This window comes from Phytophthora infestans, genomic scaffold (genome assembly GCF_000142945.1).
Source record: "Phytophthora infestans T30-4 supercont1.8 genomic scaffold, whole genome shotgun sequence".
Taxonomy (NCBI): Eukaryota; Oomycota; class Peronosporomycetes; order Peronosporales; family Peronosporaceae; genus Phytophthora; species Phytophthora infestans.
The window spans coordinates 2,859,550-2,927,081 of NW_003303751.1; the positions used below are offsets into that span (position 1 = coordinate 2,859,550).

Consider the following 67,532-nt stretch of genomic DNA (forward strand, 5'->3'; position numbering starts at 1 on the left):
GAGTCTGGAGATGGAGGGTGGCCCATTTCGACCCCCTCAACAATGTATCCGAGGAGCACCACTCCACCTCCTTGAGATCCAGACTAATGCACGGATATAACACAGTACATATCCATCTTCATCAGAAGTCGCCAGCGATACTGTACGACCGGGCTGCTAACATAATGCGTCACGTCCTTAGGACTCCCGAGCAGCTGTCGCGGAACAGGACCACGACTGGGCCCTGGCGGTACTTACTATTCTTTGACGGGGGTTCGCGTGGAAACCCAGGCCCAGGAGGAAGCGGCTCCGTGGTGCTCAAAACGAAGCTTGATGGGACCGGCACGACCATATGCTGGGTAAGCAGTATGGCGTACGGTTCTGATCGTATGACCAACAATCTTGCTGAATCCATGGGATTACTGATGGGTCTCAGGGCATGCCTTCAGGAGGGGTGGTCTCCCCTTCATGTCATCGGTGACAGCCATTTGATCTTGCAGCAGCATAGAACGAGGAAACCGCCCAGAGCGGCACATTTACAGAGCGTGTACTTCCAGTGTCAACGGGCCGCAGACCAGTTGACAGTGGTTACATGGCAGCATCACTATCGTGAATACAACCGGATGGCTGATGCCTTGGCTAATATGGCCATGGATGACAGGCGTAGTGTCCAAGTCAAGCTAGGGCCAGGAGTGTGAAGTGTGGAGGAAGAGCCAGGACTGCGTCCAGCTCAAACCTGAGGCTCAGGTGCCTCCAGGACGCGATGCTCGCGTCCAGAAGCCGGACTTCGACGGACCATTGGCTGGCGAGCCGCCAGCCCCATCCTACTGCTAATCCTACCAATATATGTTACCGGGTTTTTTCCGTGTGCTGCTACACACTCGACAACTTGCGCCGTCAAGAGCAAGCAGCAGCACTCGGTTTTCTCCCCTGCTGGACTTTCAGTCCCTGCAACTTACTGTTGTTACGACTACTTCCTTCATCACAATGGTCACCACTCGGCGTAGCCGAGGAGCGACCATCACTCAGGTTATGAGCCCAAGAAGGAGAGCTGGAAGCCCAGTCCGGAGTACGCAGAGCTCGCGCGCGTCCGACGAGTTGCAGTTACCTGCAAGAGCAGACGAGACAACGTCAGACGAGACACATGCGACGTCACAAGCGTCATCAACCCGAGTTGAGCAACAACTCGAGCTCCTATTGGCCCAATTCGGTACCGTTATGACTACACTGACAAATCAGCAGCAAGTGCAGAACATTCCAGTGGAAGCATGTACCCGACACCCACAAAGGCAGCTCATTCAAGAATTCTCAGCGGCTCGAGCACAGCCGCAGCGAGTGCCAACGCCGTACGGGCCCCGCCGAGGAAACCCAAGCACAGAGGAACTTACCGCCGACGCCAGCACGCGTCAGAGCGAGCCGCCAAGAAACCCAAGAACGTCCGAGGCTGCAGCGCAGCCAGTCCAGACCGAGGCCGGGACCGACTCCGCTACGGACGAACCCATGGTTGGAGACCACAAATGCACGCGGTGCATGAACCAGAGCGGACACGTGCAGTTGAACGCAAGACTTACCGATACCAACTACCAGACGTGGCGCGTCGAGATTTGCTCCATTCTCGACGTCGCACACCTCTTGGACCCCATCATAGAGCGCGAAACGATGGCAGACCAACGTAACGAAGGACAGCGCGGCTGTTTCAAGCAACGACTGCGTGTTGCTCAACGTGAACTTACGATGGGACTTAGTCAAGAGCTACAGATGCGATTTACAAGTGTTATTCAACGTGCTGATCCTATCCTACTGTGGCGAACACTGGAAGATCATTTTGATAACCATCCTGGAGTAAACAGCGTGTTTCTCAAGCGAGATATGCTGAATCGTCGCCTGCAACGTGACGAACGACTTGACGATTACATTCGTGACATCGACGACTACCAACAGAGACTTCGCCGCGCGAACAAGCAGCTGCCTGAGCAGGAAGCCGTCTCTATCCTATTGTCGAATACAGTGGGTGTGTACCCAGCGGTGGTAAACGAGCATGAAGTACGTATTGGACGTGATGAGTCCATTACGTGGGAGCAAGCGATCGAGCGCCTTCGACTCGCTGACCACTCACGCCAAGAGACTGAGCTACAGCAAGGACGTGGTGGAGGTGGACGTGCCGTCCAGCGAGATGTTGCATTTGTTGGTGGCCGTGGCGACGGACACAACGACGGAAGAGGACGTCGAAACTCGAGCAGCAGCCAAGCACGAGGCAACAACAACCGCAACAATCGTCGCAGCCGCAGCTCATCGCCGCGTGGGCGGAACAAGCGGCAGAAGAGCAAGAGCTCATCCAGTGCGAGGGATGACATCGCCAAGCGAAAGGCGAAGACGAAGTGCAACACGTGCGGAGAGCAAGGACATTGGAAGTGGCGATCCTGAGTGCCGCCAGCGTGGCAACAATAACAACAGCAACAACTCGAGCAACCCGCCGCGCAGGATGATCGATGTGGTTACTGTGAAGACAGCCAAGTCGGCTGCACCGACTCAAGCTGAAGGACAAGAGCATGTACTCGCGGTGCGTGACAACTTCAACTACAAGGACAAGGACAAGGACCAGGACATGGTGGAGTGGGTGTTGGATAGCGGCGCGCAGACCAACGTCTCGAGCGACCTTACCTTGTTTACGGAGCTACACGAAGACTCAGTTGCAGAACTAGTCTTTCGGCAACGGGCACAACCGAGCGCGCAACTGTAGGCACAGTGCTTATGCAAGTGCTGAACGAGCACACGGGGCAAGATCGAGGAAGCGCCTCCTTGATGACGTGAGCTACGCCAAGTCGGCTGCCTACAACCTGATCTCGCAGACCTACATGCATTTCAAAGGAAACTTCAAGGTGCGCGTCTCGCATGATCAGAAGACTACGTGGCTGGTCAAGGACACAATGAAGCTGCGCTTCAAGTACATCCGCGGGATGTACCGCATGTGGACGCCACGTCAGAGCAAAAACGTGATGAGCGTCAAGGCCAGTGAAGCTGAGAACCCCCATGACGTTGCTGCACAACCGCATGGTCCACGTTAACATGGAGACTATCAAGACTATGGCAGGAGACTATAACTTTGGCATCAACATGCAGTCGAAGAATTTTGCTGTCTATGAATGCATTCCATGCTTAGAGTCAAAGACGAAGCGCATGAGCTACAAGCGCAAGCCGTCTCGCTCTGCAAAGCCCTTGCACAAGCTTTGTGTCGACCTATGCAGTGTTGAAGTGGATACAATATCGAAATCAAACCAGTTTCTATTGATTATCGACGAAGCTACGAGATACAAGTGGGGATATCTATTAGCCTACAAAGACGAAGCCACGGAGCTGATTCAGAAGCAGATTCGCTGGATCCAGAACCAGTTCCCGAAGGCGACCATCAAGACGCTGTTCTCCGATGGTGGTGGCGAGTTCGTCAACATGCAGCTCGAGACCTTCTGCAAGGACCTCGGCATCGACACGCGTTCATCCAATCCCTACAGCCCACAGGAGAACGCTATCGTGGAGCGCACGAACCAGACCGCCATGCGGCAGGTCAGATCTATGTTACAAGCTACGCAAATGCCTGTTTCATTATGGGGAGAAGCCTTCCTACATGCAATTGAGACGCTCAACAAGACGCCGACGCCGGTGTTGAAGGACCAGCAGTCCCCGTACGAGGCCCTGTACGGAGAGCGGCCAGACCTCAGCGTGCTGCGCACGTGGGGGTGCTTGGTGCACGCGCACATCCCTGATGATTCTCGGCAGAGAAAGGAGAAGCTCACTCCAAGGACGCAGATGTGCTTACTACTTGGCTACAGCGAGAAGACCAAGGGCTATAAGCTGCTGAACCTGCGCACAGGATCAGTGACGACGTGCAGAGATGGAAATATGAAGGCACATGAGAAGTACACGGTAAACACTGTGTATATTGAGCAACTTCTTGCAAACACCTACGCTTACGAAGACTACGACTTACCTGCGGAGTTTCCGATCGTGCCGATCCGGACGACAATGTCTACGTACCTGCAGCTTCCTGCAGAGCTTGCAGAAAGGCGAGCAGCGGAGATGGCGAAGCTGGCCACTGCTGGTGAGAGCCATGACCAAGGTGTTGAAGTTGAAGCCGAGTCTGCGACTCGAAGTGATGACCCACAACCAAGCGAGGACGCTAAGAAGCCAGCAGCTTCAGTGGGAGGTTCCAAGCGGAAGAACACAAATTGGCAAGAATAAGGCGAAAGCATGTGCAAATCGAGTGGGAGCCTCGAAGGCCAAGGACAGTCGACGTGATGCTCACGAAGACGAGAACTGGGAGCCATGCACGACGCAGAAGTCGTCGCCAGACGACAGTGCAGCTACGTCGCGACCGAAGCGGAAGCGACAACCATCCGCCCGACTCAAGGACTACGTAGTGACGAATGTGACGAAGCAGAACGTCGAGGATGTGCAGATCCCCATTAGTCACAAGCATGCGGCAAGGTCAAAGAAGTGGAAGGAGTGGAAAGCAGCGATGCAAGTTGAGATGGACTCACAGCAGCAGCACGAAACTTGGGTGCTCGTGCGACGCACGGAGGCCAAGGGCAAGCGTGTCATTTCGTGCAAGTGGGTGTACGCGCTCAAGAGAGACTCTACGGGCCGGATTAAGCGATATAAAGCTCGACTAGTGATCAGAGGCTTTCTACAACGCATGGGCATCGACTACAGTGAAACATACGCACCTGTTATCAGATTTGAGACGATCAGATGCGTGATCGTATACGCGCTGCAACGCGGATGGGCCATCTTGCAGTTCGACGTCAAGACCGCGTTCTTGTACGGTGATCTCGACGAGGAGGTCTACATGGAGCAGCCTCCAGGCTTCGGAGAAGACTCTACGCGCTACGTATGCAAGCTACAGAAGAGTTTGTATGGGCTAAAGCAAGCGCCTCGCGTTTGGAACAAAACATTGCACAAGTTCCTGACGAAGATCGGACTCGAGCGCCTCGACTCTGACTACGGACTCTACGCCAGGAAAGTGGGAGGAGAAGTCACCATGTTGCTCACGGTGTACGTCGACGACCTACTGCTCCTCGGCCCTAGTGACCTTTGCGCTAAGGTTGCTAAGCAACTCAGTGAGGAGTATGAACTCACATCTCTCGGACCAGTCAAGTATCTACTAGGCGTGGAGATACTGATCGACAGCGAGCGTCGACATGCGGTATTTTGCCAGCGGCAACATATTACGGAGGTGCTAAAGCGATTTCACATGGAGGGTTGCAACGCGGTTGCAACACCGGAAGCGCTGCGCGCTGAGGTGGTCACAGATGCGAAAGATGACTCCCCTCCCCCGTACCGTGAGCTCGTTGGTGCACTACAATATCTGGTCTCAGCCTCAAGGCCGGACATTGCGCACGCTGTGCGTAATCTCAGCAAGTACCTGTCCTGCTTCGACCACACACACTACGCTATGGGAAAGAGGGTGCTACGCTACCTGAGTGGTACTCAAGACCACGGCTTAGTGATGGACATTGTTATTGGGAACGACGTCAAGCTGACGTGTTACACCGATGCTGACTACGCTAATGACCCTGATGACCGAAAGAGTGTTAGCGTGTTCGTGACGTTCGTCAATGATAACGTGGTTTCGTACGGATCAAGAAAGCAAGAGATTAACGCACAGAGCACAACGGAAGCAGAGTATATTGCCATGAATGAAGGCACTAGAGATCTACAGTGGCTACGTGGACTCTGTGAAGAACTATGCTGGGAGTTCGCGACTCCGGAGAGTATCGGCGATAACAAGTCGTGCATCTATCTGACTGCCAAGCCTGGCAAGCACAGCAAGAACAAGCACATTATGAACAAGTTCCACTTGGTGCGCCACCTCGTGGAGGACGAGCAGCTACGGATTCGCCATGTTGGCACCGACGACATGATCGCCGACGCGATGACGAAGCCATTGCCGAAGGACAAGTTCGAACATTGCCGTCATGGGATGAAGGTGCTGCGCATCGACCGTCAGCAAGGCTCAGCTCGTTCAGTGGGAGCCAAACATCATCGCCATGCGTGAATGCAAGCTACTACTACCAGTTCATGCATGCGAAGGACAAGAAGGAGGAAGAGCGCTACCAAGGACGAAGCGTCGTGCTGCAGCGCAGCTAGAAGATGCCAAGGACATCGTGGTGAGCTCTACAAGGTGATCATGTTGAAGCTGCGCTTCGACTAGATCAAGTGGGAGTGTGAAGTGTGGAGGAAGAGCCAGGACTGCGTCCAGCTCAAACCTGAGGCTCAGGTGCCTCCAGGACGCGATGCTCGCGTCCAGAAGCCGGACTTCGACGGACCATTGGCTGGCGAGCCGCCAGCCCCATCCTACTGCTAATCCTACCAATATATGTTACCGGGGGTTTTCCGTGTGCTGCTACACACTCGACAACTTGCGCCGTCAAGAGCAAGCAGCAGCACTCGGTTTTCTCCCCTGCTGGACTTTCAGTCCCTGCAACTTACTGTTGTTACGACTACTTCCTTCATCACAATGGTCATTACTCGGCGTAGCCGAGGAGCGACCATCACTCAAGGAGGTGGTCCCACCGAGCAGTGGGCAGTGGTATACACACATGCGGCCAATGACGTCGGACATTGGCTGCAGCGGGAAACGGATAAGGGCCTCTTGGGGCCCGCGGCCTCTCCACTGTAAGCGGAGCAGGTCGCCTTATGCCAGTAAGGCATAGGGAAGGGCGGGTGGATTGAGACAGCCGCCGGCAAGGTCATAGGGTGTCGTTAGGTACTTCCAGTAGTTAAGTGACAGCCATGTTCCACAAAAAAAAAAAAAGACGCTGCTGCGTGACGACCTGGGCTACGACGGCATGATGGTGTCGGACTACGCTGAAATCGAGCAGCAAAAAGACTTCCACCGCCCGAAATACGCCGAGGCCGTCCGTTTGTCATTGACGCGCACGACACTGGACATGAGCATGGTGCCAGTCGACGTCAGCTTTGTTAACGATACCAAGACACTATTGGCCCAGAGCCCGCAAATCCTACAACGTCTGAAGGCGTCTGCTCGGCGTGTAGTGAAGATGAAGCTGAAGATGGGGTTGTATGACACACCCATGCCAGGCGAGCAGAATGTGGCATTGCTTGGCAATAACGAGGACGTAGCGGCTGCACTTGAGCTCGCCCGTGAGTCGATCGTGCTGCTACAGAACAACGACAGCACCCTTCCACTTCCTGAGGGCACACCGATTTTCCTCACGGGGTTTAGCGCCGACAATATCGGCCGCCAGTGTGGCGGGTGGACCACCTCCTGGCAGGGCTATACTGACCAAGACGAATATCTGACGCACGGTATCACGGTGTATCGGGTATCGAGCAGATTGTGGGGGACTACAGAGTCAAATTCTTCAACGGTTTGAACCAGAACGGCTCGTACTCGGAGTCCGATCTGTCAACGGCTAAGGAAATGGCAAGCAAGGCAGAGTACACGATCGCCGTCATCGGTGAAGATCCGTACGCGGAGAAGCCTGGAGACATCGAAGATCTGGCCCTCCCGGCCGGCCAGGTCGAGTACATTAAGGAGTTAGCCGCGACCGGCACGAAAGTGGTTGTTGTGCTGTTCGAAGGGCGTCCACGTCTGTTAGGCGAAATTCCGCAAGCCGTGCACGCAGTGGTGAATGGTCTGCTTCCTTGTGAGCTTGGAGGCCAGGCAATGGCAGAAATTCTGTACGGCAAGGTGAACCCAAGTGGACGCATGCCGATCACCTACCCAAAGCGACCGGCGAATGTCGAGATGACGTACAATCCCCCGGTGACGTCAATGTGCCAGGACAGTTTGGAGGGCGGTGCATTCTACTGTGAAAACCAGTGGGACTTTGGCACGGGTCTAAGCTACACGACCTTCACGTACTCGGAGGTTCGATTGAGTCGCAATAGTGTCCAGTCTTCACGCGAAGAGGTGAAAGTGTCGGTGGATGTGACTAACTCTGGTAGAATGGCGGGCAAGGAAACTGTCATGTTGTTCCTGATTCAACCACATCGCTCACTGAATGTGCCGGAGATGAAGCAGCTTAAGAAGTTCTCAAAGATCAAGTTGGACCCTGGACAGACTCAGACTGTGCACTTCACGCTGACGGCGGACGACTCGAGCGTGTACTACCCCCAGATCGGTCACGGACTCAAGAAGGTAGCGGAGGACTGTGAGTACGTGGTGGCAATTGAACCGGAGACCGACTGTGACGTATACAACGAGACGGCGACGGCCAACCCTCTATGCGCTACGCTCACATTGAGCACCGGCGACTACCCGTTCGGATCTTTGAAGGAACCGTGGTAAAGTGTGCAGTTTTGCTGATGCTCAAATGCACGAAGAAAAAAAACTGAGAAAACATCCGTCTGACTTTTCATATGAGGGCGCGCAGCGGCAGGCAGCGTCACTGAGTACATCCACTTCAGAAGCTTTTTGGATCAAACAATATATTCGATGGCAAAATATTTGCAAAGCACAGTAAATATTATTGATCTAACGTCAAACTCATCAATTTAATAGTAAATTGACCTTACGAGTGTCATTACAATTGTACTCCGGTTTCGTTTACATGTACTACATGTATGCGGCTGATGTAAGCTAATTCCAGCTTTGTCTTTTTCGACTCCTATGACGGGCCATTTGAGGCTTTATTCGAAAGAAGTAGCTACGCTTTGCATTCGGATCCCATATTTTAAACTGAAACTCTAACCAACTTATTATACAAAAGTAATAGCTACTACTACTACTACACCTTTGTGCACTCAACCTCGTCGAAAACGGCAGTCAAACTCGTAACTTAAAAATTGGCAAATAGGAAAATTACGGTAGGAGCCGCTAATCAGTATTCAATGTTGAAAAAACTGCAATCAACCTCGTACAAGATTTGCGAGACTGGTTCGCGCCTAAACGATAGGCTCTGCTCGACTCGCGCCAAAGCTACCTGCGTCTTGATGCTCCTTTAATTTCACGGCGAACACACGTCGTCTCTCAATGTTGCTATCGCTATTACACGTTGTGGGCTCGACCCTCACTTGGTTTACGATAAACAGTATGCCCTTCAGGTGCCGGGTAATCGTCGACGTGTCCACCTTAACGCCACAGTCCAGAATCAACATTGTCCTCATAGTGTCCAGCGTGTAGGTACAGCTATCATCCAGGTACTCCTCCAGGAGGACCTTAGCTTCAGGCGTCATCTTGATGTGCTTCGCGCCTCCCCGAGGGAGATTGTCCACCAGTCTCGCAAATCTTGTACGAGGTTGATTGCAGTTTTTTCAACATTGAATACTGATTAGCGGCTCCTACCGTAATTTTCCTATTTGCCAATTTTTAAGTTACGAGTTTGACTGCAGTTTTCTACGAGGTTGAGTGCACAAAGGTGTACAAAGGCCATCACTAACATTCAAACGAACCCCATTTTGCTAAAATAATTGAAAAGCACAAGAACATACTGCTCCGAGCGCATTTTGAGAGTCGGGCTTGCACAGTAACTGCAGTAAGTGCTGTTGGAGCTTGATACTTCAGTAAAATTGTTTCTGTCCATCTAACTTCTCAATCCAACAAACTAGTCCAATATACTGGGGTAATTTGTTAATAAGAAGCTAATTATCCTTAAACTCACCTCAACGATACCATAGTTACTGGACATGCGAAACCTTACTCGGCTCAGAAGAGGAATCGACCTCATCCACAAGTTGTTTTTCCAGATCTACTGTTGTTGACTCTTGGTGACGAGCCAGCCATGCGAATATGCCAATTAGAACAAGTGAAGCCGGAACGAGTCCATAAGCACAAATCGTCCGAACGCCGTACCCTTCGTAGATGTATCCGCCGACAAGCGACGCAGTGCCCGCTCCAATCCCACGCATGAAGGCTGAAAGCAGCCCGATCATCGTTCCAGCTGCTCCTTTCGGGGCAGCTTTATACACGTAGGTAGTCAACGCCGCCACAAGCAGCCCGAAAGTAACACCGTGAAGCATCTCAACCGGAACAATGTACCATGGTTCCTCCATGTAGGTGTATACCATATCTCGGATGAAGAAAGCGATGATAACGAGAACCAGACAGCCAGCGGTTCTAAAGCGCTCAATCAAGACACTGGACATGAAAAACAGCGGAATCTCGGACAATGTTTGGACGGCCACAAGCACGCTGACAACGGTAGCGCCATCGTCTGACAGAATATAGCACATCAAGAACAAGTACGAGTCGATATAGCCACCACTAATACCTGCCACGAGAGCCACGATGAAAAGCACGAGCACGTCTGGGCGACGCAGGATGTGCTTCACACTGCTCCGAAGGAGTCCCTTTTGTGGTGGCTGGTCGTTTTCATCCCCGTACCCCGCTGGGATATACCAGAGCAGTAGCAACAACGAGATGCAAGACACACCGAGCATCATCGTGAAGCACCATTCGATTCCGACCGCAGACGCCATCATTCCAGATATGTAGCCACCAACACCGTAGCCCAAGGCTCCATACACGCGCTGCTTACCGAAGTCACCTCCACGGCGCCCAGTGAGCTTCATCGCTGCGAGGCCCAGCAACGCCAGCGTTGGGACCATTTGACAATAAGCTGCGAAGACTGTGACGCACATGAGTGGGAACGAATTGTTGAACTGGATGGCAAAGATGAAGAGTGCCGAAGAGATATGACAAAACACGTGCACTTGTTTGTGTCGGTGCAGTGCGTCGGCGATTGCCCCCCACATGGGAGGCCCGATGATAGTGCAGATGCATGGGATGGCGAGCAGGATACCGATTTCGCTCTTAGTGAAGCCGGATTCTTCGAAGTAAGATCTGGGTCGAAAATAAATAAGTGTTGAGGCATTCATTTTTTTTTAAATGCGACTTTCAACGTACTGGTAGATAGGCGACTAGCGAATAGCAGTAGTTGTGGACGACGAAGAGCATTTTAAGCGGGATCAGTTCCTATGCTTCGCCGGCATCGACCAAGAACATTGGACGACAGACCATTTTGCTGCCTTTGACGTCAGTCGTTGGCAAATTTCGAAGTGCGGTATGAGCCGCATCCAGCACCACATGATACAGTACAGTACGTATGTACCGGTACAGTAGTAAGGGTGTCACCAAAATGTTTACACGCAAGCAATGATGCAAGCGCCGCCATCATTGCTGGCGTGTTTACTTCTGTACAGTATCACACGAATCATCACCTTCTTCAACAACCACTGTTGATGTTTGGCCATAGGCCATTCTTTAAGAAATTCCTTTTTGCTCTTCTTCGACGGTGTACATCCTCGGGCAAGCCAACAGCTAGCATCACTGTGTATACTTTGCTTCTGACTTGGTGAATATACAGCCACCAGTACATGTATGAGAATGTACTCTGTCATAGAGCCTCGGCGAGCGGCCGCCACTTGTTGAAGACTTCACATGGTTGCTGTACAGTTGTTCATCCACAAATCGAATGTGACGTGTGAGTCATCTGAACGGATTCCACCACAAGAATTTGAAATGATATTTTCGATAACGCTTCAACATCAAGTTCATCCACAAATCATAAGCGACCCTCGCCTTAACCCCTCTGTTACCGCAAAATGAGCCCGTGAACCACTAATTTTACGTCATAACTTACGGCGTAGCTTTTACCAGCGCGTTTGTATGGTGCTGTATCTTCCATTTGCCTATCCAAAACGATGGGAGGTATACGTTCTCAAAGGTTTTGACACGCTACGTCGTATATCATACGACGTAAGGATGACCCAAACGACACGGACACCGACACTTACGACTTTGTAAGAGTGAACATAAAAATTAAAACGGGAAGACGCAAGCGAATGCACACATAGAGCAGGGCTTTTCGATGACTGACATGCTAAAAGAGGAACAGACACAGAGCATATGGTAAAGGACGTCACATTTATGAAGCAATGAACACACTCATCGTCAGGGGGGATAACTAAGGAGGGCCTCCAGCTGGGATTAGTTGTCCTCATCGTCTGGCGTTCCTTCGCATTCACGGTTCGGCCTCCTCGTCAGCACCCTCATTGTCTTCGCGGAGAATCTCACGACGAGTCTTCTTGCGGACGCCGACGGTTTTGGGAGCGCGGCGCAGCACGACTCGCTTGCCAAGGTGTGCTGGGATCCTGTCACCGCACGCGAAGTCCTCGTGCCACACTTGGATGCAAGTCTTGTCGCCACCTCTGCGCGCCTTGCCACACAGGTAGAACTTGGCGTCGCCGTTGGAGCAGTCCGGGCAGTAGTAGGTCGTCTGGAACGACTTTTTGAGCTCGCCTCGATACAGCGAGCACACCTTGCACGACCGCTGACGCCTCTTCTGGATGCCGCCCCTCACAGTCACCCAGTCGTTGAACTGCACGAGCGTGTGCCCGGAGAATGCAGGGCGCCGTCGCTTGCGTGCTGCTGGCGACGGAGTGGGAGCTGCCATGAAGTCTTCGTCCTTGAGCTGTAGCAGCTGCTTGTGCAGCATGCTCAACCACTCGTATCGCTTCATGGGCGTCCCGCCGGCGAGCCGACTGGCCTCTTTATGCGTGAGGTACGCGTTGACGAGCGCCAGGTCCAGTAGTCCGAGGAAAAGACTCTTATAATACTTCCGGAACCTGAAGGAGAGCTGGATGGAGGAGGACTGGAGGCGGAGCTGATCATGCACGTCGACTCCTCCCATCCAGCGCTGGTAATCGGTCACCAACTTCGGGCACTTGAACATCGAAATCCCGAGCCCCTTCAGGTTCCGCTGGATCCTGTCCTCTGCCATGGACACACCTGTCGCGAGGTAGTGGACCGGCTTCCGGTCCCACCAGAGGCACGAAACCATGGTCGGCACTGCCGTCGATCTTGCGAACTTGAAGGATCCACGCTCGATGCGCCTTGGTCGCGTCTTATGCTCCGCTACGATGTCGCGGTTGAAGCCCAGGCGGTTCGTCATGATCGTACCGATCACGTAGATTGACATAGAGAGAAGCTGGATGGCGAGGGCTACGGACGAATAGAAGCGGTCGATGACCACAACCCGGAAGCCACGATGCCCAGCTAGAACAGTGCTCAGGTTGCGGATGACTGCCGCAGCGCCCGTCTTACGGTCAAATGCCTGCGCAGCAGACTCGCTGGCTTGGCGTTTTCCGACATAGATCTCAAACCTGAAAGATACGACATTGAGAGCACGGTCAAAATCATAAAGTCATAGCTTACGACCTAGCAAATCATCCAAAAAAACATTCGTCGCTTACCGGTGGCAGTACGCAGTCAACGAGTCGCATGTCATAAACATCTTGGTCCCGTAGCGGTGAGGCTTGTCTGGCATGAACATCCTGGTCGTGTTGCGTCTGGATGTCGCCGGCAAGACACCTTCGTCAAACGAGATGATGTTCGGCGGCTTCCACGCGCTCAGGAACCGTTCCTGCAGTACATCAACAACGTCACGGATCTTCCACAGCTTGTCTTGACGGTTCGGGCTGTCATTGTTCGCGAAGTGTAGATCGCGCAGGATCGACGTGCAGCGGTTCCGGCTCATGTACTTGCCGAACGCACCTGCACTTAAAGCACCATCGTCGGTCATTGCCCAGTGCTGCGAAAAGCGTCGGGTGGGGCTCAACATATGAGCCACGAGAAGCCCAATAACGCACAAGATCTCGCGCGGTGAGTAGTCGTTCTCCCGACGAATACGGCGTCGAAGTTCACGAAGTGTACGCATGTTCTCCGTTCTGGACGTCCGCGATCGTTCATAACGCGCTCGATGGTCCACCGTCTGCCTTTTCATCCGGTTCGTCTCTTTGGTGATCCGCATCCACAGGCGCTTCGGTAGGAAATAAAACATCAATTCAAGAGGTGATTCTTTCTTCGAGCAAAGTTCTGGTGTTGGATGGGCGGTCTCCTGCACCAATCCGCGAAAGCAGGACACATCGTCCGCAAAAACTGTCGAAGGCGCGCTCCAGGCAAAGTTTCGCAGCGCTTCCTGGTCCATCTGCTCGATGGACAAGGTGCCACCCAGGGCCTCAATGAAAGCGGCATCCATGTAGGGCGACTCCTCGTCGTCCGATATCTCGTCCTCGTCTGGATCAGGACGGACAGGCTCCACGTCGTCGTCGTCAGAAAACTGGCCGTAGTCGGAGCCTGAACTCAGACTCTCGTACTCCTCTCTAAGATCTCCAGCCTTCATCAAGTTTACATCAGCTGGATCGCGTGGTACAACTGGTCCTCCAGTGTCGTCACCCTCGCTGGCGTCTCTCGGCTCCTCCACCGTGTCGTCCTCAGAGTCTAGGTCGGGCTCCGTCTCCGAGAGCAGCCGCTGGAAAGCTCCGATCACGACACTCTGGTCTGAGTCATGCACCGCGTCAGCACGTAGCGGGGATAGCCCAAAAGCTCTCCCAACCGCGTTCTGCGTCAACGCAGGTGTGCCATCGTCCTCGCTGTCACTTCCGAACAGCGCGTCGACTGTGTTGGCCGAGAGGGCCACATTGCAATCAATCTGCGACGCTCGCACCATATCTCCATCACCGCTGTCGCCCCCACCGCTCCCAGCTTCACCGCCGCCACCGCTCTCAGCTTCACCGCCCCCACCGCTCTTGCCCTCACCGTTATCTCCACTCTCCTCGCCACTGCTGTTGTCCTCTTCATCCTGAATCAGTCCGGTTGTGATCGCGTGCTCCACCACCGCTCTCTCACCTACCACAAACCAAGTTAGAAATGACGCATAGTAATACTGCAATAGCACAACATACCGTAGAACACAATCTCGCCTTCTGCAGGAACCTCGCTGGACGGCCTGACGTACGCCCAATCGTTTGACAGTCCGGTGGGAGGCTTCGACCGCCACCCCGCGGCCTTGAGCTGGCGCCACAGGTGGCCGAAGTCTACCAGGCGCGGATCCAGGGCGGGCGCTGACACCGACGCTTGAGCCTCAGCTTTGGTCCTTGCGCTCACAGAGACCGGCATTTTGCTTACGTCTCAGCCGGCAAAATCTCGAATGGCTGAGAGTGCCCGAAGACTTCTGGCCACTCATCAAATGATGACAGTTGGAAAGGTCCACTTGAACCCTTTTCCTCGTACTGTCTTTGTGTGTGCAGCAAAAACCTCTCCAGCCTTATATCCGATGGGCCCCAAATTTGATTTGATTTCAGTATCAGGTCGCCGTTTCCGAGCCAACTCCAATATGAAGAAAACACTATGTCGTAAGTTACGACGTACAATTTGGACTATGTCATAACTTATGACGTTGGTAACAGGGGGGTTAAGACAGGACGAGAAAATATAAAAAATGGACAGCCAAGTCTGAATTACGGACAAAATGGAGTTTGTCCGCTGTGGCACATCCGCGCAGTGATGATAGGGGCTGGTGTGGGTGGTTCTGAGTCTGAGCCTACGGCAATGACATATGCTAGGTTAAAGGGCCCATTTGAAAATTCGCGGCAGTCGAGGAGAGGAAGCATCATGGGGAAGACGGCAGGGCACAAGGCTGCGGGATGCAGCCAATAACAGGGTCGCGAGGTAGGCATGGACGCGACTGTGAAGAAGGAGCTTGCAGCGGAGGCTACTGCGACGGCCAAGGGTGTCCAGACGTACAAGGAGCGGGAGGACAAGAAGAAACGCATGAAGAACAATCCCTGGAAGACAAGCTCGCGAAAGCAGCGCTACAAGGGTCACAAAAAGCCCGTCCGCACCTCCACCAAAGTGTACAATGTCGGCAAAATGAAGGCGATGTACATGAATAGCTTTCTGCGGCTGCCAGGAGTTCGTGAGGCGCTGTCTGCGCGGCGCAATGCTGTGCTTTGTCATGAAGCAGCTCCTCGTAAACCCGAGGTAATCGTTATTGACGACGACGGCGATGACCTCTGGCCAATGGGTGTGGACAAGGTGAGTGTGTCTCGAAACCCAGAGAAGATTAAATTTCCAGACACGGGTCCTACAGATAAGTGCAAGTGCGCTTATGACTGCTTCAGAGACGATTGTCTTAATGCCGACACCAGTTACTACTGCACGGCTGCCAACTGCAGCCGCGAAGGAAATTGCTTAAACAGTCTGTACGCGTGCAAGGATTTGGAGCTGACGGTGTGCAAGGGAACTCGTGCGACGCACCGTGCCGCTTTGTGGAGCTACGCAACCGCGAAAACGTGGCCGTGGTGGTGGTGGCCAAGCGCACGATTGAAGAGGGAGAAGAGGTGACTGTCGACTACGTGGACCCGTGGTTCGACTGCGTGTGTGGTGCTGCCAACTGCCGTGGCTAGGACAAAACGCCGTGTATCCGGGCTCAAGACCACCGTGTTGCAATGTCGTAGGTGCCAATAATGTAGGATGGAAGCACGAATTGACCATGAGTAGCGCCGAAAGCAACCTTTATTGCAAATAAATCGTTTCCATGTTCTGGCGCTAAGCTCGGCGGCTTGGTTTGACAGGGGATGCAGCACCGAACCATTTTACTTCAACCTGTAATCTGAGAAGCTTTAAAAAGAAAACCCGTGTATTGAGAGGTTACTCTGACGTACGAAGCGTTGGGTAGAGCACCTTTCACGGCACTATCAGTCCTTATCACTGTGAGCAAGGCCAAACAACACTTCTACTCCATATCAAGAGCAAAACCGTTAGTGCGAGGTCTTTCCACAGGTACATGGGGTTCAGTTGCTTGAGTTTCCCGTTGCCGTTTCTTAGACGTGCCTCGGTAGACCAATGTAGCTTTTCCAACCGGTTCAGCAGCGCCAGAGACTTTCAATGCGTGAAGAAGATGTATGCAACACACGAGCTTAAAGAAGTAATTCCATGGGCAGCTGCGTCGAGTAGTGCATTTAGCATGTCCGTGTATTGGGGTTCCAAACGTTGAGAAGTTACGAACAACGCCACTAGGTGAAATGAACGACATTGATCTGACATTCCACAAGGTATTCCACTTGAGCCACCTTAAATGTAGCATCCACGTGAAAAACAAATGAATCCACCGGGCGATCCAACCTGGATAGAAGCCTTTTTGAAGTCACACCAACCACGAAAGGTTTTTCGTCAGATCCTGTTCCAACTTCGATATGGCCAGCATCATCCTTTTGACAACTAATAGTGAAAGATGCGCTATTCTCCTCAGTTCCTTTAAACTCCAACCCACGTATGTACTCAGTGAGCTCGTCCACAAAACCATTGTTCATCATTTTGGTCTTGCGAAAGTAGTTCGAGAAATTTTGCACGACCTTCAACTCTGGCAGATCATCCATACGAACTGTAAAATTTCGAGGCATCGCGTTTCGAATACGACCTGGTCGCAGTCCTTGCGCAGCCATCTCTCTGATGTAAGTCTTATGCGCTTCTGTCAACTTGTTTCTCTTGGTATCATTCTCGAGGCTGTTGTGTTCCCCACACTCGTTAATGGTGAGCTTCCGTGTATTGTCGCACTCCATGACACGCCCACGCCACTGACAGTTTGCCTGTTGACCGCTAGTTTCGCATTTTGAGGATGAGCAGCTCAAACGTTGGTAGCGCATTTCGTGGGGGGTTGCCACAGTACATATCGTGCAGGGGACGGTATGACTGGTTCCCTTCTTGTACTGCTTAAACCCTGCTAGCGCAGCTTCTGCGGTAGCGGCGTCCAGAAAATCGCGTACTATAGTCCACTGCAGCGTCATAGCAGACCGTGATTGAGGCAAGCCGTACCTGTCGGTCGCCCTGGGAGCTCCACCACGAAGGCGCCAGATATCCTCGTCAACGCTGACTCGGGGGAATTGCGATGTGCGCATCTGCGATAGGATAAAAACCCTGTCAAACGCCCATGAGATTGGCTAAAATACAATGTCCGCAATTCAGCTTCCTCTGTATGCGAGTCAGGTTACCATCTCCATCAAGAAACAATGATGTGTGTTCTTCCCAATCGCTTGTCCGCAATTCATATATTTTATGTGCATACAGGCACTTTATGTACTTTTTTGCATTAGTGTGTATTTTTTTTCTGTTTCTCGGACAGGACATGTAATTGTATAATAACTTATTAAGATTTATGCACACGTAATGTATTAATACGTACATGTACTTGTATATACAACGGCTCATGAAGGTCAAAAGATGAACGCCCCAAATGCATTGCAACAAGCAACTGCGATCTTGACACAAGTGGATATGCCTCCACAAACCAAAATCCGACACACACCTCGTAAACTGGAAAGGAGAAGGGACTAGCGCATCTACTAAGTAACTACAATGTACAGTTGAGGAAGTACGGAGCCCGTTTCGGCTATTTTAACGGGTGAGGGCGGTATTGATGCTCTATTAATAACACTCGACCCCACAACAAATTAACCTTGTACGACACACTTATAAACAGCTAGCAAATAATTATCTCAACAAAACTGCTCTTTTAAATTATGTGAGCACTATAATAGTCCTTACTGTTATTCAGTAGCACCACCACGTCATCTTTTGTGGCGCTCTGTTTCCAAATATGACGCTCTGATGTGCACCACATAAATAGCATTTGCCGTTTGGCATGAGCCTCATTCTACAATTTCCCTTGCTTAAAGTTTGATGCCGACCAACCGGCACCGAGAAAAATGACACTGACTATTGGAGACAATGAGTATGAGCCACTACTTAAACCAGTTCATGGCAGTGGTGGCGACCATCGACGTCGCACCTTTCTTCACCGACTGGGCTTGGCTGCAATCTTTAGTACGATCCCAGATAGAACTGATAGGAAACCCGACCGAGATCTCACGATATTTCTATTGCATACTATAGCCTTGGTGTGGGTTTCGGTGACTCAATCAGATACGGCACAGGCACTTCAGGTGGGTTAATACCCGGCGATATCCATGATATGCACTATTCAATCTACACACAGAAACCAACACAGTACTCGTGCATAGGCGTCCATCCATTTCACGAAGCCGTTCTTCATCACTTGTTTCGATCACGCCATCACGGTAACGGTACCGCTACAATACTTGTTATTAGCCTTTTAGACTTTAAAAAAAAAACTATCGTTGCTGGCTTTGTGACGTGCTCACGATTTGGGAGCTGGAACTCCCGTTAAGCCAACGTTTATTGCTTGTAGTTGCTTGGTTGCTTCAATGTCAATTGAAGCGTGAGCTATCTAATCTAGTTTAGGACGCACCCGCCTGCCATGACGACAGCCCAGGGGATGCCGTCCTTGTAGTCGTTGTAGTCCGCGTTGAAGAACAACCGGCTGTACTTTATCATCCTGTCATGCCTTCTGGAGCAGCACCTGCGAACAGCACCTAGAGATCTGCTTAACTATAGCTGAGCAGTGATCTCTCCAACGAAGTTGGCTGCGGGTTGGAGGAGCTGGTGCAAGTGATCTTGCATTACATCACACTGCCCCCCAAGCTTTCCAACACCGCAGTTATAATTCCTCCCGTCGTCGTCGCCGTGTTATAAATGCTGTTCTCCCCATGATCGTGTACTTAAAACCGTCTCGTTACATATCTTGTCATAGCCGGTACGCCAACTTCAACACGTTGCAGTGTTACAGGTTCATTTCCCAAAGATTTGCACCAATTCAGCTTCAGCCAATGAAAATCCAAGGATTGGGATTTCATCCAATCACAGGCGTCCAAAACTTCAAATCAGAATTGTATTGCCTGTACCTCGTCCTGCAACTCGAAACTTTGCCATCGTAGCCGTTGTTGATGATACCAGGGGTACCAGAAGTTTCAGTCTCTAACCAAGTCGTAGGCCGTCCCCAGTTGTAGATCCTTCTCAAATCGATAATCGTCTTGAACAGGATGTGCCCATAACTTAGCCTTTAGGAAGTGTTGTGGGTTGGCTTGACTTCCGATCGATGGCTGTTGTTGTAGAGCGTAGGAAGGTACCATCACGAGCTTCATTAGCGTAGTTTAGTAAAAGTTGTGGTACATCTTCACTCATGGTCTTTAAAGGCTCCCAGGAGTCCTCGACGGTCTCAAGGCCAAGCCACTTTACTTTCACCTCATACGCCTGCGTGTCTGCATTCAATCGGTGCCCCACGATCGCTTCTACGGCCAGCAGTGTTACTTGAGAGGCAACATGGTCGAGAAGCTCCTCAGTCACATTTAGTGAGTCGTCTGCATACAGTTTTAGACGAGATGGGTGCACATTCATTGTTTTTCCACTGACCAAATGCTTCACAGTAAAATAGTAGTCAGCACTGCCAACCACGCGATACGGACCGACCCACATCACTCGTAGCTTGTTCGCATGCAACTTCTCATCGACTCGAGAACGTAGGACGTAATCACCGACCGAGAAGTTTCCAGGTTGCTCATAGTGTGGTCGTAGCCGGTACCGTTTGGCCTGGCGTTGTCGCTCCTCCTTGGCAGACTTGTGCATGTTGCAGATGTTTCTCGTAGTTTGGTAAGTCGCTCCACTGTACTTGGCGCTGGTTGGTCCAGCGTAGCTACACGCCCCTTCCCTCCCGGGAAAAATACCGTGTCCAATGCACTGGGACATGGCAATCCCGTAAATAACTCAATCGGAGCCCGGTTAGCTAGTGACGGTACCGGTGAGTGGTTTATGCTGGACTGTACCAGCGGGTGTAGGTAGGGCCAGTCGTGCAAGCTGATCTTGTACTCAAGTGCCAGTGCCTTTAGTACTTGCAAGATGTCCCGGTTTACGCGCTCCACTGAGCCGTTTTTCCAAGGTGAGTATGCTAGCACAAACCCTTGGCGACTTTTCAGTCTCCGGCCTAGATCTGCCACCACCTTGTTCTTAGAATGTGATCCCGAGTCACTAACCCACACCCTCGGCGCTCCAAAGCGGCTGTACCAGTCCAGGATGGCACTCGCTGCAACTTCAGATGTTGGGCTGTCACAGGCCACCAACTCTGTGAAGTGGGTTGTCTCGTCCTTCAGGACGAGCGTGTAGCGAGAGGTACCAAAAGAGTCGCCCAGAGTCAAAAAGTCCCAGTGTAGCGTCTCGCTCCGCTCATAAGTATAGTGGGTCTCACTAAAAGGTCGGGGGATCACCACCCCTCCCTTCACATGTAGGCAGAGTAGGCATTTCGAGCAGAAATCCTTTACAATCCTAGTGAGGCCACCAATGTAGAACAACCGGCGAATGTGGTTCTCCATCACATGTATGCCGCGGTGTCCATTTCTACCACAATGAGCGACTATCAGAAGTCTCTGAGAAAGGTCGTGAGCTCCACTTGGTATCCACATCATGTTATTCACGAGCCACAGTTCATCATCACTCAGCGTTGCACCCTTTGGCGCATCGTGCAATGCTTGCACGCTTCCGATTTCCTCGATAGTGGGCCACACAGATCCGTCCTGATCTAGTGGACGCAGCGGTGGTGTTGTTGTGCCTGTCACTGCACTGCTGCCACGCTTCCGGTTGGCACGTGTGAATCTCTTAGCTGACTGCATGCGCGCAGTAGGTAGGGGTTTGCCACCCCACCTCGAGATCAGGTCTGTCCACACGTTATGGATTCCCTCAATGTGTTCGATCGCGTATCTATACTCCAATAACTTCGTGGACCAGCGCAGCAATTTACCCCGGACGTGCTTCTTCAGTTCTTTGTTCGGAGCGAAGAGATACACGATATTTCGATGGTCACAGTAAAGCTTGAAACCTTGGGGTCGTAGGAGTAGGTACTCCAGTCTTTCGCACGCGTGTACAATTGGGTAAGACTCTTTCTCAATGACGCTCCAATTGAGTGCAGAGCCTTTGAAGTTCCCGCCCATACACACGAGCAGTTCGTGGTGCTGTTCGTGGATGAATACATCATCTTGCCACTGACCCACTTGTGTGACCACAAGTCCCCATCCATAGTCAGAAGCATCGCTCAAAAGACACAGTTATTTGGCCGGGTCTGGAAATGTGAGCATTGCCGAATTGCCGAGCAGGCCCTTCACAGCGTTGAAACATTTAACCTCAGCTTCAGTCAAATTCAGCTTAATGCCTGCGGCGATACGTTTCGTCTTTTTGGAGCCGGTAAGAGAGCTATCAAGCCGCTCCTGTAGTGGTCGTGCTACCTGAGCATAGTCTACGAGCCCTGACCTCATCCAGTTGCTCGCACAGAGGAACTGTTGTAACTCTGCAGCGGTCTTGGGCACAAGCATGTCGCGCAGAGCTTGGATTCGCTCTGGGTCGTGCCCGATCCCGAGTCGATTGATAATACGACCGCACCATCGCACTTCAGTAAGAAAGAGGGCACTCTTTTTTGGGCTGAGCAAAAGTCCATGCTTGTCTAGCTTCACCAGTACAACATCGATCGCATCCACTAATTTTTCTGCAGTGTCAGCGAAAACCAACAAATCATCAATCCATACTATAACGCTCTTGTCCACCAGATCGCCCAATACCATTTCCACTGTTGACTGAAAGTGCAGTGCTGCGTCTGTACTCCCCTGAGGTACTCGTGTAGGTGTAAAAACACCTCGGTCTGTCATGTAAGAGAGGATTTCTTGACAACTCTTGTCCAAGGGTAGCTGCCAGAATCCCTTTAAGAAGTCGAACACCGCGTAAAACATTTTTCCTTTGCAGTGCTCGAGGGCCACCTCAAGCCTTGGCATTACGCCGGCAATCGGTTCAGTCACAGAATTTGTAGGTCCATAATCCACAGTTTGTCTAAATTTGCTGGTGTGTGGCTTCGTCACAGGTAAAGCAGGGCAACACCAACGGCTCTCACGATTTTCGTATACCCAACCGAGTGACACCAGCTTCTTGTTGAACTCGGCCATAAACTCAGATTTCGCCGGGCTATACTGTCGAACGTTACACCGATATGGTGTCGCACCTGGTTTCAACCTGATCTTCAGTGCGGGTACACGCGCAGGAGGGTAATCCCCAAGCTCTAAACGCCATCCGTCATACTTACGAACCACCCCATACAGTCGACTAGTTTTGTATTCGTCAATCACACCACGGTCCATAGCGTCACGCACTAACGCATCCACAACTTTCATCACAATGTCGCCATCAGCAGGTTTACATGGTGGCATTCCCTCAGGATCGCCACACGGATCGTCATCTTCCATTCCACGAGTAGCCAGATGCTCTAATTGGTGGTCCACATCGATACCAAGCTCGACCAGCAACAGTTTACCAACGATAAATTCGTCTTCGTCGGTCTCGACAATCAAACACTTTTTTGCCTCTTGGCACCTCACAGGCCCTGCTGCAGTATTAAGCGTCAGTCGAACTTCAACTATATGTGTTGAGGTGAGCAAAGCTCCACCAACAGCCCTCGAAGTGATTGGTGCATCCAATTCGACTAGCACAACGGCCGCATCCTGCTCACGAAGCAGATCGACGTGCTTACGCGAAATGATGTTCATATCCGAGCCGCTGTCGGCGCAATACGGCAGCTCCAGTGTTCCGTTGATGACTACCGTAGGACAACACTCCTTGTTCGTCGTAGAAGGTGCATCGACGCGCTTCGAGCGCAATTTCTTGTTCTTTTCATTGTTGACACCACTCTTGTTTTTTCTTTCGGGCAAAATGGCTTCTTTCGCAGCCTCATCTAGGTCCGGGCACTGACTGAGCCAGTGGTCCTTGCCAGAGTGAAAACAGCCAGTCCGTGGCTTGCCCTGACACGCTGCTGCAGGCTTGGTCTGTGCCTGCACAGAACGTCCACGTTCGGAGGCTTTTTCAACCTTCCGATCGGAGCTGGAACGCTGGTTGCCATGACGGGACCCCGGGTCACCATCGCTCTTCTTTTCCCAGTATTGTGCGAAGTGGTCGGTTGATGCCTACGTTTGGCCAGCTACTGATACACTCGCTCTTGCTCCAGCGCTTTTTCCTTCACAAGCATGTAAAGTGCACTCTCGTCCGATTTGCTGCTCGCGTCTACGATGCGTAGGTGTGTGTCCACAGCCTCACGCAACGCAGCAGGCTCGAGATGTTTCCTGAGAATGTTACACTTCTCCTTCTTCCCCGTCTCAGTGGAGAAGATGCTTGCCATACCGTGCTGCAATATGATCTCATCGCAGCGCATGAAGTAGTTGATCACGCGAGCTTTCACATCCCGCTCACGTAGATTCATCTATAGTTCGTCATTGAAAATTGCATCAACATCGAGGATCGCGTCATTCATGACGTTTCCGACAATCTTGTCCAACTCTACGATAATCCGAGCATCAGTGACCTCCTCCACAGTCGTGCCCCACTCAAGTCTGCACAACGTGCTGAGTAATTGCCGGTTGAACGAATTTTTCACGCTTCGTAGCGCCTTCCCCTTGTTTTCACCAGTTATACTGCAGCGCGCCTCAATTGCCTCCTCATACTCCTGTCGCTCGCGCTTCCACTTCACGAGGGCGGCGTGGGACACATCTGTCACGTACGGTGGCGAGATAGACGTTGATGATACCGGAATGGTGGCCGTCGCATTCGCGCTTAAGTCGCCACTATCCGTTGTAGCTGTTGCTCCAGCAGTCGCGGCTCCTTGACCAACTTGGTTCGAACGGCCACTGCGAGTCCTCATCGTATCTGCACGATAGATTACTAAAGTTAACTTTGTGACGTGCTCACGATTTGGGAGCTGGAACTCCCGTTAAGCCAACGTTTATTGCTTGTAGTTGCTTGGTTGCTTCAATGTCAATTGAAGCGTGAGCTATCTAATCTAGTTTAGGACGCACCCGCCTGCCATGACGACAGCCCAGGGAATGCCGTCCTTGTAGTCGTTGTAGTCCGCGTTGAAGAACAACCGGCTGTACTTTATCATCCTGTCATGCCTTCTGGAGCAGCACCTGCGAACAGCACCTAGAGATCTGCTTAACTATAGCTGAGCAGTGATCTCTCCAACGAAGTTGGCTGCGGGTTGGAGGAGCTGGTGCAAGTGATCTTGCATTACATCACAGACTTAGGTGCTGCTACTGCCCGCGATGTACGTTTATCACCGAGTCCGTGACCAGAAATCCGACGTGTGCTCTGACAACTGGGGTTTTGTTGCCGTCCTGGAGCGTCACTCGCTGCATCCGCTGCGTAAGTTATTGAAAATGGCTGTGGTACTCAACTCGGTCTACATCATCGCCGACTACATGTGGTTCACGGCGTTGGGGACGGTCAGCGTCGCGGCTGGCACGTCCATTAGCAACACGGCTCCGTTCTTCGTGTATCTCTTCTCCATTTGCTTTCTGCATGACCAAGCGAGTTTGAAGAAACTTTGTGGTGTCCTCACGTCTTTTGTCGGCGTCGCATTGATCACGATCTACCAGGGAGGAGAGGTAGAAAGTACTCAGAATACGAGTGTGGTGGCGTGCGTGTTGGTGGTGATCCAGACCATGATAGTCGGAGGCTACGCGGTCGCCTATCGTGTCTTTGTGGGCGAAGAAGTCGTAGACGCGTCAACCATCCTCACACTCACGGGCATTTGTGGAGCGGTGACCCTACCGGTATGGTTGGTCGGGAGTCTTCTATTCGCAGTGTGCCCGTGGGAATCCTTGCGTGAACCTCTTGGCTTGCCTGGCACCGACTAAGGCCTCTTTTTGCTGGTTGCGGCTGCAGCATTGGCTGGTGCGTACACGTTGCTGCAGTCGCTTGCGCTGTGCTGGACGACTCCACTTATCACGAGTGTGGGGGCAATGATGACGATCCCGCTCTCTTTGGTGTGGGACGTCACGATCAATGGTCGAGTGTTCCCGTGGCAGTGTATACTCGGATCGAGCCTGTTCATGGCAGGCTTCGGAATGCTGGAGCTCAATGCGTCCAAGCAGCAGTCGAAGATTGAGCTGGGCAAGTAGCGTAAGCCACGGAACGTTTGGTTTGTGCTTTGGCGGGCAGTGGTACAGTACCTACTGTAAGCGATTTTTCAGAACTCACTTACATGCAATTTGTGCCTTCGTGCTAACTTCATCATGGAATTTATCAGAAACTTGTTACTTGGAGTACATGTGGACCGTAGAAGAAAATGGTGCTGTCAAGCTTTCATTTTGTCACTTTCGACTAGAAGAAGACTAATGTACTCAATGACTTCTTTCCTTAAAAATATATTGTGTTCACCATTCTTTGCATATTTTCAATGAATTTGTTTCGTACGCATAATGTATTTTATGGATTTGGACCTCCCTCCATAATTGATTTCTCTTTGACAATTATTTATTGTGAGTTGTAAAAAGGTATCGATTACCGTTGTTTTGATTTGAGTTCCGTTTCGATTTGAGTCCTAGGGATACAGTAGTAGCAATTTAAAAGGCAGGCGTTATTGTGACCGACTGAAAGGTACGAAGACGAGCCATTCGTGACCGACTGACCACCGACGTGACCGATTGTGCCCGACGAAGAAATTCACCCTTCTTGTATATGCTGTATAATCCGGATACGAGCACTTAGTGTTTTTAGAGTGAAGTCATCCTCAAGGCCGATGTTAACCTCAAGGACGAATCCAACCTTTCTGTGATGTTTCCGACACAATGTGTGTTAACAGCAACTATATAATTCAAGTTAAACAAAGTGTATTGCTTCACATGCACATCTGCAAGTAGCGATAACGCTGGTACTGCAGTGCCTTCTTACTCAATTCACCTGTGCTTTCTCCGCTACAGAACGTTTCGAATGCAAGCAGAACGTACACCCCACAGTTGTAGCTGTCTAGTTGGACTCCAGCATCCGCAACATAGGGAACCACTCTGTAACGTCCTGGTGTAGCCGGCATGTGTTGCACAAGTTTGTGCGCTAGTACTCTAAGGGTACCAGTGTAGCTGCTGCTCATGGAATCATAGTACTTGATAGTTGTCTCAGCTGTGTTGATCATGATACCGCACCAGTGCGTGCCGTTACAGCTCACTGGAAGCAGTATAATTCGCCCAGTAATACAACTGAACAAGTGCTTTAACTCTTCGTCTGGACGAGATGACACGCCCTGGTCTTGTTTCTTTAGCTTCCGGATTAGGTTTCGTACATCTTGAGGAGTTGGATCGCTGCTGGTGTTCTCCACGATAAATTTCAAAATGTTTTGCGTCTTTGTGCCTGACTTTCTGAGGGAGTCGACCGTCGCCAAAACATCTTCTTCTATAGCCAGTCGATTAGCGGGATAATGGCGGTACGTACGCAACCCCAATCCGTGGTTGTGAGATAATGCAGTCTTAGTGACTCAAACTGCAAAATGAAGAGGGGATGTGTTCACCACTTGAACGCAAGCGTTTATCTGTATACACACATGAGCAACGTTAGCTGTTGAATAGTATTGTTACATAAAGTACCGATCAGTAACCGACTGTGACCGACAGTGCCAGACTACAACCGACTGTGACCGGCAGTGACCGACAGTCAACGTCTCGCACCTGGGCCTTGCACTCGATCGGGCGTACTTCCTGACGTGGCCTCTTCCCTTTACCACGGTATCTGTACTTGCCGCCATGCGTGCAAATGAGCGTCTTTGCGTACGTACACCATGCCTCTGGGATGAGCGTTGAAGACGGCTTCTGGGCCTTCTGGATTAGCCTGTTCCGTTCTGCCACGCTTTTAGTTGATCGCACTCTAAAAACCTACAGTAAATTGGTCAAACCCGTTGAATACTCTCATAATGTAATACATAGTGCCATCAATGCCCTTACCTGGTAAGTCTGCTTCTGATACTCGTCCAGATACGAGTGAAAGGCTTCCCAGGACTGAAACTGCGTTTCAACTAAGTCTGCACAGACTTCTGGAGGTCCTCTTCCGCTACTACCTCCACTTGTTCTCTCGCCAGGCGTATCAGTCACGCTTGAATCCTCGACACTCCACGTCGCCGCACTGGAACTACTGGATACGGCGGAGTCGTCCACCCAGCTCGCGTCCGAGCCGTCATTCTCACTGCCCCCGCTGTAGGCTTCCTCTGAGGGCCGCTTCTTCGACGCGCGTGCAGGCTGGCGCCGATCCATTGCTGGCGCTGTTCTTCTCGAAATGGAGTGCCCCTAAATGAGTGGCACAAAAGCTCCGTATACGGGTATACAAATTTAACCGTACGAGGGACTCAAAATTTCCTTGACAATTAATTTTTTGCGTTTTCAGTCTGGCACAATAACGACTCTCATTTGAAAATGCTCTATTTATAAACAAAACAAATGCAAAAAAAATACTACTGTAGTAGTTTCCACGTCGAGTCCATTGCAGAAACAGGGCGTTTGACGTCAAATAGCCACACCTTCAACTTGCGTAGCTAAACACTAAATCTGCATTCCGCCTTTTTGTTGGCGTCGCGTACATTCAGTCTTCTTTCTCTTGGTTTCAGTATGGGGTCCGCTAGCAGCGCCGCTCTGCCCATGAGCGAGATCGACTTCGAGTCGTACAAGGGTCTGCGCTACACCACGGCTGTGCCTAACACGGGCGACGCCACGCACGGTCCCACGTACGAAGTGCCCAACACGGTGCCGGTCGACGAGGCGCAACAGACGCTGTACCACAACTTCTTACGTGGGTGGAGCCACGAGGGTGGCTCTCGTCCGTGCTACGGTCGCCGTGTGGTGGACCCGGCCACGGGGAAAGTGGGCGCCTTCCAGTGGCTCACTTACGCTGAGGTGAAGACCCGCATGGACGACCTGGCGTCGGGACTGACGCGTGCGTGTGGTCTGAAACGCCAAGAGAATGTCGGGATCTTCGCTAAGAACCAAATCGAGTGGTGCCTGGTGGCCCACGCCTGCGACCGCATGGCCTTCGTGCTGGTGCCGCTCTACGACACTCTGGGGCCCGACGCAGTGCCCTACATTGCCAACCATACCGAGATCCGAGTGTTGTTCTGTGGCATGGACCAGTTCCACGTCGTCATGGACTGCAGAGAGGCCTGTCCGAAGCTGCAAATAGTCGTGCAGTTCGAGCCAATCACGGAGGAGCAGCGTCGCTTAGCTGCAGCCAAGAACATCGAGCTTAAGAGCTTGAGTGATCTTGAACTCCTTGGACGTGCAGAGCCTTTACCAGCGGATCCTCCACTCCCGACGGATATCTCGACGCTGTGCTACACGTCAGGCACTACGGGAGACCCCAAGGGTGTGATCCTGCTGCACAGGAACTTCACCATCGTCAGTTCTCTGGCTGGAGAGAGACTGCAAGTGAACTCGACGGACGTGCACTTGTCGTACTTGCCATTACCGCATGTCTTCGAGCGAGCTGTGATCGGGTCCATCTTGCAGAACAGCGCGGCTGCTGGCTTTTATCAGGGTGACGTGCTCTTCCTGATGGAGGACCTGGCCGAGCTCGCTCCGACGTTGTTTGTGTCGGTTCCAAGGCTGTTCAACCGCGTGTACGACAAGATCACGCAGGGCGTCGCTGCAGCTGGAGGCCTCAAGAAACTCATGTTCGACCAAGCCTACGCCAGCAAGCGCGCTGGGTTGAGTGCTGGCTACAAGACGCACGCGCTATGGGACGCCTTGATCTTCGCTAAGATCCGACAGGTGCTGGGTGGCCGCGTTCGCAGCATTTTGTCCGGATCTGCTCCCTTGAGTGCGGACGTGAAGGAGTTTATGAAGATCGTCTTCTGCTGTGACGTGGTGGAGGGCTATGGACTCAGTGAGACGGCGGCTGGACTGTGTCTTGCCTCGGGTGACATGCCGTTGGGACCACACGTTGGCCCGCCACTGGTGCGTATGCAGGTGTGTCTCGAAGACGTCCCGGAGATGGGCTATACCAGCAAAGACAAGCCTCGTCCTCGCGGCGAGATCCTCGCGAAGGGTCCTGTGGTGTTTGCTGGGTACTACAAGCAGCCAGACAAGACCGCCGAGGTGATCGATGAGAATGGCTGGTTCCATACTGGAGATATCGGCTGCTGGAATGCTGACGGAACGCTGAGCATTATTGACCGCAAGAAGAACATCTTCAAGCTCTCGCAAGGCGAGTACGTTGCGGCTGAGAAGGTCGAGGGAGTGTATCTGAAGAGCAAGTACGTGGCGCAGATCTTCGTGTATGGCGATTCGCTGCAGAGCTGTCTCGTGGCAGTTGTGGTGCCTGACCCAGAGATTGCTGAGGCCTGGGGGCTCGCCAATGGCCTGTCTGGGGAACACGCTGCAGTGGCGCAACTGGTTCAAAACTCGGCCTTCCAAAAGGAAGTGCTCGAAGATATGCAGGCGGCCGGGAAGGAGGCGCAGCTGCGTGGATTCGAGCTCGTCAAGAAGATTCATTTCCACCCGGATCCGTTTTCCATGGAGGATGGTCTCATCACGCCTACTTTCAAGTTGAAACGCCCGCAGCTCAAGGCTCGCTTCGAAGCCGAGATCAAACAAATGTACGCAGAACTACAGTAACTGAAATCTTGTGTCTAGGCGCTAAGAAACTAAGACGCCCAAGTACCTAAGTGCAATGTACATGTACTGTGCTGAGGCATTTGCAACACTAACAAGTTTATCATGTTCCTGTTTTGGTGAACATGTACGTTCTTAAAAAATGTAAAAACCAACATTCACAAAGAGTACTACGACTCATCAGTTCCGTTTTTTTTTACCTTTTTTTTACCGAGGGTTTCCAAAAAATTCTATTTTTACGGAGGGAGGCAATGAGTCGGAAATACATTATGGTTATTTAGCTAACGTGGGATCTGTGTCGCTTGATGATCAATCCGTACTGTAGTTTATTGGCTACTACTTCCTCTGGTCGGAAATGATCACGCGAAACTGACAAAATGACCAATCGCTTCAGCTCTATTTATCCAATACGGCATCTGATTGGACCAAACGGAAGCCCTGCACCTCCTCTTTTTAAAGCCACCGGTTGTGCGCAGAACGGACTTCTATAGCCTCTGCAATTTCAGTTTTAGCTCTCAAGGTTTCAAGCCTCGCCTGGAGTGCGACCCACCACGCCTGCGCTACGCTGTTTCTTCCTCTATAAACATGCCGAAGTCCAACCTTATCGACAACGAGCGCAAAAGCCGTCATTGACGAGCTTCTAAAGATCAGCAACAACAGAGAACTACCCCGTGAAGCGTTTGATGTTCTTATGAGCCGACTTCCGGACACCGTGAAGTTAATTGGAGCTGTACAGCTCTGCAATGACGGCTGGTGTCGTAGGGGTGAGTGACTTAACCGGCTTAAGAAGAACAGCGGCAGAAAGCGGAAGAATCGAGACGAAGTACGTGACAAACTGAAGAGCATTCCTATCGGGGATAGAGCAGTTGAAAGACGTGTCAGTTAGTATGATAGGTTTTTTCAAATTTCTATCGAGGATTGAACAGTTGAAAGACCTATCATACTAACTTCGCGTGATCATTTCCGACCAGAGGAAGTAACTGTCACACAGGGGCTGTAGTCGTTTGAATGCGTTTTCGGTAAATACTTTTTTTCAGAGCGGTAAAGGAAAGAGTTGTGCTTCCTCTCCCTTTTATCGCATTCCAAACAAAAGCGAATTAAACCAGGGACGGCCATCTAGACCTCAAACTCGTATAATCCCTCTTGAACAACCGATCAAGTCAAGTTTCAGTGCTACGGAGTCCACGTCACTGCAGCAGAGCTTTGCGGGTGCTATTCGTCTTGTTATAGAGGAAGGAAGATCTCTAACGAACGCTTCAACCAGCTATAACGTTTCAAGAAGTGCTCTTCATCGGGTGACGGGAAAAGTCCGGATCGATGCCCGAGAAGATGAAGAAGGGATAGTCGAGGTCATTCTCTTTCGTTCAAGACGTGGAATATGCATGACCGATAACGAGCTTCGTCTTCTAGCCCACGAAATCGCAAAGCGCAAAATACAGTCGTTTCCCAACGCTAAATGGCTTTTGAAGTTTGTCAAGCGTCACAAGGATAGGTTGATCAGGAAACGGGCTCAGATCCTTGATATTAAGCGGTATCAAATGTCAACTGTTGAAAGGATTCGCTCTTTCCACAGCAACCTTCAGGTGGCAATGCAGGGGCTAACTGCTGAACAGATTTGAAATTGCGATGAGACGGGGTTATGCCCCCCAGGACGCAAGGCTCCTCGTGTTATTTGTTCTAAGGGAATGCGAGCAAATATATTAAGGTCTAGCGACCGTGACAACATGTCACTGATGGTGTGTGTGAGCGCATCCGGAGACCAGACCACATTTTTTCGGGAAAGCGAGTAGATGCTTGGCTCCTTAGATGGCTCGACGTGCTCCGTGACCGAGTCATCGAATATAAACGGGTTACTCTTTCTACTCTGGTTGCAATATTTTGACACTCAAATGTCTGCTAAAAACGTGCCGCGTTCAGTTTTTCTCATTATCGATGGGCATTTCTCCCATGTAAACGGACCAGTTTTGTACTCGAGATCACACAAAATTGACATATTTGTGCGCCCGGCTCACACTAGTCATTTTACACAGTCTCTTGATGATGTCGTATTTTCATCACTGAAGCAAAACTACGAAAAACTAAAATCGTATTTCCCGAATCTATTCGTCCGGCCGCACAATCTGGCAAGATTAGCTCGACATTGTCGAGCTTGTCGAGTCGACAAGCCTGGCGCGGCGGCATCTAAATATCGCAAAACGAGGAGCTTAAAGGGACCGCGACTTTCGACACTACAACAAAGTCGTTTAAGAATACCGGCATCTTCTCATTGTCATTATAGGTCATGCCCGCTCAGATTATTGGAAGTGAACCTGTTTTAGATGAGCTACCAAAAGTGAAGTATGTTCTTCAAGTACCGGAGTAGTCGGAAAGGCAAACCCGAAAGCTGAGAAGAGAAGGTATCTCTGCTGACTCAATTGCGTCGGCTTTTCTGGGTATCCAACAAGCTAAAAAGCTAGCTCCTCAACCCCTGCCCCCCTCCAACCGACACAAGCGGACGTATGTCGATGGTGGCGTACTCATGACACATCCAGAGATGGTTTAAGCTGTCCGTCAAGCAGAGGAGTCTTGAAAGCTCAAAGCGGTTGAGCGGGAAGATTAAAGACTAGATAGGAAGCCGAACATACAGCGTAGAGAGGCAGCTGCTGCTCAACGCAAGGCCGAGCAACTCCATAGGAAGATCGAGCGAGAAAGAGTCGCTGCGCTAAAGACGGCTGAAAGAGCAAAAAAGGCTGCTGAAAGAGCAAGAAAGGCTGCTGAGAGAGAGGTGCGCGTGAAAAAGCAACAGCGACGACAACAACTCTGTCAAGGAAAAAGAGAAAAACGAGCCATCTACCTGATGTACAAACCTCATCCGCGGTCGCATCCACAATCCTGCCGACTGCACAAGTCGTTAACTCTTCGACGCACAGGTTTACTGTCCCAATAAGATCTCAGGTGCCATGCTTTCAGTGCCCCGACAGCGGTGCAACGAGCTTGATGTTGTTAGCGGATTCTACGGAGTTGTGTGCAGTTGTGTAATTATACTTACTTTTAGTAAAAGCATAATCGTACCGAATTGAGTACACTTGTGACGGCATGTACCACCTTGACAAACAACACCAGGTTTGATAAGATGTACTAGTATTCGTACTCGGTGTAGTCCTTCATCGTTAGCATTTTGAGAAAGTGCTCTATTTCCTCTTTCTTTTTCTGTATTGCTTGCGTGAATTGGATTAGTTCTCAAGATATTGCTGATGTTCCCCCTCGGCATCTTAGACGTTTCGAATATGGCCCTTTGGGGATAGTACTTCTTTTAGTTCCTAAATATTAAGTAGCCTTCGGAATATTCTGAGCGGTAAAGCAATTCAAGGCCCCTCTTACAATAAAAAGTCACAAACCAATTGCGCCCGTGGACTTTAATATTGACTGATGTGTAAATTATGGATAGCGCTCGAGAATGCATGATATCAGGTTTGCAATAGGGAGGGGGGACATTTTCATCACCCAGCATCGCTCTAAGTTTACCTACAAGATTTAGATTGTGCTCTGGCACACGGCGATGTACAAGGATGCTGTAAGGGGTGCCACCAAGCCGCCAGGCTTGCAGAAAGGTACATATGCAGGTTGTAAAAGTGCAACAGGCATGATACATGCAATGACCAAAAATAACACCCAACCGTCATTGGCACTTTTTCATGTCTTGCAGAGTACGGAACACCCTCCGTACGTACAAAGCGTCTCCCGCTGACCCTCACGGCTGCATGTAACCAGTTGTCGGTAGCGAAGATAAATAAATGAAAAAGGCCATCCAATTATGACCGGTGTGATATTTTGGGAGACGTCTGACCGTTTTATTGGCGTCCAAGTGTAAATTTTGACCCCCCCCCCCCGAATAGGTACACTACGCAATGATTTCTGGGAAGGTGGGCTAGATTGGCTAACCACCCTTCCACATTATAAGCTTAGCGATGCCGTACGGTAGTGTACAGTACAATACGTGCAAATTTCATCAAACAGCGAACACGGCGACTTGCGCTCATCTTCGCGGTGGTCCATTGTAGCTGTCAAGGCCACGCAGTCAAGAAACAACGAAACGGCTACTAAACGATCGATTCTACATTACGAACCGCATGCCAAAGTGGCTGAGATTGTCCGGTAATGTCTGCTGTGCAAACACTTAAAAGGACCTCGAACGATTTCTCGCACCTACGGTCCTCTCTTAACAGCGACTAGGCACAATGAGATTTTGCATTGGGACTATTTGTATTTAGATGATGGATTTGATCAGTCGGCCTACCTGTTGGTAGTAAAAGACGGCCTGTCACTTTTTGTGAGCTATTCCCGTGCGACAGCACACGTGGCAGGTGAGGCACTGTCGATCTGGTATGCTTGCTATGGAAGTCCGGCGATGCTGCTCTTTGACCAAGGAACACACTTTAAAGATAAAGTGGTAACGGATTTGGCAACGGATCTCAAGTTCGAGTCGTTTTTCTCTCCTGTCTACTTTATGTGACTCAATGGAACGGTCTAAGGGCTCAATAAGGACGTTTTGCAGGGTATCCATGCTCTCCTAATGCAAAACACATCGAATCAGCATGAATGGCCATATTTGATTTCGGCGGTGTAGGCGGGCTTAAACGACACCTGGACGGGCTCACCAACCTCCTCCATTACTTGCAGAACTCCCGATTGCACCCTCAGCGCCTTCATCGTTCACCACGGTATCCGTGTCTTCCTCGTCCTCATCTTCATCTTCTACAATCTTGTCAGATTTTGCTACCTGTTCGGCGACATCCCGGTTCCCTGCCTTGTCCTTTTCCGCTTCCTTTGTAGCGGGGTTACACGGTGTGGAACACAAGGTACGGACCCGCAACGCTAACAAACGCTCAGTACATAAGTAGGAGAGCTAACAAGGCATCTCAGTACGTTAGCGGAAAGCTACATGTCATACCGTTGATTAGATTTAGCTGTGCTTGATAATTAAACAAATGCATTTTTTTCTAGGCGCTTGGTTGCAATAATAAAAAAAAAACAATTCTGATTTTGAAGCATAAAGTAATGTTATTAACGTTGAGTCTGGTCGTGGGCTGTAATGTCCTTCGGGTAATTAACTTAGTGTTAGTAACGCTTTGAGTCGAACGTTTTCCTCTGACGTTAAATCTACGGCAGCCCCGCTGCTATTGGTAGCACTTGTAGTCGATCTTGCTCTTGAGTCGGTGGAATGTTTCCTCTGCGAGGATGGAACACGCAGTGTCGCGCATTCACCCCCGGCGCAGCAGGACGCACTTACTAAGCTTATGTCCTTGTCGGGCCCGATGGGTGTTGCTCATCTTGCATCGCAAGGTCCAGAGGCGGTCACTGCCAGGATGGAATCGTTCTCGCGCGAGAGCGCGCTCTTGGAGCATCTCCTAAAGAAGATGAGCGCTGCAACGGAGGTGGCGTCGATGACGCGTGAAACGTCTATGAGACTGAATCCGGTTATGGTGAGCGTTTAATCTTTCGAAGAGGAATAGTGGGAGGATCGCCTTCTCTGGACCCGTGAGGTCGAGATGGCCATGGGAACAGCCCTGCTCTGGTCTGAGCATGGTTATCCACATGCTTGGTGCTCGCGCTCGCGAATCGGCATTAACGTGTGGCACTTCTCTTAACGGTGCATTTTCCACTTGGGATCAGCTGAAACAGCAGCATTCGCGCATGGTCGCGGCCGCCTAATCAGGCGTACTGTATTCGGACGAGGTTCCTTGCTACCCGGCAGGGTAAGAAGGAGTTATTGAATTATGTCCAAGCGTTGAGAACGTTTATCGCCGGGATGACGGCGAACTCTCTTTCGAACTGGTCACCGTGACCGTGTTCTTGGAGGAACTTCGTGTGAGCGCAGCTCGAACGGAAGTATTCCGTGTACACCCTAACGCTTTCGAAGAGGCGGTGAATGATCCATTGAATGCCGATCACAACTTCAGTCGGCTCGACCTGGATGAAGCGCTGATGATGCGAGCTCTTCTATGCTGAAGACGAAGAAGTGGAGCTGGAGTGGTGCGGCGGCATCCGCCGATGCTTTGTGTGCAATAGCACTAATCACTTGAGTGCTTATTTCCCTCTGAGCAAATAGCGCGAGCCTCCGATGAGCCAACCATCCGGGTCATCGCCGGGAACCGGCTCTCCTAGTAGGCGAGAGGCGTTGAAATGTCGAAGTAAAGGAACGGAAGCGACTCTAAGACATGGTTGCCCACATAGGAATACTGACTAAGTTCAATATTGGCGATTTTGCGGTGGGGTCGAGGATCGTCCAACGTCTGCCAAACTATAAGATGCTCGGCCAGTAGGTAGGACCGCTCAAGGCGATCGATGTGCTACCCCACTGGTTCAAGATTGAACACCTCGTGACGGGCCGTAAGGATGAGGTTCACGCCTCACGTCTCGAGTTATACAAAGATTAGGAGCTGAAGAGAACTGTTGGATTCTAGGCGATAGCGAATTCCTGGGAGCTTCTGACCAACTTGTGTCAGGATGTGCCTGAGATAGTACGCGAGTACGTGCGCCTAAGTGGATATGACGAACTCGCTGATCGGCTCGATTAGTGAATTACTTCTGGCTACCGCGACCAAGCTAAGGAGAGCGATGTTGTAACGGGGTACGTAGCCCTAAGTGTACCCTGGTTACATGAAGTGTGACACTTCACACTTCAGGTGTATGACACGACATACTCCGGGATATTTGGTACAAGGTACTAAGGTCGCTCAAAGCCAACCATTGGTCAAACGACATTGCATTTCTATAGGTAACTTATAGTTTGTATTAAACCCAAACTTGACCTACCTATAAATATACTCAGTTTACAATCTACCTTATTTAGGTCACTTCGCTCTCTTTCAATAAAGAGGGGACCTGTGAGCTGCCGTTCACTGAGAGTTTGTATACTCTCGGAAGATAACTTCCTCTAGCGCAAGGTGCTGTGTGACCCCGTCACACTTGGTAGCACTAGTAGTCAATCCACGCCACCGCGGGTAGACTACCTGAACCTCTCCGAAGTTCGTTGCCATGGATAGGAGCGACTTCTCCCATATGAACGACTCTCAGTTCGAGTCGGTTCGGAAGATGGCAGGCATCTTCGGGATGGAGGCCTTGCAGAGCCTGGTGGTGTCAACACCGGCTGAGCAGCTCGAGCGCGTCAATGCATTCGACGCGTACGAGTAGGGCCTCATCGCGCATGTGCGGGAGAACCTGCAGGCTCCGGCGGCGGGAGCAAATCCGCCTCACCCGAAGCCAATACGGCTGAAGGTTAAGCCGTATGAAGGTAAGGAAGACGAGAACCTTCACTTCTGGGTCCGAGAAGTAGAGCTCGCGATGGACGCGGCTCTGATCTCGACCGAGCAACTGCGTGTTGCTTTTGCACTCTCCAACCTTAGCGGTCGTGCTAAGAGTTGGGTGTACACACGGGAAGCAACATCCCCTGGATGTTTCACATCCTGGGCTCAGCTGTGCGAACAGCTCCGAGCCGCGTTCCCCCCGGCGAACTACGAGTACCACCAGCGTTCGCGCTTCCTCTCGTGTAAACAAAGAAGGCGCGAGCTGCACGAGTATGTGCAAGAGATACGGGAGCTCACGGCGTCCCTAGTGGGAAACCCACTCAATGAACACATCAAGATGACTGTGTTCATGAACGGCCTTCGAGTGGGCCCCGCACGCACTCAGCTGTTCCGGGTGCAGGCAAGCACCCTTGAAGAGGCGATTCAAGTGGCTCTTCAAGAAGAGTACAGCCATCGCCAGGCGCGTACGCCGGCCTCAGCGTGGCCTGGGAGCTCCTTGTCGGCTCCCGGTCGAGCAAGCCCCAACGGACCAGTTCCCATGGAACTCGGGTCCGCCAAACAGCGTGACATCCGCTGCTTCGGCTGCGAGAAGATGGACCACTTCAAGCGCGACTGTCCTGCGGAAAGACTCCGCAGACGGTCCTTCCCCAAGCCCGTCCTCAAGGGTCGCTGGCAGAAGCCAGGATCCCGGGGACAGTGGAACGCTGGGAACCAGTAGGGGCGGGGCGCCCTACTGGGGAAGAACTGAGTCTTCGTGATGGGTGCACGGGTGGCGCGTACCTCGGGGACTTAGCCCCTGAGAGTCTTCGCACTCTCGAATCGGCGAAGAGCAGCGGCGGGTGGCTCGTAGTACACGGATGTGTACGGGGATACGATCATCCCTTTAGAATCTTGATCGATTCTGGGGCGTCGAAGAATTTCGCACGCCGCCAGACGGTTGCTCGCAACAGCAACAAGTTGTTCGATGCTTTGAGAGAAAGCAAGGGCAACGGGACAGTGTCAGTGCGACTGGCCGACAGGAAGGTCGTCACTGTCCCCAACGTCCAAGTGGATCTGGCCGTCAAGTTTGAAGACTTTGACAGCCTCGAACAGTTCACTGTTCTCGATATGGATCCATATGATATGATCCTGGGCATGCCCTGGCTCGAGAAGCACGAGCCCTGGATCGACTGGCGAGGCAAGGCAATCGGTGCCAGCCGCCCTGCGCAGTCCGACAGAGCATTGGTGAGTCATGTTCCCACCTCTGTCAGGATCCCGAGCACCCGCAAGGGCTGCCGGGATACCAAAGTATCCGGCAGATGCTTGGGAGTCGTCGACGTATATGACGACTCCGAGGATGTTTCGATGGTGGCAGCGCTCAGAGGAGGCGCTGGCCAATTGGGTAACTTAGACCAACAAGCGGGTAGCTTAGTTCCGCAGACAGCTGCAGCTGTCACGAACAATGAAAACAGCGTGTTCAGAGTGGGTAACAGAGCTCCACTCACGGTCGCCCAGACCTTAACTGAAGAGGAAGACGTCGGATACGCTTCCTGTGTGGGTAACACAGTGCCACACGCGGTCGCCCAGACCTAAACTGAAGAGGAAGGCGTTGAACACGCTTCCTGTGTGAGTACCACAGTACCACACGAGGCCACGAGTGCCTCGGATGTCATAGCGCCGACATCCCTAGACGTGCGCAGCAAGGCCCGACGTCACGGTCGCCGTCGTCAACGACGCCGCCGCCGCCTCAAGTCGGATCCGAACTTCGTTCCGATCGACGTCGCTTCAAGCGACTCGGAGTCCAGGGCCCGGGCTCCTCCGACAAGGCCGGTGGAAGAGTGTTATCACATCTCCGATGGCGAGACCGGTTTACCCGTCAAGACATCTGGTGTCCACTTGGAACCATTGCCAGAGGTTGCAGAGATACTGAACCTCGAGGAAATGACGGTCGAGTCTTTCCTGGCCAACCTCAAGGCTGAAGAGATTGCTGAGATGGTGCTCATGAGACCTGAGACCACTCGGGAGGAGCTGAACGCTTCCTCTGTCTTGGACGAGAACGCCCTGGAAGACCTCAACAAGCAGCGTCAGACGAGCTTTGGTTCTGAGATTCTTAAGAACCCCAAGGATCCGGTGTATCCTTTGGTGACGGAGTATGCGGACGTGGTGAACAAACACCCACCGACCCAACTCCCACCGGATCGAGGCGTACGGCACGAGATTGATCTCGTGCCCGGCACAAAGTATTGTGTCACGAGGCAATGGCTTCTCGTGCGCGAACAGTGCGAGGTCATTGATGCCTTCTTCGCCGCGAAAGCGAAGGCAGGCATGGTGCGGGAGTCGAAACCCCCGCACTCGACGCCGACTTTCTGCGTTCGTAAGCCGAACGGAAAGTGGCGTCTGGTTCACGCTTATAACAAGCTGAACAACGCAACGGTGCCGGCCCAAACACCAATCCCACGAAAGGATGTGTTGTTGAACAACATGGACGGGAGCGTACTGTACAGTGCGCTGAATTTGGTAGACGGATACTACCAAATCCTGATGCGAGAGAGCGACATCCCGCTCACGCGCAAGCACTCCAAGCGCATGCTTTGGGAGTGGCTCGTCATGCCGCAGGGCTTGTCTAGCGCCCCGGCGACGTTTAATCGCCTGGTGACGCAATTGTTCCGCCCTTTGCGTACCTTCGTACAGACGTACTTCGACGACATATTCGTCCATAGCCGTGCCGAAGGAGGCAAGACGGCCATGGAGGTGCACCTAGGACACCTCCGTCGAGTGTTGGACGTAATGCGAGCGAACAAGCTCTACGCCAATATCGACAAGCGTTTTCGCGTCACTAGATATTAAAGTTCTCGGTTGCTTCGTAAGCAACGTGGGCGTTCGGGCTGACCCAGACAAGGTCAAGGCCATAGCAGCATGGCCGACGCCCCGATCCCAGAAGGATCTTCGAAAGTGGTTGGGCTTGGCCAACTACCTTCACAAGTACAGCGCAGGGTACGCGGGCTTCTCTAAGCCCTTGTCGAGCCTCCTTCAGAAGGACGTCGACTGGCGCTGGGAGCAGGAGCACCAGGATGCTTTTGACAGCATCAAGGCCAGTCTCCAAGAGGCCCCTGTTCTGGCCCTGCCGGACGAGACGAAGCCGTTTAGCTTCGTCTGCGATGCCTCCGATTACGCCATCCGATGTGCATTGCTGCAGGCCGACACGGCTGGACACGAACGAGTCATCTCGTTCCAGTCCAGGCAACTCAAAGCCGCCGAGCGGAACTACCCTGTCCACGACAAGGAGCTCCTGGCAATGAAATATGCCCTTGTGAAGTTTCGTGCTCACCTTCTGGGCTCTAGGCCTTTTGTGATTTACACAGACCACGCGTCCTCGAGGACGGCGACTAACTCGCCTCACCTCTCCCAAAGGATGGCGAGGTGGCTGTCCTTCTTCGCGGAATATAACTTCCGCGTCGAATACAAGCCGGGCAAGCTCAACGTGCTTGCGGACGCCCTCTCTCGGCGTCCTGGCTATGCGTCGGCCCACATCACGCGGGTGACAACGGATCTATATAATCGGATACGCATGGCGTATCGGGACGATGAGGCTGTCGCGCCTATCGTCAAGTTCCTTATGGCCGGAACGAGCGCGAAGTTCGACTGGCTCTCGTCGCGACAGCGCTCACGGCTCCACCGATATGAGTTTAAAGAGGGTCTCCTCTATTACCGGGTGGAGCCTACTGATCCTCCACGGGTGGTCGTACCCAACGAAGAGGATCTGAAGTTCGATATCCTCGCGGAGGCGCATGACGCGCCATCCAGTGGCAACTTGGGTCGCGAGAAGACCTTTCTGTTGGTCTCTCAGTCCTTCTGGTGGACCCACATGTACAAGTGGGTCGCCCGGTACGTTAAGACATGCGAAACATGTCAGCGGGTCAAACCCGCAGGGCACTCTTCGGCTCCACTACAGAGCCTGCCCGTACCGGCTGACTGTTGGAAGTCGATGAGTCTTGACTTCAGCTTTGGGCGTCCCGCCGACGGACACGGCAACACCGGAATTTTGGTGTTCGTGTGTCGGCTGAGCCAGATGGTACATCTTTCTCCAGTTTTCGTCACTGTTACGGGCGAACAAACCGCAAGGTTGCTCGTCGATGGCGTGTTCCGCTATCACGGTCTCCCGGAGACGATTGTCTCGGACCGAGACCCACGGTTCACTGCTGCGTTTTGGAAAACGCTGTTCCCTTTACTGGGAACTCGTCTGCAGATGTCCACTGCGGATCATCCGCAGACAGACGGCCAAACAGAGCGCGTCAATCGAGTGCTCGAGGACACTCTGCAGTGTGTGCGCGGCAGCACCACGTACGTGGTCGACGCAGCTTCCAGTTGTTGAGTTTGCGCTCAACAACGGGGTGCACGCGTCCACAGGGTTCACGCCGTTCTACTTGAACGGCTTCCGCCACCCCAGAGTGCCTCTCACTCTTCGAGGAGACACTGACTCCTCTATTCTAAGTGGGGGAGAGGCTCGGAAAGCCCTTTCCTCCCAGGTCTCGGATGTGAGACCAGTTTCACTGCGGAAACAGGTGGAATCCTTTATGGATACCAAGCTGAGCATTGTCAGCAGGGTCCGCGATGCCATGGCAGCGGCCCAAGATAAACAAAACGAGTACTCAGACAAACATGGAAGAGGAAACTTAAGTATATTTGAGGTTGGGGACTTAGTGTTGCTAGACATGAGGAACCTACTGTCAGCTCTGTCGGCAGCAACAAGCTGAAGCACCGCTCCATCGGACCTTTTGTAGAATTGGCCAGACATGGTGCGTCGTACACCATCGACCTTCCAAAGTCAATTCCGACGCACCCGACGTTCTATGTTGGACGTCTTAAGCGGTACTTTGACCCGCAGGGGGTTGCTGACTCGCAGACCCCCCTTGACCCAGCCCCTGGAAGCGAGGGCCGCTCACAGTCGTCGACGAGGACGTCGGAGCAGGCACCCAAGCCTCGGTCGGGACGGCAAGGCTGCGGTCAAGACCGTACGTCGGAGGGGCTCCATACGAACGGACCCCGGCGCCATACGCCGAGTACGCTGAGTACGCCGGGTACGCACCATACGCGTACGTCTGGGAGTGTGCCGCAGGCGGCTCCGGACGTGGCAACAAAGCCTCGATCCGTCGGATCATGCGAAAGGCCTCGTCCAGATCGGACGAAGAGGCCCGGCGATCCACCCGCAGATGCAGGCTCGCAACCTCACGCTCCAACCGGTCCAGGCGGCCCGCAAGGCGAGCGAGCTCGACCTGATTCCCGGCCTGGGCGGCAGCATCACCGCCAGTCCCAAGGCCAAGTGCAATCTCAAGCACGAGGACACGTTGACGGAGGCGGTCAACCTCAGGGCCCTGTGTCGGACCCGCAGTCGGAGCACTCGGACGAGAGTGGCTTTCGGGAGGCGCCGAGTACTCGTACTCGAACGAGGGCACCTCCGCCCCTGCTTGACCGGAATGGAGAGGTCCACTTCCACGTGGAGCGGATCCTCCAGGAGCAACGGCGTCGCGGTAAGCGACAGCTCCTCGTGAAGTAGAGGGTTATGCCCACTCCGAGGCTCGTGGGAGCCGATTAAACGGCTTCTGATTGACTGCCCGAAGGCTGTCGCAATCTGGGAACAGAAGCGGCAGCAGCTTCATAAGTTGTCCGAGGCTTCTTGCCCGAACAGGGTACGGACGATGAATACATTCCGTACCCGCGCTCATCGTGAGCGCTAGAAGCCGCGCGCTTCAGGATGTCCCTTGGCCGCATGCGCTTGCTGATCAAGTGGGCAAACCTCACACGAATATCACGCTGGTCCAAGATACGAGACAGTAGCTGATCTTCATGGAGTTCCCGAAACTCCGTGTGTGAGTACTTAAGAGTCCCCATTCATGCCCAGAACATGTCCTCACAAGAACTCCACGTGGGACAGTTCTCGGGCATAACCTAGGGGTATCCCCAAAGAGGATAGAGACCACCCCGGGTCTCGGGCTTCTTACGACAAGTCGTGAAGTCCTTAAGGGGAATGCGGTGTGGCGCGAGAAGCACACACCGAGCAGCCTCCAAGCTGTCAGCGAACAACTGTTCTTTCTGAGCAAGGGCTCGTTCATAGATGCCCCTAGAAGTGTGGCCGCCCACAAGGCCACGAGGTGCGACGAGAATCTCTAAGAAGACGTCAGCCCCAGAGATCTCCTCGGGAGGCCAATACCCTCTTGAGTTGATGGCAGCTCCCTGGCTGACGGGTGCCACCACCGAACCCCCACGCACACGCTGGGCAGCTCGGAATTCCTGCTGCTGCTGGTCGAGGTCATTCGAGACCTCCCGGGGCTCAACGATAGCACCCTCCTCCTCCTCCTCTTCTTCCTCCTCCTTCTCCTCCTCTTCATCCGAGGAGTCGAAGATACTCTGATCGGAGCGTCGAGGCTCCTTCTCCTCGCGGAGTGGAGACTTAGAGGCTGTACGCTTCTTTGAGGGCTTGGCGCGTTCGGCTTCAGAGGCCTTAGCACGCGCAAGACCCTCGGCAAGCGAGAGACGTTTGCGAGGATTCTCTTCCTCCTCGCCACCGGCTTTGGGAGCGCCCTTAGCCTTGCCGGCCGGGCTCTCGGAGCGCACAGACGTTCTGGGACTGTGATCACCTTGATCACTAGCGAGCGACTGCACGCTGTCATCTTTGTGCTCACTGGGCACTGGGCTATGCCCTCCCACAGAACCCGCAGGAGCATCGTGCGTGCTCTCGGACTCGGCATCGTCCTCACTGCCAGCGTTGAACTCACGTTCTACGAACCGAGGGCTCGGACGATTGTCTGAGGCCGAGGGTAACGGGCTGCGGCGCTTGCTTGCTCGCTTGCCGCGTCACCCGAGATATCGATCGCCTCGGAGGCCACCTGAGTAGCCTCTTGAAGTGCCGAGCCTTTGCCGCGAGACTTAGTGCTCTTGGCTTGCGCCTTCCCGGCAGCAGCCTTGGAGCGTGTCTTCGCACCGCTCTTTGCAGTGCCACGAGGCATGGTAAACAATCGAAGTGGAGACCTTGAAGACGAACGCACAAACTGCTGCTCGACCCTCTAACTGTGAAGTGAGCCTCCGCCGCGCTCGCGCGGCCAAGTCGATGGTTTTCGACTTTGAGAATGAGAGCTTGTGACGAACACCTCTTCATTCTGATTGGTCGGTAAACCGAACCTAAGTGGGGGAGGATGTAACAGGGTACGTAGCCCTAAGTGTACCCTGGTTACATGAAGTGTGACACTTCACACTTCAGCTGTATGACACGTCATACTCCGGGATATTTGGTACAAGGTACCAAGGTCGCTCAAAGCCAACCATTGGTCAAACGACATTGCATTTCTATAGGTAGCTTATAGTTTGTATTAAACCCAAACTTAACCTACCTATAAATATACTCAGTTTACAATCTACCTTATTTAGGTCACTTCGCTCTCTTTCAATAAAGAGGGGACCTGTGAACTGCCGTTCACTGAGAGTTTGTAAACTCTCGGAAGATAACTTCCTCTAGCGCAAGGTGCTGTGTGACCCCGTCACAGATGTCGTCCTGATTGCGGCTCAGAATCACGCTTGGGCTGCGTTGCTACAGCAATGCACGAAGTGATCCAATGAACGAAGTGATGGGCGTCTGGACACGCGCTCCGAAGTCGACAGCGTTCTGGTCAATTACGGCGCTGTTGCTTGCTTCGCTCGGTGCACGCTGCACGAGCTGTTAGTGGATAAATACACATTTCGGTTATAACTACATGGTGAGCATGATGAAGGACACATCATTATTAGCTCAGGAGCCAGCTCAGGGTTTCTTGCCTTTTGTGTCTTTGCTCATTAATAAGCTTTTCCTTTCGAAAATACCCTGGGTCTTTCTGACAGGCAGCGATCTTACAATATTTCACTGCGGTTGACTGGCTGGAAATGCGGTAAAAAGCTCGACAAACTGGGTTGCTTTAAAAACATTGTATCGCTGGCTATGGCTCGCTTACGGACGGCGCTGCCGTGGACGACCAGCGAATCTTTGTTTTGATAAAGCTGCCAAAGCGCCATCTTTGCTGAATCGAATGAGTAGCATCATCGCAGCTAGAACGTAGGAGCAGCGCGATCCTGTGGTGTAGCAGGTCGTGCAGCTGTATCGAAATGACTTCTGCACTCGCGTAATATACAGAAGCACATATACATGTAAATTAAAATGGGCTTCGACCGCCCCAAACAAAAACAACGTTTCGCTTCGTAAGTAGCATTTAATATAGTTATTTTCGCCACAACGGTTTAAAGAAAACACGCTTTCCAAGAAGTCGATTTACGTGTAGAGGGCATCAATATTGGTGTCGTCATATTTGACGAGTAATGCCATATTGAGAAGATTGTGACCAGATGCTACCCGAAAGCACTTTTATCATACGTATTGTCTGTAAAAGAAAACTCCTATCGAAACAACTCTTACCATTCTGGGGACGGATTGTTAACCCGTGGATTCCGATACGAACGCGTCAGTCTTATCAAGCAAAATGTACAATGGGATCGAAGTGACTTCGATAGTTCGATAGCGAATCCAATACTATATTGTATTAGTCTTGGCAACTTCCAATAATAAAAAAGTAATGCCAATAGCCAATTTTTCGTTTCATTCTCTGGAAAAGTTCTCGACATCAATATATCTTCGCAGGACTGTTTTTTTATTAATGAAACTTCAGCTGATATTAGCTCTGTACAAGAGCATCATACGGACCGTTGTTGCTGTAAGCAGGTTTTCTACATGTGTTCTGCTTTACCATGGACTTAGAAATATCAGCCAACGGCTCCTGTATTCGTAGGCGGATGATGGCTTCTGATTTTCAGCACCTCTATATTTTCTATATTGTTTATTGTTAAATTTTTAACTGATTAAGTGAGTACAACATCTTGCAAAAAATCAACCAATACGCACTAATACTAGCTCAGACGCCGCCAAAACGAAGGTGCAAAAGTTTTACGATTAATTTTGAGCTGAAGTATTCATAAATGCGATAAGCTATTTGCTGAAATAACTAACTTGGGGATGCAAAATCTATCAAATGCAAATTATGCGTCTTTTTTTCTTCAAAATAATGGTATGTAATGGCTGGCAAAGTTGCTATTGTGAAGATATCAGATATTAATACGTGATATACTCAGTGCTGGTGGCATCAACGTGGTGTGGCTAGCTCCAGTTCAGGAAGTAAAGATGGAGCTCTTACATCTTTAACCACCAGACTCGCTAGTTGGTAGTTTAGACATATTAAGCTGGGAGCACATCGTGCTCGGGTGCCACGCGTGGCAGCTCTGAAGCACACTAGCCGAGTGCCGCCGCTACGCGGCGGGAAAGAATGAATGTCGTTCCTTGTGTTTTGCCTCCGTTCCGCTCGCTACGGCTCGCTTCACTACTCGCATGGTAGGCTGGCAGATTGTGGCTCAGGCGGGCCCATAGGCCAGCAGGGTTGCAGAAGGTGCCGATTTGGGCCGCCTCGCTGCGCTCGGCAGCTTTTAGGCCAATCGGGGCCACCTTCGCTGCGCTCGGCAGCCAGTAGAAATATTTAAATTATTTTATCCAATGATTTGTCCGGAAAAGCGTGACAGGCACGACAATTTAGTGTGACGGACAGACAGGTTGCTGCAGTAGATGTTTAAGATATTTAAAGGCTAGGTGCTATGTACCCAATTATAGTTTTTGCAAATCAGCGGGACGTAATTTTTCAAAAAAAGCTGGTAAACCAGGGCCTAAATGGATGCTTCTGTCAGTACGACGGCAGTATATTTCCTCGCGCAACCACTTGTGTGAGTCCAGCCCAAGCTGTACTGCGTCCTTTTAATTCTGCACCCGCTTTATAATTCCAAAATAGTTCTTGAGAAAGATTCTACGTCCTAAAATTTAAACCAACTCGACAAACTCATTGCTTGCGGGTAGCGTTTTTGCTTCAGAACCCACTACCACGGGCCTGCTTAATGTTCCTTCATACAACTGAATAGCAGATTGGACGGGAGAATGTTAGAGTGTATCTAGGATTAATACCTTCAATCGAATTTTCACGCGACGTCCGCTGGTTGGCAGCTTGACTGTACTTGACAAGATCAGCAGAAGCTGGTGTTCTATCTGATAGCCGCCTTTGCGGCTCCGCTAATCCTGGTTATCTCGCTTAAGAGAATCCAACAAGTAATCGTTTCACAAGAGTGTGGTGTAGCCCGACCGTTCTCGGCGGTCATATTCCACTTTTAATCGGTCCTCTCGCTAACAACAATGTATACCTTTTCGTTTGGGGGCGTCCAACCTTGCGCATTTTTGGATTCGTACGCACTTTAAGTTTGGAAGAAGAAATTTCGATGGCAGCAGACTAAATCTTCAAGCAAGGATCGTCAGTGGAAACGGCTTTGCTTTCAACATCTTTAACATCGGCTTCACCCTCCCGCTTTGTTTGCGCCCCTCTTGAGGCGCCCTGATGTTTTTTTTTGCAAACGCCCCTTCATTGCTCGAGGAAGAAGCTGAGTATAGTTTGCCGAGCGTTCGTCGTTCAGAACGCAGGGTTTCCTAAACATATATTGTGTTCACCATGTTATGCATATCTTAATGCATTTTCATGGGTTAAGATTCCCCTTCCATAATTGATTTCTCTTATATTTGATTTATCTTATATTTGATTTCTCTCGAGACCCATACAATTATTTATTGTGAGTGTGACTTTTAATAGAGATGGTTTCAGATTTGAAGAGTAAAAACGTTTAAAATACACAAAAACGTTTTAAACAGTTTAGAAGTATCCAAAATTCCAAAATTCATATAGAATCCCAAAGGTACCCGGGCGAAAGAGAGGATTCGGCTCTGCTCATGGCGACAAGGGAGGAAGATACTGGCAGCGGGCCGCCACAATGGGAGAACATACAGCAAAGATCATCTGGGGATACTCCCCGCGATCTACACGCAGCTTTCGGAAGGTTCCGCTCGCCCCCCAGCTCGGCACTATGGAGGACGCTTCGCTACAGCCCTTACCAAAGAGGTTCCTCTCCGCTAAGCCCGCCAGAGGATCTTACATCGCCGGCAACAGGCTCGCGTAGGGTGATGTTCTCGCCTCCACCTCACTCGCCACCTCCATCTCGACCCCTTCCGACACCAGCACCAGCACGATCCCCCCCTATGCCAACCGTGGCGGAAGTACCTCGCTCAGCAACACCATCGCGTCCTCCACGTGCTTCTACTCCTACACGATCGCCCAGGTCTCCTCACCCTTCGTCCCGGTCGCCCAGGACTTCTCTTAATCCCGCGCGATCGCCTCGTACTCCAGGGTCATCTCGTCGTTTTCGAGTGTCTCCACTGAAGGTCGGACGCCCGCGTGATGAAACCTGGAATCACTATACTATTGAGCGTGAGAATGGAAAGAAACACAGGCGGTGCAATTACTGCGGCCACGATGCGGCCTGATAACTCCTGCGAATATGGCCAAATTGACCGCCAAGATTCTCAAATTTAAATGCATGAAGCGGAGGGGTGGTGAAGATCTACGAATGAAGTATTTAGAAGCACCTCCACGTGATTATTGGGGTGCCAAGGACGAAAAGAGCTACCCTCTTCTCAAAAAGGTAGCTCAAATGGTATTTGCGGTTCCTACGTCGTCAGCAGCCAGTGAGAGGGCCTGGAGTATATTCGACCACATTCACTCCAAGCGAAGGAACAGGCTATCAGTTGAAAAAGTTGAAAGGCTTGCCTATATCTACATCAACTATGGCACAATTCAAAGTGATGACATCAACCTTGCAAGGCATCAATCGTGTCCCGAAAGTGTAGATATCCTCAATTAAATACAACGCGCTCTTATGACTTAAATCTGTAGCTAAAAACCCATAAGTCATTCTTTAATTTGCAGCACAAACAAGCATGCCCAACCTCCCTTTAGACGGTCTTTGAATAGAGCCCACCTCGCAGAATTGTATCACTAATGCGTCGTGGTTGAGCGGCAGCGCCTGAAGACTACGAACGGCATCAGCCACCGTCTGCGTATTGGGCGGATAATGCAGGCAACTGACACGTAAGATAATCTTCATGAAATCGGTGAGGTAGAGTTTCTTGTGACCCAGTGTCAGATAAATAAGCAACTTACTAGAGCGAATTGTTTCATGAAGGCATCGCGAATTTCCTCCGTGTAAAGGAATCGGTTCATTCGCATCCTTCGGGGCCACTGGCTGCATATTCCCCTGCATTAACATGTCCACAGCTTTGACAGGCGCATCACAGATATTGACTAGAACAACACAAATGGGAAGTCAGTCACGCACTATATCGTGGACATAGGCAAAAAAAAAGAGGTAACGTACTTCGGCAGTTCCAAGAACTAGAGCTGTGTGAGGCTGCGGTCCCGGTTGGCCTTCTCTTAGGCTTCTTGCATGAGCTCGAGACTTGCAGCTACTGCCAGGTCGGGCAGTGAGCAATGCGCCGACGTCTCGTGCAGTATCCTAGCTTGTGCTGGCACTGGCAGTGCAGTAGTGCCGCAATGCTGCTCAATGACCCTCAAATGAGAATATTCTGTCTGTTAGTTTTAGATAGTTTTGAATTTTGAATGGAATTTTGGACGTTTTCTGGAAGTATATTAGACAGTTTTAAATTAGTCCAAAACCATCCCTAACTATTAATAGCCAATAAACTACTGATAGATCAAACACTTTAAAACCAAGCGATACAAATCCAGATATGTATTTTGCTGCTAGCTGAATAACCATAGTGTAATTCTAACTCATTGTCTGACGATACCCTTATTTATTTACGAGCCTTACCTTCCTCCGTTTAAATTGTATTTTAGGAAACCCTATGCGTAGCCCTCACTGTATATTTTACCATTCTGCGTGTGTGAGATTTTGGTTAGCTGACGCGCACGAATCGTCAGCAACGACCCGATATTGAAACTGCGGCACGGGTTGCAGCTTAGCCACTGGTCTGTTCTATCTAAACTACTAGAAGCAATCATGTTAGAATTATGGATGATTCCTGGTAAACGCTAATCTGACCCACCAATCGTAGATATAGCTCCACGATATAGTGGGCATAGAGAAACGTATGTACTTGCGGTACGCAATGGCATGACGACTCGGTGTACACATAGAGCTTGCAACTTCACATTCGTATTGCTAGTCCTTCAAACATAGACATTAATCTCTTGTCGTACCACGTTCGACTACAATAGCATCCTCACCCGTTTCCATTTCGTGCTGGTACATGTCAGCCTTGTACTGTGCGAGCGCATATTGAGGATCCATTTGTTCAGCCACGCAATGCGTAAGTAAACGAGGCATGTTTGTCAGTTCAGCTTCGTAATTTGTGCTCGATGTACTGGTAGCCCAAGCTGTACAAATTGGTTGGTACCTATGTACGCACATGTGAGACGTGGCAACGGACGAAGTCCGCGCCGAACACGGCAGCGCCGTTAGCGAGTTTGCCTGTCCTTAAGGGATGTCTTAATGATAAGGTGGGCAACACGGGTATTGTGGTCTTTGTAGACCCATTGAGCAATATAGCTCAGTTTAGCGGTGGTGCTGGACACCACGGATGGTGAGGGTTACAGCTTTGCTGTTTTTAGATCAAGTATTTTGCCAACATGGCTTGCCTGATACAGTTGTCTCGGATCGAGACCCGCGAAATTCTGGACGTCCCTCTTCAGAGTGTTCGGCACTCGTTTAGACGTGCCCACAACCGATCATCCGCAGACCGACGGTCAAACCGAACGCATAAATCGTGTTGTAAAGAAAATCCTCCGTGGCGTATGTGCTGAGCCGCCGAAAAGCTAGAGCCAAATGCTCCCACGTGTTGATTTCACATTTAAAATACAGTGCATGCCTCGACAGGCTTCACTCCGTTCTTATCAACGGCTTGGTGAACCCTCGCGTCCCACTGACGCCGCCATGCAGTGGTCAGGGCTCGATACTGGTGGATAGTCGAGCGACTGGCCCTGTTGCGGCTCGCAAGCAAATCGATGGCTTTGTCTCTTTGAGACTGAGCGTAATACGTAAGGTGCGCAATGCTATGGCTGAAAGCCAAACACGCAGAAGGGTCACGCAGATGCCAAGGTCAGAAGCAATATAGAGAGATTTGAGTCCGATAACAAGTTTAATTAAACGCGAAACAAACTATCTACTTATGCAGCGGCTGTATTCTGAAAGTCAAAAATTGGGACCTCGGTTCATAGGACCGTTTAAGGTCGTGATCGAGAAGGGTCTAGCGTATACGTTTAACTTTTCGAAGAAAATGCGCACGCATCTGGACTTCTACGTTGGCTTGCCCAAGCCATATAAACCCTGCGAGGGTGAGCACGGAGGTGCTGGGTATCAACGGTGGTGTGGTGTAGTGATTTCTCCGTAGTTGTGGATTATCACCCGTGGACAAAGACGTGACACCGCCCAAGTTGATCAAGCGACGAACCCTCAGTCAGGTGATGTACGGAGACGCCAAGGTGCAAGGGACTCGACGGCGTCACTCCCGAGTTTTCAACAAGTATCAGATACGGCCCTATGTCACTGAATCCAGGCTGTCCTTATTATTAATAATGGACTGGCCGGATTCGCATTCAGCGGACCATCTACGGTACGAACCCTCAGTGGCGGTTGGGATGAGTTCGCGGAAGACTCAGCGACCTTTGGAAGACACGTTCACCGTCTGGGAGAGGGCGCGGACCGTTAAAGATGCTCATGCACGACGCTTGGCATGCAAGAAGATCCATAACGGATCATTGTTCACTTGATATTTGTATACTTGATTAGGACTTCTTATTAGGAATAGACCCGAAAGGGTAAGCTTAAATACAGAACAGAATTTCCACTCAAGCACACAGAGCGACGTCCAGCTTCAAGGTAAGCGTCAGGTCAAGCTTGTTTGAGTGTGTTATGCCTGTCGGTGAACTCGAAGCTCTGTAGCGAGGGTTCATCCGGCAAGGCCAAGAGACTTTGTGTATTGGCCGATTATTATCGGGAGGTTTTACGTGACGGCTTATTGTTGCCTATTTGCACGACTGGGAGTGCTTGAATTGCCTCTCTTTTATTCTTCCTACCGAGTGTTGAACACTCGGTGATCTCGTAAAAGGCTTACCCGTGCCTGGTACCCTTCCGCTGTTGGGACCACGAGGATTCAAAACACCTGCTAGCTTTGCTCGTGCTAGTAGCGTGTTCTTATTTCTACTTGTTGGCCTATAAAAGTAGTTTACAAGGTCCAGTTTGTCCCGGTGCAAGGGCAGAACTGGGGTCTTCAGGTCCGCCCGAACGATCATTTACTATCCTAGTAGACGTATTGTTGTGGCAACATCCTAACTACGTTTGTAGCTAGAGTTCACGCGGGATTTCCAACACCACAACTGGTGCCGCGACCCGGGAACAGATTGTGACCATTGTGAGCTGTTTGTATGGCCTTCCAGTTTACGAGCTACCAAAAGAAGAAGAACAAGAAAAAGACAAGAAACATGGCGAAAGGACAACCGACGGTACCAGTTACGCCTGCCAAGTCTGGCGGGGCTCGCAACGAGAGTTCAAGCCCGGCTGCGCGCTTTGCAGCCGCCACCGAGCTTTCAGTGAGCTTCGACGACGAAGCGGACATCGGTCCTGACGCCCACGATTATAAAGATTACGAAGACAAGACGCCGGCTCCAGAGCCAGGCGCAGCGACGCCGGAGACGACCACGCTATCATCGGGGCTGAGCGGGGCGACCAGGTGCCTTTCGAGGAACCTCGCCGACGAGCTCGATGATGTTGCGGGACCGGAACCCGCCTATGAAGATTATGGCGATGGGACCGAGGGTTCTAAAACTTCGGTGGCGAGTGCAAAGCATTCAGCGCTGCTGAAAGCACCTCGCCCACCTATCAACGGTGATACACCAGCCGCCAAGCGCGTTTTCGACCGCGTACAAGCGCTGATGCAGAATGATGAGTGGATGCAGCTGTTCAAGCCCATCCCCAAGAAAAAATCCGACTGGCCTGCGCTTGCGCAGGAACTTCAATACCCAGTCAACTCGGTTTCGACTAGCCAAGTTGCCGATTATTCAGTTTCGCTACTGTTGTCGCTGGGCTTCGAGAGCGAGACGTACCCATCGACGATGTCGTTCCAAGATTGGAGTCCACATGAAGCCGGAGCTGCTCTCCAGAAATGGAAGAAGAAGCTTCGGAAGGCGTTTGGCGCTGTTGGCATCAATGCCGGAAAGCAGCCTGTGAGTCGACCGATGATTCAAGATGAAGATCCGTCCAAGATTCCACTGCCGCCGACGCCCCAACGACTCGTTCGTACTCCTCCGACCAAGCGTGGAGCTGAGCGTGGTGCCTTTGGCACTACCGAAGCTTCACCGTACTTTCAAGACTCGCACATGGTTACGCCACGTTCGAAGAGCCGTATGCAACGTATTTACGCGAGTAACGAGAGCTCGTTCGGTCACCGAGGCGGTGCGCGAGCTCCCAAAGGTGGTGCCGGACGTCGCCAAGTCGACAGCGATGGTTCGTCCAGTGACGATGACATTTTGGTGCGTACATTCGACGAGGAAGATCCTCAACTCGAGTTGATGCGTCAGATGAATGAGCTAGCGACGCTGAACGACGTGGACCCAACACCGAGAATTGAAATGGCTTCGCACCGACCGCTGGATCGCATCACGCCGTTCTCAGGCTCTCGCAACAAGAGCGAGAACTGTGTGCAGTGGCTCCGTGGGTTCGTCTATGAAATGACTGGAACCCACACAGATGCCGATAAATGGTGCATTCAATTTGAGCTAAGTCTCCGGGACGGAGCCATTCATTGGTTCCGTCAACTTCCGAAGAAGACGAAGCGCAAGTGGATGCTGCTGAGCGATGCGTTCATCCGCTACTACTGCTCGCAGTTCACGCAGACGGCACTGTCGCGTTACTACTCCGCCAAGCGGGAACGTAATGAACATCTGTGCGACTACATAAACAGGCTGAATGGCTACGCTCGGAGCGCCCGTCTACACTTTGAGAAGAGTGGTCGCGACGCAAAAGAACATGTACAGCAGTTCCTGGCAACATGCGACGATGACAAGCTAGCGGAGAGTCTCTACCACGCTCGAGTCGCCGACATTCACGAGCTCGAAGAGATTATCGAAGATGTTCTCAAGGGCAAGGAGAGAATGGCCAAGCGTGACAGTGAGTACCGATACTCCAAGAGTCGTGATACGCGACGCGACGATGGATACGCCCTTAACAACCGGCGTGATGACCGTCGCCGCGATGACAACCGAAACAAACCAAGAGTGACGCTCATTGAAGTCACGGTGGATGACCTACTAGCTGAACTAGAAGGTCGTGAAGCTGCTCAGGGAGGCACCGAGTATTCAAACGAAGATCCCAACGCTTACAACGATGTCCAAGACGAGTACAACGACTTTTAGCCCGATAATACGGATGGTGATTTCTCATTGGATGAAAACGACCGATACCTCGCCGCTGCTAACGAAAATGAGCGCCGTGCAGCTGCTGAAGGCACCTACGCACGTTCAGACAACCGTCAACCGCGTGGAAATACGTCCGATCGCGAGAATGGATTTAATCAAGATCGCCGAGGTGGTGACCGTGGGTTCAATCAGGACCAACGCGGTCGACGTGACTTCAACCGCGTCAACCGACGCCCACAGTACGGACCATGCGCGGTGTGCGGTGGCATGAGTAACTCCGCCCACTACTGTAACAAGCGATGCAAGTTCTGCAAACAACTCCACGATGCTGGACAATGCGAACTTTTCCGCAACTTCCAAGACCTTGCCAAATTCGTGCGTACTAAGGGCACGAAGGAGGAGCTCCCGCCAGAGCTCCAAGCCGTCGTTCAAGAACGTCATTTAAACTAGGCAGCCCGCCAACTACAACTGGGTTGGTCCCTATCGGGCTGCCACAGTTAACCGAGCCTTCAATGGAAGCAGAGTGTATCTTTGCTTTCATGGGGCAGAGTGAATGGCCTGATAAATACGTAACAAGTGTGAACGCGACGGAAAATGAAAAGGAGAGGAGTAGAAGCCTCGGTGGAGGTATTGGAGAGAGAGTGGAGTGTGCTGATGCTGATGAGGGCACCAGCGAGGGTTCGCTCGGCTTGGTTTCGAGTGCAGCGCGAGACGAGCCCAAGGGTCACTCCAAGATGATGAAGTTGAACCCTGGCGAGAGACAGGGGTGGTTGTCAGCCAAGAAATCCGACCGACGAATAAGAATGAGAGCTCTGGTGCAAGGTGCTGTGAGCGACCAGCGAGCGAGGATCCCCCTCGACACAGGAGCGAACGTTAGTGTGATTACTGACGCCTTTGCCAAGAAGTTGCGGCTCCGAGATGTATCCAATCACGGACGCCGCATTGACATTCAAGGAATTAACGAAGGCAAGGTGTCTACGACGCGACGAGCGTGTGTCAAGATTACGCTCGGATGGGAGATGGTGTACGAGTTCGAGATGTGGGTAATGGCGCATAGTGCAGGCGTCGACGTGGTACTCGGGACCGACTTTATGATCCCAGCTGGGATCCGGTTGGACCTGTTTCACGGCGCGGCGCAATAACCGCACGAAGTTCAAATCCCACTGATCAAGACCAAGAACATGGTCGATAGCGAAGAATACGGCTCCCATGTTAACGCCGGGCCACCCGAGCGTTTGGACATTCAAGCGCACGAGTGGCGAGAATATCGACTAGCGAAGCGTCAAGTCGGGCTGGAAGAACACGTACTGTGGGTTCGTCGAACAAGCTAATCCCGTCAGTGACGAGGTTTCGACGTGGACGGCCTCAGAGCATTCGATTGACCGACGTGTCTGATCGAGCTGTGTACCTACCAGCACACGACTCGATCGCGATGTGGATTCCAGATGGGGATTTGCCACGAGGTGACGGCTATGTGCGTCTGGAGTCCAAGAAGTACCAAGACTGGCAAGTGTTGGCCTACGAAGGTTGCAGAGACCGCGAGCACTTCCAGCGTGAATGCGAAATCTACGAACAATGGCTTGCAACTCAGCCTTCGGCAGTTGATCGACCAGACTACCCAGAACCCAGTGGAGTGCTACCACGACCTCTAGAAGACTCGCTAGTGGATTCTAGTGATCGTCTGACGTGTGCAGAACGTTGGGCACTGATCCTGGAAGAACGTGAACGAGTGGAAGCCTGTCTGGCGTCTGGGGTGACAGCCGGGGATTCGGCTGACGGTCAGCCTTCCGAAGAACCTTTGGACACGTACACGACAACCCATGGCGGAAGCAATGACGTGAACGAAGCCTCGGTAGTGCGTACACACGAACCACTGTGGCCGGTAAACGTGGTACATACGCCAACGAGTGTTAGTGTCCAGTCAGGGGTGACCACGGAAGCGACAAGTAACAGCACTGGATTAAATGGAGTCACCTGTTTTGAAGAAGTTGTCCCGGCCTTGTGTGTCACCAAATCTGCGAACGGGCCATCGGTGGTTGATCCAGAGGATGCAGGCATCGCGCTGAAGGTGTTGAGTACGGCACCGAGTATTCATTGCAAGATTGGTGCGAATTCCGAAATGTCAAGACAGCGGCAGAACGAGGAGCGGAACAAAGTCAACAACCCAATATGTCGGCGGCCCACGCATTTAATATTGCGAACGACGACTCGGCAGATGGCCCAGAGATGGGAAACCAGGATGGGAAGGAGATGGACCAAGTACCGACTGTTGAAATCAAAGCGGATGCCAATGTTGAGTCAAGGGAAGAATCCGTAGCGGCGTTGGACGGAACATACATCTCGGTTGCTCGAGTGTTAACAACCGAGGGAAATGAAGCAACGGAGGATACGAGAAATGATTTCTACGAACACCCGGTTAACAACATTGGCTTGGAGGACTACGCGAAGGAGCTGGCATTCCTGCCGGATCTGACCGAAGAGGTCAACACGACAATAGACTACACTACGTCTAATGTTGCTGATCCTCAGTTGTCGACTGATCGCCGAGAACGTCTGGTCGCGACGCTGAAGAACCACGAGCAGATCCTGGTTGCAAGTGGTAACGCACTGCCGCCGCCAGCCTACGGCGCGGTGTGCGATATCGACACACAGGGGCACGCCCCAATTAAACAGCGTGCCCGGCGCGTGCCGCTACGATTTCTCGGCAAACTGTACGAGCTGCTGCGCGCTCTGTTGCGAGCAGGACGGATCGTCTTTTCAGACAGTCCATGGGCATCGCCGATCGTGATTGTGATGAAAAAGAACGGGCTGGACATCCGGCTCTGCATTGATTACAAGATGGTGAATGCTATCACCGCGATCATGGAGTATGCAATGCCGCTAGTCGACGACCTGCTAACAGATCTCGAGCGCTACCTATGATTCTGCTCGCTGGATGCAGCAAGCGGCTTCTGGGCGGTCATGATGACCTTGCGAGCGCGTAACGTGTCGGCGTTCGTCTGCGCACTCGGACATTTCGAGTGGTTACGCATGCCCTTCGGGTTAAAGAACGCACCGATGATCTACCAGCGTATGATTGACAACGCACTCTGGGGGTTCGTTCAACCTAAAGGAGGTTGGCTTGAATACTCGGAGAGGATGCGTTTAGCTGAGGAACAGTCCAAGGAACGTCGTGGGCCAAGCGCCGAGGGTTCGTTTCAAACGAAGTTCGCAGCAGACCGCGAAGCTCCGGTAGAGACCGACCCTGTACTACAACTCGTCAACAGCCCCGTCGCTGACATGTTTACAAACGGGGAGCCAGACGAATCATCGCTGGTACCTGTATTTGGTCGACGGTCGTTTGTGGATGACATTTGCTTCGGTGGGGAGGATTTCGACAGCTGCCTGGCGACGCTGGACCGATTGCTGGCAAGATTTGCACAGTGTCGGATAAGCATTAGCTTCACCAAGAGCATCTTCTGCCAACCCAAGGTGGACTTTCTGTCGCATAAAATTTCGCCAGAAGGCATCAGGGCTGACCCCAAGAAGCTTGCGGCCATCACCGAGCTTTCGTTTCCAACGAGCAAGAAGGGCATGCAGTCGTTTCTTGGAGCGGTTAATTACTACAGCCGCTTCATTCAAGACTTCGCGGTCTACGGTGCGGCGCTGTACCAGCTCAAGGATGAAGACTTTGCCGTTGAAGGTGGCCTTTCTGTGGCACGTCGTTCCTTCGAAAAATTGAAGACGAGTGTTTCACATTCACCCATCCTCAGGCACTTCGATCGGTCGAAAGAAGTTCAAGTCATGCTCTTTGCGAATGAATGGGCGTTGAGCACTACGCTAATGCAAGAACATGAAGGCAAGTTACACCCCGTACGGTTCCTGGGTCGGGTGCTCAAGGAGGCCGAGATGAACTACCATCCTGCTGAGAAAGAAGTTTTGGCGTTACTTCTGCTGTTGAAGATCTGTTACGTCCAGCTGGCAGGAAAGACGCTACATGTCTATACACGATTCTCGACGTTCGAGTGGGTGCATAAGTCGAAGTCTCTCTTCGGACGCGCGGTCCAGTTCGCAGTGCTGCTATCGCAGTGGCACCTTAAGGTGCAGCGCGTGAAGGAGAAGGATGTCGCCTTTGCGCAGCTACTGCAGTCAAGCATCACGAGCTTCGTCGACCTGGAAGACTCGCTCGCGCCGGTGGCGCCTCCAAACAGGGGTTCCCCGACTATTCGAATGGACCCCGCGTTGCTGTACGCCAGGCTTTCCCATTCATTACAGCGGATTCGTCATGTCTTTTGACGGATCAGCGAAGACAGAGAAGTACGGTGGCTACGGGAGTTGTTCATGGGTGCTGTGGAGCCTTCCTGAGTGGAAGGTAGTGATTGCTGCAAACGCTTACCTCTCGGCCACCACTGTGAATGAGGCAGAGTATACAGGAATGATAAACGGTGTCAAGGCTGCTATTGCGCACGGTGCCGAGGATTTAGTCATCGTTGGTGACCCAAGGCTCGCGATTCAACAATCACTAGGGGTGATCGCATGCAGGATGGAAACTTTGCTAGCGCTGCTGAATACTCACAAGGAACTCACGGCCAAGCTTCGATCAGTTAAATATCTTCACGTTGTACGAGAATACAACGCTGCCGCGGATTCGTTAGCCACTGAAGCGCTGGAATCGAAGGTCAGTCGGGTCATCTTGGCTGAAACTCGCAAGTCGGAATTGGCATCGCTGAATCGCATCCAGAAAATGATCTACGAACCGGATGAAGATTCGGTAGATGTTTCGTCACGTGGAGTAGAGCGCCAAGTACATGTACTGTCAGGCAGCGAGTCTTCAAAGTGGAAAACTTTTGAAAATTTCGTGGTTGATTACAGCTCACCAAGTGCGATTATGGTAATATGGCAGTGATGACTCGGCGACAGACGAAAGCCAAGAAACGCGTCCGGTTTGCAGATGAACACTCGGAGGAGGTCTCAAAAGCTCAAGAACAGCATGAAGAACGACGAGAGACGTCCACCGAAGATTCAATCGGCCAGGATTTGCCAGACCATCCTCACAAGACTGTACCAGCGGCATTTCCCGATGCGGAAGATGTTGACCCGGTAGCGATACAGCGGAAACGACGCAGACGGATACTAGTGGCACAAGACGAGGAGCAGAAGTGGTTTAACATCAAGAAGGTGCTTCAGGGCCAAGCACAAGAGCTGAGTTACAAAGAAGCTCGAGATGCCTGGAAGTATGCTGACCGGTTCGTGTTATCAGAAGACGGCGTGCTTCACTATCTTGTATTGAATCGTCGGTACGACCACGGTTGGCAAGAGGAGACCAAGCTGCGGCTTGTGGTACCAACAACGATGATTCAAGAGGTCTTGCAAAACTGCAACGACTCGCTGGAAGGAGGACATCAAGGTGTAGTGAGAACGTTCCATCGCGTTAAGTCCGATTATTATTGGATCGGCTTGTACGCTGACGTGGAGAAGCATGTGAAGTCCTGTCCGGATTGCAGCTCGAGTAAAAGCCGTCCACAGCTTCGTGGATACTCGCCTGGCAACGTAGTAGCCAAACGACCTTTCCAGATCGTCTCGATGGATTTTGTAATCCCATTACCGAAATCTCGCAGGGGCAACACGGCGTTGCTCCTATTTCAGTGCTCGTTCACGGGATTCGTTATTGCCAAGGCTATGTCAGATACGACTGCACTGAGTGTTGCCCAAGTGTTCGAAGAATGTGTGTACCGACGGTTCGGGGCCCCATCATTAATAAGGCATGACCGCGACCCACGCTTCATGAGCGAGGTTTTCCAAGCATTTGCAGAGATGATGCAGTCAAGATCACGAGCGACTTTGAGCTATCGGCCACAGGCTAATGGACAGCAGGAACGCTTGGTGAAGTCGGTGATGGGTTCCGTACGGGTGTACGCGGAAGACCCTCTACAGCAAGATTGGGACGAAATCGCGGAGAAGCTAGTATTTGCTATTAATACTTCTCAAGACACTACGAGGAAGGAAACGCCGTTCTACCTCGTTCACGGTTGGGATGCTCAGTCGACGTTGAGGGCAATGTCGTCATCACTCAAACGAGGACTCGGCAAGCAGTCTGACGCACTGGCGTGGCGGCGTGAGATCAATCGACAACATGAGGTCGCTCTCACTATGGCCAAGGTTTATCAGGCTGTAGAAAAGGAGCGAAGGGCTAAAAAGCATAATGATGCTCTGCGTCGACTGGAAAAAGCTGCTGTACCTCAACCAAGTGGAAACGAAGACTCGGCGGACCCCCTAGAAGCTTCAGAAGAGATGGAAGATCCTGCAAGAGCCCCACCGAGATCTCTTTTTGATATTGGAAGACGGGCGTGGTTGTACATGGAACGTGTCAAACCGAGCTTGACGAAGAAATTAGCTCACCGATGGCATAGACCTTTTCGGATCAAGCGCAAGGTGGAAGAGTTTGCGTACGAGCTGGAATTGCCTGACCGAAGTGGGTATCGCTTCTACCCAGTAGTGCATGTGTCGAGACTCAAGGCTGTCAACGAATTCAACAGTCGACCGAACACTCGGTTGGTACTTGACGCGACTAATGAAGCAAGACTCGACTTCGATGAGGAACTACTGCCTAAAGACAGCTGGGAACCAGATCAAGTTGCCGGTGAATATGAAGTCGAGGCCATCCTCGACGACAGAACACCACTGACGACGAGCACGGAGCGTGCTGTACGCGAGTTCAAAGTCAAGTGGGTGGGCTATGAAGATACAACTTGGGAACCATCATCAAACTTGTCATGTGGAGGTCTGCTGTACGACTATTTGCGAGCCAAGAAGAGCGAGAATCGGCTGCAGATGGCGCAAGTGGCGGACGAAGACTAGCGTGACTGGATCACGTGTGAACTGTCCACAGGGCGATGCAGCCTGTGGTAACAGACGAAAAACGTTACTGCAACAACAAATTGTATATGCATTTGAAGAACAACATGAACATGATTACGCTGTGGAAGTGGATTAAGCATAAGAAAACATGAATGCCGACCGCGGAGCGACCACTGAGAATGAAGTCACGCAGGACACCTCAACAGTTAGCTGAGATGCTGAAGAACGTCGTGGAACGTGCAGCGAAGATTCAAATCGACTCCAAGTGTCTGGCCGCGGTGGCCAAGAGTGCCAACGAAGTCGAGTCACCACTCTCCTTCTCCTCTTCATCAGGAACTCGAGCCTCGGCAGCTGGAGCTGAAGCCGGACCCTGCGAACCCTCGGTACCAGCTTCAACACGAGCAGCAGCCTGAGCGGGACGTGGAGTACCCGGTGGCGAGTCAAACAACGAACGCCAGGTCGGAATAAGTTCGGTTGAATCAAGAGACGGGTCAACGATCACGCTTCGGTACACATCCACGAAACGCGTACCACGAGGATTGAAAAGCTCCGGATTACGCTGGCACGGGAAGTACGTGGTGTTGTACGGGTGCTGATGCGGTGCATTCATCCATCCAGTACGCCAGGGCTGACGAGCATCGAGAGCCGGAACTTCGGAAAACCAGTCTGATGTCCGAGGTTCGAACGACAAGTTTTCAATGGTGTACCACGGCTTCGACGGCTCCAAGAGCAACTCGGGGCGAATGAACGGCGCGCCAGAAGTACCAGAGGAAACCGAGTCACGACTCCACGCCATGTACTGCTCACGGTACTTGTTACGAAGACGATCGGCACGACGGTCGCGCTCACTGAAGAGCTTCTTCAACACAGCTCTCAGTTCCTTCAAGCGTTCCTTGTCGTGGCCAACCTTTTCAGCTTCTTCAGCGAGACCTCGTTCAATACCAGCCAACGGAAGCCAGTGGAGACGCTGCCACAATGCGAACCCGAGGTCACCTTGCTTACCGCCGTCACCCCGAAGGTTCGCCTAGATCATCTTGAGACGGGTCTCAATCGGAGCACGCTTGGAGATGGGGACGCTTCGGTTGAAGTCAACAGTGTCGAAGAGACAAGCTTGAAGAGGATAGAGCTGCCGAAGTTGCTGGTACGGGTGATCAGGATGCGAGTTTTCAAAGAACGCTTGGAGACCCTCCAACGTTGTACGCACGGTCACCTCACCAGCTGGTTCGGGAAGCGTTAAGCTCAAGCGTCGCTCGAAACACTTCTTGGCGCCTGCATCGGTAAACTCCATGTCCACATACGGAAGAACCCACGGTGGCAGGGTGGACGAAGCCGGCACCGTAGGGCGAGTACCAGACAACACTCGGTGAGGCAACGGCTCAACCGACGGTGCACCACCACGACGCGGCACCGAAGTGTAGGTTGCCGTAATCATGCGTCCAGGTCCAGCATCGAGAGTCCAAATAGGCGGACGAGGAGACACTGGAACAGGAGGAGAGGATGCTGGTGCCGGGGGACTTGCTGGTGGCGAAGGAGGCGGATCGGCAACGATGATTGGGGAAGTCATCATCGGCGAAGGATTTGGCCGAGGTGGAGTCGGAGGACGAGCTGGACCAAGATTGCTCCAATTTCGCTCGGAATCTTCAATGTCTTCGTCATCGAGTGCGCTTGAATGATCGGTGGGGGGGGCGGAACATCACCGCCACCACTGGGAGCATCAGGAGAGTCATCCACCGAAGGTTCATTGTCATCCACGTCATCTCCATGGTCGTCATCAGCATTACCATCGTCATCAATCTCCATCGAAAAGTCGGGCGAAGACACGCTTGGTACAACAGCCGTGGGAACAGTCGGAGCCGGCTTTGAAGATAAGGAGGCTGGTGGAGCAGCTTCAACAGGGGCAGACCCTGCTGTAGAAACTACTCCCGAGACTTCAACTGCCTTGGACGTCGCGGCAGACGCCGAAGCAGACTTGCCTTGTGGGACAGTTTGGTCCGACTCTTCACCTTCGTCACTTGAGCCAAACATGCCTCGGCCTCGCGCAGAGCTTCTTCAGCAGCACGTATGTCGGCTGGAGAAGGTGAAATCGTGGAAGCTGGTGGCTTGGCCACATCGTGTGGACCCTGAGGCGGAGGCGAAGGCGCATCAGGAGAATTGGGAACATCGTCGTGATCCCCAGGGGTCACATCTTTACCCGAAGGCTCTGTAGCAGTTTCTTGAACCGAAGGGACGCTACTTGGATCAGCAGTCCCCATGTACACGTCACTCTGGTCGCCACTGAGGTCGACCACGGCGGGAGTCGAGGAAGACGCTGGTGTAGGAGGTGACGACCATGAACTTGGAGAAGACGGTACAGACTTGGACCGAGTCTTCATATGACGTCGGGGCGACTTAGCAGGAGAACGAGGACGAGATTTCTTGCGCTTCTTCTGGGCCGCCTTGTTCCACGCCTTCGGACCGAACAGCGATCTACGAGCCGACTTGGGAGTTGAAGTATCGGCAGGTGGCGCATCACCGAGACCGGCAGCTGCCATCGAAGTACTGGCCTTGTCCGTTGGGATTGGAGCCTTGTCTTCGTCAGAGTCGTCCGGCTCGTCGGAATCCTCGTCACCTGGTCTAAGACACTTATGGGACTTCCCATGGGCCACTTGGTGAGCGGCCTTGGCCAAAGCTGCAGGAAGGGCTTGAGGATCGTCCGAAGACGCGGTGGCAGACTGAATGCGCCGCAAAGCGACTAACGTCTCCTGATCCAAGTCCAGCGCGTCCAGGTCCAGCTCACCCGCAGTCAGACCTATCACGAAGGATTGTGAACGAACGTTAGTTGCTGAGCACACGGTGGAAGGAGCGACATTAAGAGCGTACCTTCAACAGCCAGACGAAGTACCTCGGGATCCATCCCTTCCAGACTCACGTGTGCACGGAGGGTACGATTCGCTTGGAGGAGGCGAGTGTTACGGTCTTGCTGGTTCTCGAGGACCTTGAGCGTGTCGTTATCAACGTACTTGTCCTAGGCAAGCTTTACCAGAAGGAGGTGAAGCTTCCGAGTCTGCTCGGTATTCGCTCCAATAGAAGACTTGTACACCTCGCGTTCACGAGCCAGCTTCTTTTGCAAAGTGCTGATGAAAACGTCCCGAGCTTGGACCTCGCAGTGAAGACGATTCAAATCCTCTGCGTGTCGCTCCATAGTGGCTTGAACACTTGCGAGCATGGCGTCGTTCTTGGCGCTCGACTCGCGGAGAATCTTGACGTTGTGGTGTAAGGCTTCAATCTCTGCGTTGGCAGCCTTGAGGAATGTCTCCGCGTTCTCACGAGCCATGATGTGGGGTGCCACCGAACGTACGGCGGCAGCAGCCTCGGACTGAGCAAACCGCAACTGACGCTCCAAGTCGGCAACTCGTTCGGGTAATGCCGACAGCGCGTCAGGAACAGGTTGTATCGCAGCGAGGGCATCATCGAAACCAACAGCAGTCTCGAGGCGACGCTGAGTGTGTATATCGCCGTGGAGAGGAGGCGCAACGCTGAGCTGCACTTGGTGACGAGCCATTGCAGTCAAGTACGGGATTATCGAGGTCATCATGTGATCGACCGATGCCTCCGTACTTTCAGCCAGCATGGCGCGCAGCGAAGCTTCGGTGAGTGGTGGCGGACCACCAGCTGGGGCAGGAGGAGCAGCAGGAGCCATCTCCGCGGGTTCAGCGACGACGGGGAGTGCTGCAGGAGCTACCACAGGGAGTGAAGAGTCCGGGGCAGCGGGCGCCGGAGGGTCGGTTGATGACGCTGCTGTTGGAGGAAGTGCAGCAGACTGAGGGACGTTCGAACCTTCGGTCTTGCCCTCCTAAGAAACAAGTCGAGTAATGCGAGGTGATGAGCAAGGTACCGATGATTCAAGAGAAAGATGAGCTGACGTACCTCCAGCTGTTCACGTTCGCGACGTCTACGAGGATTGAGACGCTGAAAAGCGTCGGACACGGCTCGATTCAGACGCTTGGACATACGGTGGCGAGATGGTGAATTGAAGAATGAAGAAATGTCACAACGGGCACCAGTACCGTGGCTTCCATTGCGACAGGGGCAGCTGTGGTGTAGTGATTTCTCCGTAGTTGCGGATTATCACTCGTCGACAAAGACGTGACACCGCCCAAGTTGTTCAAGCGACGAACCCTCGGTCAGGTGATGTACGGAGACGCCAAGGTGCAAGGGACTCGACGGCGTCACTCCCAAGTTTTCAACAAGTATCAGATACGGCCCTATGTCACTGAATCCAGGCCGTCCTTATTATTAATAATGGACTGGCCGGATTCGCATTCAGCGGACCATCTACGGTACGAACCCTCAGTGGCGGTTGGGATGAGTTCGCGGAAGACTCAGCGACATTTGGAAGACACGTTCACCGTCTGGGAGAGGGCGCGGACCGTTAAAGATGCTCATGCACGACGCTTGGCATGCAAGAAGATCCATAACGGATCATTGTTCACTTGATATTTGTATACTTGATTAGGACTTCTTATTAGGAATAGACCCGAAAGGGTAAGCTTAAATACAGAACAGAATTTCCACTCAAGCACACAGAGCGACGTCCAGCTTCAAGGTAAGCGTCAGGTCAAGCTTGTTTGAGTGTGTTATGCCTGTCGGTGAACTCGAAGCTCTGTAGCGAGGGTTCATCCGGCAAGGCCAAGAGACTTTGTGTATTGGCCGATTATTATCGGGAGGTTTTACGTGACGGCTTATTGTTGCCTATTTGCACGACTGGGAGTGCTTGAATTGCCTCTCTTTTATTCTTCCTACCGAGTGTTGAACACTCGGTGATCTCGTAAAAGGCTTACCCGTGCCTGGTACCCTTCCGCTGTTGGGACCACGAGGATTCAAAACACCTGCTAGCTTTGCTCGTGCTAGTAGCGTGTTCTTATTTCTACTTGTTGGCCTATAAAAGTAGTTTACAAGGTCCAGTTTGTCCCGGTGCAAGGGCAGAACTGGGGTCTTCAGGTCCGCCCGAACGATCGTTTACTATCCTAGTAGACGTATTGTTGTGGGAACATCCTAACTACGTTTGTAGCTAGAGTTCACGTGGGATTTCCAACACCACAGTGGCTAGACCACAGCAGACTGGCCGACAGCGGATGGTGGAGGCACAAGACGCAGCTGCAAGTTGAGCTGACCTTGTAGCTGAGCGACTTGACGCTCAAGCTCCACAACTCGGTTCTGAACCAACTGCAGCTGCTTAAAACCAGTCCGCACGGTGGTTTGTCGCATCGAGATCGCCTTCAAGCGGGCACATGGACTCAGTCGTATCGTGAAGATACTGATTCAGAGAACTCATACGCTACTACAGTGCGAACACGTCGCTGCGACACGTAGCGCGAGAGGCCAGCTGAGGCTCGGCCGTCTCCAGCTCTTCGAGCACTGCGAGCACCACTATCATGTGGAGCGCCTTGCGTCGAAGCGCAGGCGCCTGGGTCGTACGCAGTATCTTGTAAGGAGGAGCGGTTACCCTCACTCACAAAACTGATGGGGGGGAGGGGGGGAGGGGGGCAGGGATCAAGTATGCGAGTGCATTGGCAGCTCACGGAGCTGCAGAACGCGGTACGGATCTGCAAAGCTTACAAACGCTCAGTACATAAGTAGGAGAGTGAACAAGGTCTCTCAGTACGTTGGCTGAAAGCCACACGTAATCCATTTAATTAGTTTTAGCTGTGCTAGATAGAAACTTAGTATTAGTAACCCTTTGAGTCGAACGTCTTCCTCGGATGTTATAGCTACGGCAGCCCCGCTGCGGTTAAGTTCCCCCCGGCGGGAGCTACGCATCTGGCTTAGTATCCTAAAATTCAAGGTCTTAAGCGACTCTTTAAGAACTAGAAATATCCTTAGCCACTGAAGATGCTCTAACGAATCTGTATAAAATATCATGAATGGTACGCACGTATAAGCTTTTTGGTAGGGTACTACGATCTCAAACGTGAATTTGTAGCTAGTGCCAAGTGAA

At 51.9% G+C, this 67,532-nt stretch overlaps 5 protein-coding genes across 5 annotated transcripts; 3 read left to right on the forward strand and 2 right to left on the reverse strand.

The window, feature by feature from the left end:
• Positions 1-6,932: 6,932 nt before the first annotated feature.
• Positions 6,933-8,290, forward strand: PITG_06563 (glycoside hydrolase, putative; the record flags this gene model as incomplete). Its single annotated transcript, XM_002998610.1, has 2 exons — positions 6,933-7,305; positions 7,353-8,290. The coding sequence occupies 2 exons, from the start codon at positions 6,933-6,935 to the stop codon at positions 8,288-8,290; spliced, it is 1,311 nt and encodes a 436-aa protein (XP_002998656.1).
• Positions 8,291-8,886: 596 nt separating this feature from the next.
• PITG_06564 (Major Facilitator Superfamily (MFS)) lies at positions 8,887-11,193 on the reverse strand (the record flags this gene model as incomplete). The annotated part of the gene is made up of 4 exons (XM_002998611.1): positions 8,887-9,229; positions 9,433-9,471; positions 9,794-10,752; positions 11,161-11,193. The coding sequence occupies 4 exons, from the start codon at positions 11,191-11,193 to the stop codon at positions 8,887-8,889; spliced, it is 1,374 nt and encodes a 457-aa protein (XP_002998657.1).
• A 13,680-nt stretch (positions 11,194-24,873) lies between these two features.
• PITG_06565 (uncharacterized protein) lies at positions 24,874-25,617 on the forward strand (the record flags this gene model as incomplete). Its single annotated transcript, XM_002998612.1, has 2 exons — positions 24,874-25,269; positions 25,525-25,617. 2 exons carry the CDS (start codon positions 24,874-24,876, stop codon positions 25,615-25,617), a joined length of 489 nt encoding a protein of 162 aa, XP_002998658.1.
• A 2,429-nt stretch (positions 25,618-28,046) lies between these two features.
• Positions 28,047-30,198, forward strand: PITG_06566 (long-chain-fatty-acid-CoA ligase, putative; the record flags this gene model as incomplete). The annotated part of the gene is made up of 1 exon (XM_002998613.1): positions 28,047-30,198. One exon carries the CDS (start codon positions 28,087-28,089, stop codon positions 30,085-30,087), a length of 2,001 nt encoding a protein of 666 aa, XP_002998659.1.
• Positions 30,199-46,653: 16,455 nt separating this feature from the next.
• On the reverse strand, positions 46,654-50,597 carry PITG_06567 (uncharacterized protein; the record flags this gene model as incomplete). Its single annotated transcript, XM_002998614.1, has 7 exons — positions 46,654-46,868; positions 47,371-47,414; positions 47,758-47,883; positions 48,577-48,692; positions 49,266-49,588; positions 50,179-50,277; positions 50,507-50,597. The coding sequence occupies 7 exons, from the start codon at positions 50,595-50,597 to the stop codon at positions 46,654-46,656; spliced, it is 1,014 nt and encodes a 337-aa protein (XP_002998660.1).
• Positions 50,598-67,532: the final 16,935 nt, after the last annotated feature.